Source organism: Lampetra fluviatilis, chromosome 61 (genome assembly GCF_964198595.1).
Source record: "Lampetra fluviatilis chromosome 61, kcLamFluv1.1, whole genome shotgun sequence".
Lineage (NCBI taxonomy): Eukaryota > Metazoa > Chordata > Hyperoartia > Petromyzontiformes > Petromyzontidae > Lampetra > Lampetra fluviatilis.
In genome coordinates this window covers 5,550,243-5,622,331 of record NC_136335.1, presented here as the reverse complement: position 1 = coordinate 5,622,331, position 72,089 = coordinate 5,550,243, and the positions used below count along the sequence as shown (strand labels likewise).

At 50.8% G+C, this 72,089-nt stretch overlaps 1 protein-coding gene across 3 annotated transcripts; it reads right to left on the bottom strand.

The window, feature by feature from the left end:
- Window positions 1–42,316: 42,316 nt before the first annotated feature.
- Window positions 42,317–66,193, bottom strand: LOC144951160 (alpha-N-acetylgalactosaminide alpha-2,6-sialyltransferase 5-like). 3 transcript variants are annotated; one of them, XM_078881291.1, is made up of 6 exons: window positions 66,186–66,193; window positions 56,833–57,045; window positions 56,124–56,324; window positions 55,196–55,416; window positions 51,285–51,392; window positions 42,317–44,000 (listed from the first exon to the last, which is right to left on the bottom strand). In XM_078881291.1, the coding sequence occupies exons 2-6, from the start codon at window positions 57,004–57,006 to the stop codon at window positions 43,811–43,813; spliced, it is 894 nt and encodes a 297-aa protein (XP_078737417.1). In that variant the 5' UTR covers window positions 57,007–57,045; window positions 66,186–66,193; the 3' UTR covers window positions 42,317–43,810. The 3 variants fall into 3 exon arrangements, with proteins under 3 accessions (XP_078737417.1, XP_078737414.1, XP_078737416.1); XM_078881288.1 differs by lacking the exon at window positions 66,186–66,193 and adding an exon at window positions 65,832–66,153; XM_078881290.1 differs by lacking the exon at window positions 66,186–66,193 and adding an exon at window positions 62,858–62,877.
- Window positions 66,194–72,089: the final 5,896 nt, after the last annotated feature.

Below are 72,089 nucleotides of genomic sequence, written 5' to 3'. Positions count from 1 at the left end.
TCCTCCGACGGGCAAGGCTGCGTTGGCTGGGCCATGGAACCAGCATGCCCAGCCACCGCATGCTCAAACAGGTTTTGTTCGGCCGGATCGAGGGGGCTAAACGGGCTCAACGTCCTCCTGACGTCGTACAGGAGGACGTGGAGCTGAGTGGACTTGCCGATGACTGGTACCAGCGGTGTCAAGATCGGTCTCTGTTGAGGAGGCTCGTGAAGGACGCTACTGGGCAGTTGGAGGCAGTCGCCCTCCAACAACAACAGAGGGCGGAGGAGCGACGCTCACAACAACGAGCGGAACGCCGGGTGACTAAAGCACAGCAAGTTGGCACAGTAGGGGGCACAGGTGGTGCATCAGCCAGTCATCTCAGTCTTCTCAGTCAGTCGACCTGTGACACCTGGGTCTGCCCCGTGACCTCCTGCCAGCGGGCGTTCGACACTTCACGTGCCCTCAAGGTGCACATGGCCTGGCACAAGCGTCGTGGTGACGTCACCATTCGAGTTTTCCCTCCACAATGAGAATCGACATCCACGTGTTTAGAGAGAATGTGGCAGCTGCTATACAAGTCCACACGATGACGAACTACAGACCGCGTAGTAACCAATAGAGACGCACGCACGCAGATACATAAAGGCCCATAGAGATACACCCATTCATACAATGTACATAGAGACACGTACTGATTCAGGGACCCAAAGCGAAACACGGAAATGCATAGAGGCTCAGAGACCCATAGAGACTCAAGAGACACGCAACCAATCATATGCAGTGTGTGGTCTGGCGCTCCCTTCAAAAGATGAGTGGTGGGGGGACAGTAAATCCATAACAGGGGTTGTCGGATTAGATCGCGTGGATATAAAATGTTGTCGTCAACCCCGCCGCCACCCGACACGGCCAATTATTATTATTAAGGCAGCAGATATCGTGCAGCTCGCAGCAAACATCGCGAATGCCGCGATTTTCACCTGAAGACGATGGCTTGTCGTTGCTATCGAAACGTCGTCATTTATTTTGTTTTATTTCTACCTACAGTAGGAGCACTCCCTTTAAGAGTGTGCTCCTAATCTCAGCTCGTTACCTGTATAAAAGACACCTGGGAGTCAGAAATCTTTCTGATTGAGAGGGGGTCAAATACTTATTTCCCTCATTAAAATGCAAATCAATTTATAACATTTTTGACATGCGTTTTTCCGGATTTTTTTGTTGTTATTCTGTCTCTCACTGTTCAAATAAACATACCATTAAAATTATAGACTGATAATTTCTTTGCCAGTGGGCAAACGTACAAAATCAGCAGGGGATCAAATACTTTTTTAAATCCTTTATATTAAGTTCACTTGCTTGCTTGCGCGCTTACGACCGTGCAAATCTTTCGGTCGTTTTTTAACCCACTTACCGTGATCCAATCGAGCTGACATTTTGCACACAGACTGGTTGTGCGTGACAATTTATTTTTGTAAAAAAAAATTTCCAAAATTTTCCACTTTTTAGGAAAAAATTTTTTTTATTTAATTTAAAATACCAATGTGATAAAAATTAAACTCTTACTCAAGAAAAACAGAAATGAATAATAAAATAAAACCGATGCCACGCATATAAAGGATTTATAGTGAAAAACTTTGTTTTTACGGGTTAATTTGTTTCTCTACCTGTACGTGACTTTACCGAAAGAACCAAATATGATGATTATTATTATGAATCTTGCAGTCACGTTGACACAAACGTGCCAATTCGTCGCCACTTCGGCACGCCGCTGTGTTTTGGGAGAGTTAAACCCACAACAGCGATGACAATCCGAGCGCACGACGTTTCGCAACTCACTGCAACCAGCGGCAGCAGGCCAGCGTTGTGGAGAGAGAAATTCTCTTCCCGACTCTTTGGTGCTTTCGGTAAAGTCACGTTAGGGAGAAAGATAAAACTAAAAATAAAATAAACCACGACGTTTCCATCGCAACACAAGCGGTCGTCCTCAGGCGGAAAAAAATTAATCCAGCAGTGAAAAGCTTTCGTGTTTGCAGGGATTCATATTCTTGGTTCTTTCCGTAAAGTCACGTAGAAGGGAAATAATAAAATAATAACAATATAAAACAATACAATTCTCACGCCGTTTCGACTGCAACACAAGCAATCATCATCAGGTGTGAAATCCACAGCAAGAACATTTTCTTGCTGTGGATTTCACACCAATCATCATCAGGTGTGAAATCCACAGCAAGAACATTTTCTTGCTGTGGATTTCACACCTGATGATGATTGCTTGTGTTGCAGTCGAAACGTCGTGAGAATTGTATTGGTTTATTTATTTTTTATTTCCCTTCTACGTGACTTTACCGAAAGAACCAAGAATATAAGCAGAACGTGTTGTCTATATTTATTTAAAGTTGCGCATTTTGATGCGATGTCACATTTCTCAAACACCCCCACCCCCCTTCGTCACACATCGTCACAACTGTCTAACCCACCCCCACCCCCCCAGGTGCGTGACGTCATTTATGGACGTCCCCTAATAGCAGCAGCAGCAGGACCTCGACATTGGCACCACAACCACCACCACCACCATCATCGTGATCGCAGTGAACACCGGCAATCTAACGCGGGCTTCCATTCTGTTTTTACTTTCACGGTGCGCGCTGCCCCACCTCGAACCTCGCCGACTTCTGTGTCGAGCTGATAAATGCGACGATGCCACAAAGCAATCAGGGGGGTGGGGGGGGCAATCGTCACTCGTAAAAGATGAGGCCCCCCCTCCCCACTCCCGCACCTCGTTCTCTCCTCGGGTTATAACGCGCCGTGGCGGGTTGGCCACGCGGCTCGCTACGCTGGGTGGTGGGCAGCAGCGGTGGTCAAACGAAAACAACAAAACGAAAACTCCACTGCTAGACTGTACTGGCTGGATTCCCCTGGGGTCCTAGCGTGTTGGGCCACCCTGCCCGGTACGCGATGACCAGCGCGGTGCAGCGTGGGTCAATTATGAACACACCCCCCTCTCTCTCCTCCCCCACGACGGCTCGCACGGCTTAGAGTTGAACCCTCATCCAGCAGCGGAGTGACAGGCGAGGAAGGGTTACACGTCTGTGGTCAGATCACAGACGGGTGGAGCGGTGGCGCAGTGGTTAGCGCGCTGCGCCTCCGGCTTCGTGCAGCGAGGCCTGACAATCGGTGGGACGCGCTCACAGCACTTGCCCCCAGCGTCCCCGTTCAAAGGCTACACGGGGGATCTTTGTCTTTGGTTGATGGGGGGGGGGGCGTTGCATGAAGAGCTTCGCCTACGAACCTAGTTCGATTCCCGAATATCCGAAGCGGTCCTATACCCTTAATAGGCGTTCGCGAACCAGCACTTGCCCCAGCAGCCTGTGATAAGGGCTGTTATACGGTGTGGTGTCTGTGTGGTGTCTGTGTGGTGTCTGTGTGGTGTCTGTGTGGTGTCTGTGTGTGTCTGTGTGGTGTCTGTGTGTGTCTGTGTGTGTCTGTGTGTGTCTGTGTGTGGTGTCTGTGTGGTGTCTGTGTGGTGTCTGTGTGTGGTGTCGGTGTGGTGTCGGTGTGGTGTCTGTGTGGTGTCTGTGTGTGGTGTCTGTGTGTGTCTGTGTGTGGTGTCTGTGTGTGGTGTCTGTGTGGTGTCTGTGTGCGGTGTCTGTGTGCGGTGTCTGTGTGGTGTCCGTGTGGTGTCTGTGTGTGGTGTCTGTGTGTGGTGTCTGTGTGGTGTCTGTGTGGTGTCTGTGTGTGGTGTCTGTGTGTGTCTGTGTGTGGTGTCTGTGTGTGTCTGTGTGGTGTCTGTGTGTGTCTGTGTGGTGTCTGTGTGGTGTCTGTGTGTGTCTGTGTGTGTCTGTGTGTGGTGCTAGATTTCTGTGCAGCCCATGGGCTTGTAATTACCAACACGCTCTTCCGGCATCGGCGCATCCACACAACATCATGGATGCATGCCGGGTCCAAGCAAGAACATCTGCTGGACTACGTAGTGACGGACCAGCGGATGCGAGCCCATGTCCTTGACACCAGGACCTACCGTGGAGCTGATCTGCCCTCTGACCATCGACTAGTCATCTGTAAGATGCGCCTGCCATTCTTCCACTCCGGTGGTGGGTGTACACCCAGGATCCCATTCCAACCAAAAGTGGCCTGGTCTAAGTTAGCTGATGAAAGTTGCAAGCGAGAATTTCATCATCGCTTGCAGCTGGGGTTGGCATCGTCCCCCACTCCACCTGATGTCGAGGGTAAATGGGCGAGGTTTAAGACTGTGACTCATGCAGCTGCAATGGCTGCTTTGGGTACGCGGTCCAGACCTCCCCGGGAACCCTGGCTGACGGAGGAGGTGTTCAGGTTAATTGAGAAAAAGCGACAGGCCCACTCTCATCGCCTACAGCATCCCACGTCAGAGAATGAGGAGGTTTACCGCAGCCTTCGCTCGGAGGTTCGGAGAGCCGTAAGGCGCTGTAAGGATGGGTGGTGGTCGCGGGTTGCTGAGGAGATGGAGTCTGCCTCAGTGGCCCGCGATCACAAATCACTATTTAACTCCATCAAAAAAGTAACCTGCAGCGCCACACCTATTACCATCATTAGAGGAAAAAACGGTGATCCAATCTCCGACCCCCAGGAACAGGTTTGCAGATTTGCTGAGCATTTCTGTGAGGTCCTGGGGGAGGGAAAATCTCTCAGCCAGGAAAACATCATGGCACAAAGTGGGGATAACCCTGCTGAGGCTGCGGTGCCTCAAATATTGGAAGAGGTCACCCCCTGTGAGTGGCTGGCTGAGGTACCGGCTGTTGAGGAAGTACTGAGGGCGATCCGGAGTCTGAGACCAGGGAAGGCACCGGGCAGAGATGATCTCCCAGGCGAAATGCTGAGGGAGGGTGGCGTTTGTGCACAGACTGCCCTATATGACATCATAACAACAGTCTGGACCACTGGACGGGTTCCGCAGGACTGGAAGGATGCCCTGGTGGTCCCCCTCTTTAAGAAGGGGGACCGCACAGACTGTAACAACTACAGGGGCATCTCACTCCTCAGTGTGCCGGGTAAGGTCCTGGCAAGGATTATTCAACATCGCCTTGCTAGGCATGCTGAGGAGAGGCTTGCGGAGCCCCAATGTGGTTTCAGGAAAGGGCGGTCCTGCACAGATGCCATATTTTCTGTCCGTCTGCTACAGCAGAGGTGTAGGGAATTCCAAAAAGACCTACATCTCTGCTTTATTGACCTGGTCAAGGCCTATGATACCATCAGTAGGACTGGGCTCTGGGTTGTTCTTCGTGCTTTCGGAGTCCCTGACCCTCTGCTCACGATCATTAAGGACCTTCATGATGGTGAGCGGGCCCGGGTAAAACTACGTGGCCGGGAGTCGGAGCCTTTCCCTGTACACCTTGGGGTGCGACAGGGATGTCCTCTGGCTCCCACATTATTTAACATCTATTTCGACTGCGTAGTTCGTGAAGCCTTCAATAGCTGTACCGGGGGAATTACCATTTGGTACAGATATAATGGGAGGCTGATCGACGCCCGGGTGCGATCAAGGGATGGCTCCCTATTGGTCAACCACGTTATGTATGCCGATGATTTGGTAATAGCTGCTCATTCAAAAGAGGAGTTGGAGACGCTGCTGCTGAGGCTGGAGTGTGCCACTAAGAGGTGGGGCCTTACCATCAGCCCCACCAAAACTAAGCACCTGCCTGGGTATTTTGTACCATCGGGCACTCCGCCCCCACAACTCCCAATCGGTGATGGGGCAGTTGTGGAGAGAGTAGAGAGTTTCCCATACCTGGGCAGTGTGCTCATGACCAGCTCCAGTTTATCAGCAGAGGTCTCACTCCGAATCAGTCGAGCGGCAATATCTTTTCATCGGTTGCGTAACGCTGTGTGGAAGCTACCTGGTCTGTCGCTCCGCACGAAGCTTCAGGTCTTCTCGGCCACGGTCATTCCCTCCCTTCTCTACGCTTGCGAAACGTGGACCCCCCTAGTGGAGCATCTTCGCCGGTTGGAAACATTTAGGCTGGCCTGCCTACGATCCATCCTGGGTTTGACCAGGCTGGATTGTGTGAGGAGCTCACAAGTCCTTGAAAGATCTGGGCAAAGTCCCATCAGTGAGCTCCTCCGGCAGGCAAGGCTGCGTTGGCTGGGTCATGTAGCCCGCATGCCCAGCCACCGCATGCCTAAACAGCTTTTGTTCGGCCGGATCGAGGGGGCTAAACGGGCGCGGCACGGGCTAGAGAAGAGATGGAGTGATGTGGTACAGGAGGACGTGGAGCTGAGTGGACTTGCCGATGACTGGTACCAGCGGTGTCAAGATCGGCCTCAGTGGAGGAGGCTCGTGAAGGACGCTACTGGGCAGTTGGAGGCAGTCGCCCTCCAACAACAACGGAGGGCGGAGGAGCGACGCTCACAACAACGAGCGGAGCGCCGGGTGGCTAAAGCACAGCAAGTTGGCACAGTAGGGGGCACAGGTGGTGCATCAGCCAGTCATCTCGGTCATCTCGGTCAGTCGACCCGTGGCACCTGGGTCTGCCCCGTGACCTCCTGCCAGCGGGCGTTCGACACTTCACGTGGCCTCAAGGTGCACATGGCCTGGCACAAGCGTCGTGGTGACGTCACCGCCACTTAGTGGCGAATGGCGGTTGTTGTTGTTGTGTGTGGTGTCTGTGTGTGTCTGTGTGGTGTCTGTGTGGTGTCTGTATGTGTCTGTGTGTGGTGTCTGTGTGGTGTCTGTGTGGTGTCTGTGTGGTGTCTGTGTGGTGTCTGTGTGGTGTCTGTGTGGTGTTTGTGTGTGTCGTGTCTGTGTGGTGTCTGTGTGGTGTCTGTGTGGTGTCTGTGTGGTGTCTGTGTGGTGTCTGTGTATGTCTGTGTATGTCTGTGTGGTGTCTGTGTGGTGTCTGTGTGTGTCTGTGTGGTGTCTGTGTGGTGTCTGTGTGTGTCTGTGGGGTGTCTGTGTGTGGTGTTTGTGTGTGGTGTCTGTGTGGTGTCTGTGTGGTGTCTGTGTGGTGTCTTTGTGTGTCTGTGTGTGGTGTTTGTGTGGTGTCTGTGTGGTGTCTGTATGTGGTGTCTGTGTGTGTGTCTGTGTGTGTCGGTGTGGTGTCTGTGTGGTGTCTGTGTGGTGTCTGTGTGGTGTCTATGTGTCAGTGTGGTGTCTGTGTGGTGTCTGTGTGGTGTCTGTGTGTGACAGTGTGGTGTCTGTGTATGTCGGTGTGCGACAGTGTAGCGGTTCGCGCGCTGAGCTACGAACCTGGCGACCCGAGTTCGATTCCCGCTCACGGCCAACACCCAGTGACGATTATCTGAACCGGTCCTGGGCCTCCCCTCAAATGAGTACCTGGTGCGGTGTGTAGTAAAACATCGCCACTAGGGAGACAAAGGCGGCCGGGCGTGGTGCTGGCCACCCACCGTTCCGGCCTTCACAGGTGCTCTCCAACAGTCTGTTAAGGCTATACGGGGAATCTTCGTCTTTGGTGTCTGTGTTGTGTCTCTGCACTTGTGTCTCTGCACTTGTGTCTCTGCACTTGTGTCTCTGCACTTGTGTCTCTGCACTTGTGTCTCTGCACTTGTGTCTCTGCACTTGTGCGAGTGAATATCAATCTGTCCTGGGCTTCCCCTAGGTCGACTCCGCCTTGAATGAGTACATGGTTGCAGGTGTAGTTAACAAAAAAACCCCATCAGCACAGGGGAAGGCAAAGGCGGTCTTGCGTGTTGGCGACCACAGCACAACACCTGTACCTCACGTGCCTACCTGAGTTAATGTGCTCACAGCACTTGCCCCAGCAGCCTGCTGAAGGCTATACAGTGTGGGGTTAGGGGAGTCTTTGTGTGGATGTTGTCGGTGAATCGATCGCTGGCTGTGGAACACCAGGCCACCCGAGTTCCATTCGGGGCAACGGTTCGAGTGGCTGGTGCAGTATTGTCAAATCAACAACCTTTCCCCCCCCCCACTTCCCCCACCTTCATCCAGCAGTGGATTAACACGCGTGATTGTAACGATCGGTCACGAATAAGAATGATGACATAACAACAACAACAATAAGAAGAAGACCTCACCGTGCGGAGATGAGCTTTCTGGAGTGCTTTTCTTGCCTCCCATGCCTCTCCTCGGCGAGCCTTCTGAAGAAGAAGAAGATCTCAAAAATAAATAAATCAATACCTCACCTACCTACCCCTCGTTACCTCTGTCAGCAAAGAAACACAAACAAAACAAAAAAAGCCCGCGCCACGCAAGAGACTATTTTATAAATATATTTCTTCCCGTCTCTTGATTTCACCTGAAATATTTAAGGTACGTTCTAAGGGCTAAAGCTCCAAAAATTAAGAAGGCTAAGGTCGTTAACGCGTGTTCGTCCGTTCGCTTCGTGTTCGTTGTCAGCGTTCTGCTGCGTTGTTCTCTCTTGAATGTCCACCCACGTCAACGCTCAAGGTGTGACTGCCTGAACAGGTGATCTGGGTCGCATACAGCACCGACCTGATTTTCCTGTTTGTGGACCTGTGTGGGGGGTGAGGGGAGGGGGGGAGTGGGATGCGATGGGTGATGGGGGTGGGGGGTTAGACGGATGTGAGGATGGGGGTTGTGGTTGTAGCGGAACGGTTGGTGGTGATGATGTGTGATGGGTGATGGGAATGGGGAGCGGTGGTGTAGTGGTTAGCGCGCTGCGCTACGAACCTGGCGAGCCGAGTTTGATTCCCGCTCGGTGACGATTATCTGAACCGGTTCTGGGCCTCCCCTAGGTCGAATCAGCCTCAAATGAGTACCTGGTGTGGTGTGTAAAATCATCCCCACTGGGGAGACAAAGGCGGCCGGGCGTGGTGCTGGCCACCCACCACTTCGTGTGCCGTTCCAGCCTTCATAGGTGCTTTGAAAGCTGGGTTGCTGATGTGTGATGGGAGTATGGAGGTTGTGATAGAGTTTGAGTTGGTAATGTGTGATGGGTGGTGGTGATGTGTGATGGGAGGATGGGGTTTGTGATAGAGGTTGGGTTGGTGATATGTGATGGGAGGATGGAGTTTGTGATAGAGGTGAGGGTGGTGATGTGTGATGGGAGGATGGAGTTGGTGTTAGGGGTAAGGGTGTTGATGTGTGATGGGAGGATGGGGATTGTGATAGAGTTTGAGTTGGTGATGGGAGGATGGAGTTGTTCGTAATTCCGTAATAAGTTACACAGGATATGTTAATCATTAGGAATTGAGAAATCAATTTGCATACAACTAATGAGGAAGTTCTATATTTAAACAGAGAACATCTCTGTCTGTTAATGGCCTACGATGGTAGATCATTCGTGAATATCTGCTGAACATTTGACAAATGTTTACCCTGAAACACGTTTTAGGAACGTCACCTGTTATTTTTTCCATTTCAGGTCACACACAACACACACAACATACACAATACACACAACATACATAACACACACAACACACGCAACACACACACAACACACACAGCACACACACACCACATACACAATATACACAACATACACAACACACACAACACACACAACACACACACACAACACACATCAGTGTTATTCAGGAATGCCAGGGCAACAGGGACCCATCTGGCCTCTCCTACCTATGACCTCTCTAGGTACCGGTTGCTCGAGGGTCGTTGCCCGAAATGTCATCTATACGATATGTATTTTCTTTTTAAGGCCACAGTTTACGAATAATAATAAAGTAATACTGTACAGGGACTCCTCCACTTACGAACATTCGACTTACGAACTTTTATAGATACGAACAAACCTGTCCAGATGTCCAGTCGCCTGTTCGGATCGAGAGTCGTGAGTTGAACCGCTGCACAACAGATGGCGGTGGTGGCATCTACATCTGCAGAACGTGAAGAACCAGTGGCATCTACATCTGCAGAACGTGAAGAACCAGTGGCATCTACATCTGCAGAACGTGAAGAACCAGTGGCATCTACATCTGCAGAACATTAAGAACCAGTGGCATCTACATCTGCAGGACATTAAGAACCAGTGGCATCTACATCTGCAGAACGTGAAGAACCAGTGGCATCTACATCTGCAGAACGTGAAGAACCAGTGGCATCTACATCTGCAGAACGTGAAGAACCAGTGGCATCTACATCTGCAGGACATTAAGAACCAGTGGCATCTACATCTGCAGGACATTAAGAACCAGTGGCATCTACATCTGCAGAACGTGAAGAACCAGTGGCATCTACATCTGCAGAACGGGAAGAACCAGTGGCATCTACATCTGCAGAACGTGACGAACCAGTGGCATCTACATCTGTAGAGAGTGAAGAACCAGTGGCATCTACATCTGCAGGGCATTAAGAACCAGTGGCATCTACATCTGCAGAACGTGAAGAACCAGTGGCATCTACATCTGCAGAACGTGAAGAACCAGTGGCATCTACGTGTGCAGGACATTAATAACCAGTGGCATCTACATCTGTAGAACGTGAAGAACCAGTGGCATCTACATCTGCAGAACGTGAAGAACCAGTGGCATCTACATCTGCAGGACATTAAAAACCAGTGGCATCTACATCTGCAGAACGTGAAGAACCAGTGGCATCTACATCTGTAGAATGTGAAGAACCAGTGGCATCTACATCTGCAGGGCATTAAGAACCAGTGGTATCTACATTTGCAGAACATGAAGAACCAGTGGCATCTACATCTGCAGAACGTGAAGAACCAGTGGCATCTACATGTGCAGGAAATTAAGAACCAGTGGCATCTACATCTGTAGAACGTGAAGAACCAGTGGCATCTACATCTGCAGAACGTGAAGAACCAGTGGCATCTACATCTGCAGGACATTAAAAACCAGTGGCATCTACATCTGCAGAACGTGAAGAACCAGTGGCATCTACATCTACAGAACGTGAAGAACCAGTGGCATCTACATGTGCAGGACATTAAGAACCAGTGGCATCTACATCTGTAGAACGTGAAGAACCAGTGGCATCTACATCTGCAGAACGTGAAGAACCAGTGGCATCTACATCTGCAGGACATTAAAAACCAGTGGCATCTACATCTGCAGAACGTGAAGAACCAGTGGCATCTACATCTGCAGAACGTGAAGAACCAGTGGCATCTACATGTGCAGGACATTAAGAACCAGTGGCATCTACATCTGCAGAACGTGAAGAACCAGTGGCATCTACATCTGTAGAATGTGAAGAACCAGTGGCATCTACATCTGCAGGGCATTAAGAACCAGTGGCATCTACATCTGCAGAACGTGAAGAACCAGTGGCATCTACATCTGCAGAACGTGAAGAACCAGTGGCATCTACATGTGCAGGACATTAAGAACCAGTGGCATCTACATCTGTAGAACGTGAAGAACCAGTGGCATCTACATCTGCAGAACGTGAAGAACCAGTGGCATCTACATCTGCAGGACATTAAGAACCAGTGGCATCTACATCTGCAGAACGTGAAGAATCAGTGGCATCTACATCTGTAGAATGTGAAGAACCAGTGGCATCTACATCTGCAGGGCATTAAGAACCAGTGACATCTACATCTGCAGAACGTGAAGAACCAGTGGCATCTACATGTGCAGGACATTAAGAACCAGTGGCATCTACATCTGTAGAACGTGAAGAACCAGTGGCATCTACATCTGCAGAACGTGAAGAACCAGTGGCATCTACATCTGCAGGACATTAAGAACCAGTGGCATCTACATCTGCAGAACGTGAAGAATCAGTGGCATCTACATCTGTAGAATGTGAAGAACCAGTGACATCTACATCTGCAGGGCATTAAGAACCAGTGGCATCTACATCTGCAGAACGTGAAGAACCAGTGGCATCTACATCTGCAGAACGTGAAGAACCAGTGGCATCTACATGTGCAGGACATTAAGAAGCCGTGGCATCTACATCTGTACAACGTGAATAACCAGTGGCATCTACATCTGCAGAACGTGAAGAACCAGTGGCATCTACATCTGCAGGACATTAAAAACCAGTGGCATCTACATCTGCAGAACGTGAAGAACCAGTGGCATCTACATCTGCAGAACGTGAAGAACCAGTGGCATCTACATGTGCAGGACATTAAGAACCAGTGGCATCTACATCTGCAGAACGTGAAGAACCAGTGGCATCTACATCTGTAGAATGTGAAGAACCAGTGGCATCTACATCTGCAGAACGTGAAGAACCAGTGGCATCTACATCTGCAGAACGTGAAGAACCAGTGGCATCTACATGTGCAGGACATTAAGAACCAGTGGCATCTACATCTGCAGAGCGTGAAGAACCAGTGGCATCTACAACTGTAGAACGTGAAGAACCAGTGGCATCTACATCTGCAGAACGTGAAGAACCAGTGGCATCTACATGTGCAGGACATTAAGAACCAGTGGCATCTACATCTGCAGAGCGTGAAGAACCAGTGGCATCTACATCTGCAGAACGCGAAGAACCAGTGGCATCTACATCTGCAGGACATTAAAAACCAGTGGCATCTACATCTGCAGAACGTGAAGAACCAGTGGCATCTTCATCTGCAGCACGTGAAGAACCAGTTGCATCTACATCTGCAGAACGTGAAGAACCAGCGGCATCTACATCTGCAGGATATCATACAACTTTTAAAGCCATTCCCCCTATTTAGTGCACATGCCGTACGACAAGTTTGCAATCGACAGGAGTAAAGTTGTACTTACGAACAAATCGACATACGAACAGACCGCTAGAACCTAACTCTTTCGTAAGTCGAGGAGTCCCTGTATCTCAAAGTAGCAATCCGTGTACGTTCACTGGTTCTGTCGGCAGGATATCCCATGGCAACGCGATTCAGTAGCGCCCTTGTTTTGGCTGTGCGTTTGCATAGTTTGAGAATCATTTGGCCGGTGGGTTTTGATGGAAATCACACGCGGCACACAGCCCTCGGGGCCAATAGTCATGGCGACACACACAGACAAAAGTCCCCCGTGTAGCCTTGAGCAGACTGTCTGGGCAAACCACAGCCAACAACAGTGGCTAATATTTGAACCGATCCTGGGTCCATCCCCCCCCCCAGCTCCCTCCCCACTTGGTCGACTCAACCTTAAATAAGTATCTGGTGTTACGTGTACACGTCAGCACTGGGGAGACAAAGTCGGCCGGGCGTGGTGCTGGCCACCAACTCCCCCTTGTGCACCGTGCCGACCTTCGTAGGTGCTGCTTCTCGCTGATGTCACTTGCAACCCAATAGATTGTTGAAGGCTACACACGGAGGGGGGCAGGCGCGGGGGGCGGGTGGAGTTTTTTGTCTTTGTTCCGTGTACACAAAGACCTGCAGGGCGGGGCTTGAGTGAGAAGGGACACTCATTAAACGCATGCACGTTTGAAAGGCCTGGAATTTACCAATGTTTATTACGTGCGGGGAGCGGTGGCGCAGCGGTTAGCGCTACGCTGCGCTCCGAACTTCGGCGAACCGAGGTTCGTTTCCGGCTCACGGCCAACATCGGTGACAAGTATCCGAACCGGTCTTGGGCCTCCTCTAGGTCGACTCAGCCTCAAGTGGGTAGCTGGTGTGGTCAGTAAACATTGCCACTGGGGAGACAAAGGCGGCCGGGCGTGGTGTTGGCCACTCGTGTCTCCTGCCGGCCTTCATAGGTGCTCGCTAACAGCACTTGCGCCAATAGTCTGTTAAGGCTATACGGGGGATCTTTGTCTTTTTGGTAGTGGTGGTGGTGGTGTTGGAAATGGGTGTGGAATGGCAATGGTGCAGTGAGTGTTACCTGGTGCGGTGTGTACACCTAAAACGATGTTTTGTTTATTTTGTTTTAACCAGGTAAGGCCCACTGAGCTGTTATCTCTTCTTTATTTCAGAAGCGACCTGCCCACAAATGGTAAGCTCAACGAAGTGGCTTATCTATCATCAGCACTTGAAAATCCATAGCAGCCGAACTCTCCAAACGCGTCGCGATGTTGATTCTAAATGTGGAGGTGGGGGTAAAACCGGAGGACCCGGAGAAACATCCACGCGACCACGGTGAGTAGAGAGAGAGAGAAACACGCAAACTCCACATATACAGCAGGCGTCAGGGTCGGGATCGAACCCACAACTTCCTGTATACCAGGCGAGGTAGTTAACATCTCCTAGCCACCGTGATGATGAGAGAGACACACATTCTATTATTTAATTTAATTTATTATGTTATCTTTAGACGTGACTTAACCGAAAGAAACAAATAATAAAAAAAACTCCACATACACAGCAGGCGTCAGGGTCGGGATCGAACCCACGACCTCCTGTATACCAGGCGAGGTAGTTAACATCTCCTAGCCACCGTGATGATGAGAGAGACACACAAACTCCACATACACAGCAGGCGTCAGGGTCGGGATCGAACCCACGACCTCCTGTATACCAGGCGAGGTAGTTAACATCTCCTAGCTACCGCGGCGCCCCTCATCGTCAGCCATAGGAAGACAAAGGCGGTCCTGGCACGAGTGATGTGGCCCAGGCCAGCCTCGTGAAGGAGGCTGGCCTGGTCTCTGGAGTTCCCCCCCCACAACCCCCCCCTACCCCCTTCCCACCCCCATACCACCCCACAACCCCCCCCCTACGCCCCCCACAACCCTCCACTACCCCCTCCCCACCCCCCCACCCCCCCTACCCCGACCCCTACCGCCCCACCCCACCCACACAACCCCCCTTCCCCCCCTTCCCCCACATCCCCCCACAACCCCCTACCCCCCACAAGCTCCCCACACAACCCCCCTATCCCACCCCCCCACAAGCCCCCCTACCCCCCCCACTACCCCCTCCCCACCCCCCATCCCCCACCCCCCTACCCCACCCCCTTACCCCCCACTCCCATCCGCTTCAACAAATCCACCTCGAAGCCCGGCGACACGGGAACACCTTCGTCTTAGCACGTGTGCGCAGTAACAACCTTGTCCCTGAACATTCGTATATTTCGAGCATGGGCGGAGTTTACGGGGGGGGGGCACGGGGGAGGGAACGGGGAGGGGGCATTGCCCCCTCCCCGCTCCCCCCAAAACTGGACACCTTTATTAATTTATTCCCAGTAGTTTACAAGCAAGATCTACAATTAATTGTTTAATTCAATGTAACCCCCCCCCCCGATTCCTAATGTGATAGACAAAGCGAACCTCTGCCCCTCCCCCCAATATAGAAGCCAAACTCCGCGTGTGATTCCGAGTGGGATCGTTTGTAATCGTTGACCAAGGGGCCGTCCATAAATGACGTCACGCACCTAGGGGGGGGGGTCAGACATTTGTGACGACATGTGAAGAGGGAGGAGGGGGTTTGAGAAATGTGACGTCACATCAAAATGCGCAACTTTAAATAAATATAGACAACACGTTCTACTTAATTAAATAGACTTTTTAATAAATGTTCTCTCCTACAACGTCAGAGTGCAGCGCCACATTAAATACGCACTACAATGACAATAGTTTAAAGCGATTTGAAGCATGTTTTTTTCTTGGGCGGGGGGGGGCAGAGCTTTGTGACGTCATATTTGAGGGGGGGGGGTCTGACTTTTTGTGACGCCGTGTGACGATGGGGGGGGGCGGTAAAAAATCGTGCAAAATCGCGTGACGTCATTTATGGACGGCCCCCAAGGCATGGTGTCCTCTCTCTCTCTTCCCACACGTGCGTCTCTCGTGCAGAGTCATAGATCACCGTGCATACAGGAACCCCTGGGCAGGCGTTGTAGAAGTAAACCTGATTCGAAGCAGGAATTACTCTTTGGTTCGTTCGGTAAAGTCACGTGGAAAATAAATTCAATTACATAATAATAGACGTTTCGATTGCAACACAAGCAACCATCGTCAGGTACAAATGAATGAGAAAGCAAACATAGTCAACTTGGAAATATAACGCAATGGAAGAACGTCATCAACCAGGTGGGGTGTTGACTGTTGTATTGGCCGATTCTCTGTGTTGTATTGCGTTATATTTCCAAGTTTACTATGTTTGTTTTCTCATTCATTTGTACCTGATGATGGTTGCTTGTGTTGCAATCGAAACGTCGTATTCTATTATTTAATTTATTTTCTACGTGACTTTACCGAAAGAACTTTTAATCGGGGGGGGGGGGGTTAGATCGCGTAAATGTAGAATGTGTCGTGACACCCGCCACCACCCGACGCGACCAACCATTGAAGGTGGTGTCACGTAAATAAAACACAGCGAATTCGTTACTAGTACAGCACCACCGGTGGCGTGTTGGAGAGTAAACCCACATACACGACACTGCACACGAGTACACTACTTGAACTGTAAATGCTGTAGTGGGTTTGCTCTCCAACACACAACCGGTGGTGTGTGTTGGACTTCAATTGCTCATCTTACATCTACCAATCGAAGACGATTCATTCTCAGGAGGCGAAGAAATTCAGCCAACGTGAGTGGCAAACCGAGATTCGAGAGAATGAGTGTGTGTGTGTAATGCATCGCGCTGCATTGTGCGTTCATGAACTGGAGACCCTCAATAAACTCATGACACTTGAGAAACTGGCTGGATCAAAGCTCAATCTGTGTGCGTCTGTGGGTGTAGGCCTGCGTCGACTCAGCCTCAAATGAGTACCTGGTGCGGTGTGTAAACATCGCCACTAGGGAGACAAAGGCGGTCGGGCGTGGTGCTGGCCACCCACCCCCTCGTGTACCGTTGCGGCCTTCATAGGTGCTCGCTAACAGCCACCTCACCTGGTATACAGGAGGTCGTGGGTTCGATCCCGACCCTGACGCCTGCTATATATTTGGAATTTGCGTGTCTCTCTCTCATCATCACGGGGGCTAGGAGATGTTAACCACCTCGCCTGGTATACAGGAGGCCGTGGGTTCGATCCCGACCCTGACGCCTGCTGCTGTGTCTCTCTTTCCCCGTGGTCGCGTGGATTTTTCTCCGGGTCCTACGGTTTTCCCCTCCACGTTAAGAATCAACATCACGCGTTTAGAGTGTTTGGCTGCCATACATTTCCCCGTGATAAGCCACTTCGTTGAGCTATCATTTGTGGCCAGGTCGCCTCTGAAACACATTCCTGCGGAGGGAGCTGGTAGGAACGTTGGGTTGCTCGGTCAATGGCCAGGGTCAACGGCGGCGTGGTGTATTCCGCAAATATGCCCGACTGTGAGGGCGGGCACAAGCCGGCGTGAGTAGGTTAAACGTTGAGTTTTATAAGGGCACCACGGGGTGACCAGCCCCTCCCCACCCTCCCCTCCCCACCCAGCCCCTCCCTCGCCACCCAGCCCCTCCCTACACGACGGACGGACGGACACAATAATCCCCTGTGGGCTGGTGTAACCAGGTGGTTCCTACCAGTAAAATAATTCCATAGCTCAGTGGGCCTTACCTGGAAAAATATAAATAATAGTTTCTAGTTTTAAGAATGTAGGTTTTTTCGACGTCTGATTCTGCGTGTAAGTAAGTCTATGAGTCTACATGACTGTAGGCGTCTCTGCATGAGAATGTGTATCTCTGTAAATCCATGGGCCTCTATGTAAGTCGTTGGGTACTTTTTGGTTCTTTCGGTAAAGTCACGTAGGTGAGAATATTTTATTATTTATTTTTAGTATTTTGTTTATTATTATTTATATTTTCACCTACGTGACTTTACCGAAAGAACCAAAGAGTATGAATTCTTGCAGTGACGAAAACTTCAAATCTAGAATTAAGTCGTTGGGTCTCTATGCCAGTCTGTGTATGTGCGTCTCTGAATCTCTGTGTGATTCTACGGATCTCTCTGCAAGACGTTGAGCACCCAGGTTTAATCACAACTCAGTCTATGCGAGTCTACGAGTCTCTGTGCGAGTCATTGGGTGACCGGGCCTGAACGACCGTCAATCCTCACGCGCGCCTCCGATGAGCGCGGTTGGCTGCGTACGGTGCGAAAGAAGTTCAAAACAAAGACAAAGGTCCCCCGCATAGCCTCAACAGGCAAGTTCAACACGCATGCATACACGCAGTGCCCGGATTTTAATCGCGGTTGGCTGGTTAGTTGAACAGGTTGAAACTGATTTTCTAACAAAGATGCTCTCGGCAATTCTGGCATGATCTGTGACACGGCCATGATGTGCCCACCAAAGACAAAGATCCCCCGTGTAGCCTTAACATACTGTAGGGGCAAGTGTTGTTAGCACCTATGAAGGCGGGAACGGCACACGAGTGGGTGGGTGACCAGCACCACGCCCGGCCGCCTTTGTCTCCCCAGCGGGCCATGGTTACTGCACACCGCGCAGGTGCTGAGTTGAGGCTGAGTCGTGATGTATCCACCACGTTCCGCCCACCGCATCCACTTCACGTCGGGCTCCCCACGATGTGTGACGATAATCCCGTCGCCGCTGCTCCAGACCAGCCCCATGATTTCCAGTGTGCTATAGTTATTGATTTATATTATTTTGTTCTTTCAGTAAAGTCACGTAGATAGGAAAATAACAATAAAAAAGTGAATTAAATAATAATAATAATAAAATAATGATAAAAACAATAAACTACTAATGTAGACTGTAGCCTGATTCTTATTTATGTTGGGGGTAAGGGGACAATTCTTTTACGGTTCAGCACAACTGTGGTTATTAATTAACTTTTATTTTTATTTTTTTACACCGCATGTCCCCCGTGGTTTTACAGGCGTCGTACAGTGAACTGGCGCGGGTAAATACACCGAGTCGATGATTTTAGACCACCCTCGCTGCCCTTCGTGGTGCTGGGCAAGGATTTTTTTTTCCGACGGTTTTATTTTTTTTTCATTCAACGGTTTTTTTTCATTCAACGGGTTTTTTTCATTCAACGGTTTTATTTTTTTCATTCAACGGGCTTTTTTTCATTCAACGGGTTTTTTTTCATTCAACAGATATTTTTTCATTCAACGGGTTTTTTTCATTCAACGGTTTTATTTATTTTTATACAACTGTTTAAATATTTTCATTCAACGGGTTTTTTTTCATTCAACGGGTTTTTTTTCATTCAACGGTTTCATTTTTTTTCATTCAGCGGTTTTATTTTTTTTCATTCATCGGTTTTTTCATTCAACGCTTTTATTTTGTTCAACGGTTTTATTTTTTTCAACGGTTTTATTTAACTTCACTTGTGTGAAATCTTGTAATCAAAGTTATTCAACGGTTTTATTTAACTTCGCTTGTGTTTGTCGTGATCAAATCTTGTAATCAAAAGTTAGTCTACTTCCTGTTGTCCAATCAATTCCAATGCATCAATTAATCAATGAATTGGCTCCTTTAAAGCAATTCACATTTTGTATGAGTGCCTTATTTCAGACGCGCTTCTGCCCTAGGAGTCGGAATGGGTTAAATCGCCACTCGTTGCGAGTTTGGATGAAATCCCGCAGATTTGCCTCCTACTCCTCCTGCTGTCTCCTCCTTATTCTTCTCCGGGTGATGAGACGCAGCTGCCGGAGAGTGAAGACGCTCTCCCCAAACTCGTGCGCCCGGCGACAATGAGAGTCACAAGAGAGCCGGTCTCGCGCGCACAAAGACAAAGATCCCCCGTGTAGCCTTAACAGACTGTTGGGGCAAGTGCTGTTAGCGAGCACCTATGAAGGCCGGCACGGCACACGAGGGGGCGGGTTTCCAGCACCACGCCCGGCCGCCTTTGTCTCCCCAGTGTCGATGTTTACACACCGCACCGGGTACTCATTTGAGGCTGAGTCGACCTAACGGAGGCCCAGGACCGGTTCAGATAATCGTCACCGGTGTTGGCCGTGAGCGGGAATCGAACCCGGGTCGTCAGGTTCGTAGCGCAGTGTAGCGCTAACCACTCCACTACCACTCCACACACAAAGTCAAAGGTCACTCCCCCGTATAGTCTTCACAGACTGTTGGGGCAAGTGCTGTTAGCGAGCACCTGTGAAGGCCGGTACGGCACACGAGGGGGAGGGTGGCCAGCACCACGCCCGGCCGCCTTTGTCTCCCCAGTTCTTGTATTTTTTACACAGCCCACCAGGTAAAGACACACTACCACACACACTACCGACACGCACACACACACAGACTAACAGCACCACGCGCCAACGACAGTCGACGAGCGAAGCTCACAACAACGAGCGGAGCGCCGGGGGGCAGCTAAAACGGCAGCGCGAGGTGGCACGGGTGATGGCGCACAAATTCGGCCAGTCGTCTCAGTCAGCCAAACCAAGACATCCGCCTCTGTCCCGTGACTCAAGGCGCACCTAGCCTGGCACAAACCCCGCGGTGACGAGCTGTCATTGCCTCCGAGTGTACGAGCTCCACCGCTCCGCTGCTGTTGCTCCAATCGGAACTCTGCGCCGTGGCCAATAAAACTGACGCTTTTATTTGCGCACGCAAATAACTCATCGGGCAAGAATTTACGGCGCCGTTTGTAAAGGCGTCGTTCTATAATTTTTTTGTTTATATTATAATTAAACACCGCTTTGAGATGTGGCTCCATAAAAAAAAAGTGAAATAAAAAATATACGCGCTGCAAATGCACGCGCACGCTTTCTCGTCGGCGAAGGCGCAGCACCTGCACTTGCGTGCCCTCGCCGCTGCTGGAATAATAGAGGGGCGATGTTGGTGGCTACGACGCTGCTGTTGTTGCTGCTGCTGCTGCACGTGGCGTGGCCTCTAATCCAGCACGTGTCGAGTCAGCAGCAGCGGTCGCGAGGGTTGGTGGATGACCGCACACAGATCCCCCCCTCCCTCCATGACCGTGGGCGTCGAGAAGGAGCCGTACCCACCTTCAAGTTCATGTTAATTTATTAGGTATAGCACTGTGAGCCATTCGGCTCTTGAATCGGGTGCAACAAAGAAAAAACAAAAACATGAACAAGAAAACATCTTAAAGTGACTATGCGCAAACAGAAAATCCAAGAAAAGACAGCAAAATATTGCAGAAAAAGCACCGTACACCAACACTGTGTGCAAAAATCCCAGTGGGATGCAAGTCAAACAACAACCTTGACTCGCCGGATAGAAGGCGGTACAACACACGTGTGGACTCCACCTGTTTCCATCTGCATGGGGGTGGGGGATAGAGTGTTTCACCCTCGCACGCGTGGGGGTTTTTTTCCGGGTACTCCGGTTTTCTCCGACCTCTTTGAGTTCGTTGTCCTTCCCCCCTCCAACCCACAACCTCCAATTAGCACGGTTAGCTACGTACGGTGGGAAAGAAGTTCAACAGACACACATACATTCATATATATGTATAGAACCGCTGAGCTTGGATGGGAAATTTTCCGTCAAAAGGAGGAGGCGCCAGGAGGAGGAGGAACCACAGACTAAGAGCGGTAAGACAGCAGCTGCAGCAACAGCAGCAGTCGCAACAACAGCAGCAGCAGCAACAGTAGCAACAACAGCAACAGCAGCAGCAGTAGCAACAGTAGCAACAACAGCAGCAGTAGCAACAACAGCAGCTGCAGCAATAGCTGCAGCAACAGCAGCAGTAGCAACAACAACAGCAGCAGTAGCAACAACAACAGCAGCAACAGCAACAACAGCAGCAGCAACAACAACAGCAACAACAGCAGCAGCAACAGTAGCAACAAAGGCAACATCAGCAACAACATCAGCAACAGCAGCAACAGCAGCAGTAGCAGCAGCAGTAGCAGCAATAACAACAACAGCAGAAACAGCAGCAGTAGCAGCAACAACAACAACAGCAGCAACAGCAGCAACAGCAACAGTAGCAGCAATAACAACAACAGCAGCTGCAACAACAACAGCAGCAACAGCAACAGTAGCAGCAATAACAACAACAACAGCAGCAACAAACAGCAGCAGCCACGCGGCGGTGAGCAGCCGGTGCCAAATCCCCTTCTGCACCCCCCCCCAACCCAAGCTCTGCGATCCTCTGCGTGTGAAGTTGTTCTCGAGTTTCGTCGGCTAATCTGAAATCGAGTTCGTACGTGGGCCATGAATGCCGCGTTACGTGACACTTGCGCTCCGAGGCTGTTAAAGTTGGCAACTCTTTTCAGTTTCTCTCCACGGCAGCGCACTGTCATGCCGCCGCCACGAAGCCGTTCAGCAGGCGCCCCATCTAAGACCTCGCCACCACCAAGCGACGGAGCCGACCCCGCGTCCCCCTCACCTCACCTCGCACGAACACACCCGCACGCATTCCCCCCCCCCCCCCCATAGAGCTCGTGGGGAGGTCACCTGGCCGACCGGTTTTTATCCGAGAAGCCCTTATCGGGATTAAACTTTCACGGTTTCCGGCGATCAGGGAATTGGACGACCTCCCCCGTGCTACGTGGCGCCGCGGCGCTGCGACCAGCCTTAATATGGTGGGGTCGCGGCATGGGGCATTCGGCCACCGCGGTGGAGGCGCATTTTCCCCCCACACACACCCCCACGGGTCGACGAGACAGGCGGAGGAGGGAGGGGACAGCATGAATAGCGGGACCGCATGGACTCTTGCGCATAGTCATGGAGGGTTGGGAACATTATGCTTGAGCGCACAGGCCCCATTGTTAGGAAGGGTAAGGGAGTAATTAGGATGTACGCCGCCAACGCCGCTCACTGATTAGCATATCAAAAGCGCCGGAACCGCCGTGCGCGGGCTCGAGGTGCACGAGCCCATTGTTCAGCGCAGCCTCCCTTTGATGTAGGGAGGATAAATAGTGGGGCAAAAAGGGGAAATAGCTCTCTTACTCCAGCGCAAGGCGACGAGACACAGCTCCAGCCAGCGACCCGGACGTCCGTGCGACGCACCGAGGTACGCTGTTAGCACAAGGATCAGCGGACCGCCGTGGACACTTAACAGTGAGTAAGAAGGTGAATTAGAATCATAGCAGATAAATCGGGAATAGGTATAGAGGTATCAGCGTAGGCCAGCCTCGTCGACTCACTGATTTAACATCTAGTTCCAGGTAGCGGATAATAAATCATTAATAGCTGATCGTGGCCTCGTGTGATCTCGTGTTATAAGTGTGAACGCGTGTGGTACTGTGTATGCGTAAGCTCGCGGCGTGCGTAATCAGCGTACTCCAGGTGCGCGATCATAACGTGAGCGGCGAGCGCGGCGCAGAGCGGCGCAAGAGTGGGTATCGCGTGTGGAGCTGTAGGCGTGTGTGCGCGCACGTTCACGACGTGTATAATACAGGTGCGCGATCCTAGCGTGAGTGGTCAGGGTTGAGTGAGTGCCGCGCAGAGCTGTGTGTGGGTGTGCGCGTACGTAATTAAACATGCCTACTACGCGGACCCGCGGGGGAGGAGAATCCTGGAGCGACGGCTCTCACCCCATGGGTGAAGAACGCAGCAGCGGTTCGCCTAGCAGCGAGGGGGCGAGTAATGAGGTTAACCCGGCCGTTAGGGGTACCGAGGGAGGGATCTCGGGGGCTAGCGACCCCCACATATTGGTGTCAGAAGTGGGACGACCCCCCGCACCCCCAAGCGAAAGAGGCCCCCCAACCCAGATTAAAATCAAATGCACATTTACGGGCAAAGGAATTCCATCATGGAAATCGTTTGCCCGCAGCATCAGAGGGGCTAAAAAAGTTAATGGGTGGTCAGATGAGGAGGCGTTGCAGCAGTTAGAGTTACATTTAGATGGGCGGGCAGCTGACTTTGTGGAAGCTTTGCCCGCAAGCGCACAAAATCAGTGGGAAAAATTAATGTGCGAACTCGAACGGCGCTTCGGCGCCTATGACGAGGAGGATGCGCAGGCGGCCTTAGAGGCACGCCGTCGTCAACCCGGCGAGGATCTGCGAGATTACGCCGAGGATGTACGCATGTTGACCCAGCTCGCGTACCCAGAGTACGAGGCCAAAATAATTGAGGGCCTCGCCGCCGGTAAAATCCAACGATATTTGGCACGCACCCCGTGGTGGCAGCCAAATGTAGACGGTGCACGACTCTCCTTTAACACCCTCGTCGAGCGCGCGCGCAAATGCGAGAAACTCTCGGGTGAGCGCGCGCAGCCTCGAGGGAGGGGACGAGAGTGCGCCGTAGCGAGCCTATTCTCCGACGAGGAGGAAGAGCTCGCCATTGCAGTAAGGGGACGGGCAAGGGAGCCCCAGAGACCCAGCGAAACAACTCCGGGGTGGGTAGCTGGGTTACAGACCGGCATGGGAGATATTGCTAGCCAGGTACACCAAGTACGCGAGGAAGCAAATAAAAATGTGAAGACCCTCCAGTCTGAGATGGGTGAACTACGCTCGACAGTAGGGGGACTAGCCGGGAGGGTGTCCCAATTAGAGTCCGATGTGGGGCAACTGCGTACTGGGGGAGGGAGAGGGAGCGGACAGGGGACCCGCTACGGAACCGCCCCCCCTCCCCGGGCATGTTATATGTGCGATCGCCGAGGGCATCTAGTGAGAGACTGTCCTGAAATCACCCGAGCTCGGCAGGCGCGGGGGGTTAAACTCCAACGCCTCCTAGTGAGCGGACCAACTAGGGGTGCAATCGACGCGGTCCCGATACAAATAGACGATAATGAGAATAATGGCGAGCGAGTGATCTCCACACAGGTTCCAGCAACAACGCCCACGGAAACGGTGACTCCTGGCGACTGGCTACGGGAGCTGGTGGCGGGGATCACGGGGGCCACGTCGCTGGTGGAAGGGGAGGTTAACGGAGTGCGTACCCGAATCCTGCTAGACACGGGGGCGGTGGCCTCGCTCGTGAGCGCAGCGCACTGCAGCGCGATCGGGGTCGACGTGCGTCACCTGCAGGCACCGGACCGCGCGCTGCACACGGCGAGCGGAGCCGGAATGGGGCTGCTGGGGAGAGCCACCCTAGAGGTCCGCATAGGCAGTCAGGTGTGCACCCAGGAGTTCTACGTGTCGAGTGCGTTGTGTCACGAGTGTATCGCAGGTACCGACCTCTTAGAACGGCTGGGACTCAACGTGCAACCCCGCCAGCGATGCGCCACCATGGAGAGCAACGGCGAGCGGATACCGTTCCTGGGACGAGAACCGACGCGCCCCCGCTTCGCACCTGTGGCCGCTATCCTGGCGACGGCAGTCACCATCGGCCCGCTCACCGAGATGCTGGTGCCGGTGGCAACATCCCCCACCGACCCCGCGCTCCGACCATCAGGGGAGGTAATGCTAACTCCTCACCCGGAGTTGGCAAAACGGTATGGGGTTGTGGGATCCGCCACGTTGGTAAACGCAGATGGGGGCCGATTGTTTATGCGGATGTTTAACCCCCACAGTACCCCAGCGATACTGCGGCGGCGCACCCCGATAGCCACTGTACACCCCCTGCACGCACGCCACTCTAACGACTCGGTGTTCGCACTCTGGGCTGAAGACCCCGGTCGTCCTGAGGGTGACCAGGACCTGGCCTGGCGAGTCGGCCCGACTCCCCGAGCCGAGGTCATTCCCCTGCTCGACGCGTTACATGTACCATGGGCGGATTTACCTAAGGGAGGGGCCGATCGGCTGCGCGAGTTACTGCGGGAGTATGCCGACGTATTCAGTGAGCACGACTCGGACGTGGGTCGGACCGATCTTGTTAAGCACCAAATTGACACCGGTGCAGCCCGACCCATCAAACTCCCTTCGTACCGAGTGGGCGCACCCGAACGCGCCCAAATCAAAGAGGCAGTTGGGGACATGCTTCGCGATAACATAATTCAGCCCTCGGCGAGCCCCTGGTCAGCCCCAGTGGTACTAGTTACGAAAAAGGATGGGTCAACCCGGTTCTGCGTCGATTACCGTAAACTAAATGCAGTCACGCTCGGCGATGCCTTCCCCATACCCCGCATCGATGACACCTTCGACAGCCTCGCCGGAGCGCGATATTTTTCCACCCTCGATCTCGCGTCCGGGTACTGGCAGGTGGAGATGGCGGAGGAGGATCGGCCGAAAACCGCATTCACCACCCCGATGGGACTATTCGAGTTTCGAGTACTCCCGTTCGGACTCACCAATGCGCCTGCGACGTTCCAGCGGCTGATGGAGTTGGTGATGCGGGGCTTGCAATGGGAACAGTGCCTGATTTACTTGGACGATGTGATAGTGTTCAGTAGATCTTTGTCTGAGCATTGGTCCAGGCTACGAGAGGTGTTCCAGCGATTGCGAGCGGCTCATCTCAAGCTCAAGCCACGTAAGTGTTACATCGCACAACGCGAGGTGGGGTACCTCGGGCATCGCGTCAGCGAGGCAGGCGTGCACACTGATCCGGAGAAGGTACGCGCCGTAGTGGAGTGGCCACGGCCAAGGAATCTGACGGAGATCAGATCATTTTTGGGGCTCGCCACCTATTATCGTCGATTTGTAAAGGGATTCAGCGAGATTGCACGCCCCCTCACCCAACTCACCTCCCCTAAGCACCCCTACCAGTGGACGGGGGCCTGCCAGACGGCCTTCACCACTCTCAAAGACCACCTCACCCACGCCCCCACCCTCGCTTTCCCCGATTTTACCACCGATTTTATTTTGGACACCGACGCCTGCAGCAGCGGGCTGGGCGCGGTGTTGTCACAGGTACAGGATGGGACGGAACGAGTCATCGCGTACGCCAGCCGGACCTTGAGTGGGGCCGAGCTGAACTATTGCGTGACCCGCCAAGAGTTGTACGCCGTGATTTTCGCATGTAAGCAGTTCCGGCCGTATTTGTACGGCAGGAAATGTCGCGTACGCACTGACCATTATGCTCTGCAGTTCCTTCTCACATTCAAGGAGCCGCGGGGGCAGATGGCCCGGTGGTTGGCGCAGTTGCAGGAGTACAACCTGCAAATCGAGTATCGGGCTGGCCGGACGCATGCAAACGCGGACGCCTTGTCGAGGCGACCCACGGTGGACGCTGAGACAAGGGCGGAGGAGGCCTGCCCGTGCTTCACGGGGGGACGCTGCCGGCAGGCAACGGACCCCCGAGCGGCCGCGGCCACTGACCCCCCCCCAGCGAGAGAGAGTGCAGTGTGCGCCACAGAGGCCCTCACAGGTGGCACCGAGGATCCCGTCGACCGCACGGCAAGCGCGGGACCCGCGGCTCGGGACCCGATCGGACGGATCCAGGAGGACGTCGGCTGCGCCTTCCCGGGCCTGAACGACGAGCAGCTGAGACAGACCCAGCAGCGAGATCCCGATCTGGCAGCAGTGGAGGCGGCACTGCGGGAGGAAAAGAGCGCCCTGCCAGGACCCTGGAGCGGTTTGTATGCCCGGTTGTGTGTGCAGAACGGAGTGGTACGGGAGTTAACCGAGGCCGGCCAGCCGGGGTGCATCTGTGTTCCTGCCCAGGTGCGACCCCAGCTGCTTCGGCTGGTGCATGACCACCCACTCGGGGGCCACGATGGGGAACGACGCACTCGAGAGACCCTGCGTCGCCAGTATCTCTGGCCCAAATTGGCACAAGACGTGGCGGCCTGGGTACAGGGCTGCCGCGCCTGTCAGCAGTGCGGGCCGAAACCGGCACGATACCAGGTACCCCTAAGGCCGTTCCGCGTCAGCCGCACGAATCAGCTGGTCGGGATTGACCTACAGGGGCCATTCCCGCGATCCCATCGAGGCAACCGATATATCCTAGTCGCAGTAGAGTATTTCACCCGCTACCCCGTGGCAGTGGCCATCCCGGATAAAACGGCCTTGGTGGTGGCCCGGGCATTCGTGGAACACTACGTACTTAAGCACGGGATCCCAGAACGAGTCCTCACCGACCAGGGTAGCGAGTTCGAGGCCGAGTTGTTCCAGGCACTGTGCCGAGAGTTCGGAATCCAGAAGGACCGAACCACAGCGTACCACCCCCAAGCGAACGGTATGGTGGAGCGCATGAATCAGACCCTAGCGGGGAAACTCAAACGTATGGCGGCCGCAAATCAACGGGATTGGGACGAACACCTCCCCTACGCCCTTTTCGCCTACGCCACCACCGTACACACGTCGACGGGACAAACCCCGTTTTTAATGATGTTCGGCCGTGAGTCTCGTTTACCCGCAGATCTGCTATTCGGCGTCCCTTCCCCCCAGCCGGAGGAAGGAAGCCGCCCCGTGGAACACCTGTTGGAGACCCTGCGAGAAGCCCGAGGTCGAGCATACCCGCAAGGGGAAGCCGCGCATCGGCGGCAGGAACAGGGCACCCGACCCCGCATGGAACCCCCCTTATTCCTGACAGGCGCTAAGGTGTGGCTACACACCCCTCGCGTCGGGGCCGGGCAGGTGGGGAAACTGACGACCTACTGGCGGGGACCCTGGACCGTGGTGCGACAGATCTCCCCCTGGACGGTACTAATTTATGGCGGGGAGAGGGATCGAGAGACGGTGATCAACGTCCGCCGCTTAAAACCGTGGAAAGCGGCCCCGGCGAGAGAGAACCCCGTCACTCGAAGGCCCCGTAATCCCGGAGTACCCGCACCCCTCGTGTTGGGGGGCCTCGCACCCTACATGGGCCCCGCCGGGCCCCCGAGACGCCCCGACCCCGCCAGGGGACGGCGCGGACGACGGCCCCTAAACCCCTCCGCTTCTGAGTTTGTACCCCAGCCCGCAGGTACCGAGGTACAGGGAGAGCCGCTGGAGTGGAGGAGGAGGCCGCCGCAGGAGCTGCAGAGGACGGAGCCACCCACCCCGAGACCAGCCACGAGGGCCGGACGGACCCCCCGGATCCCGCAGCGTTTCCTCGTGGGCGCGGCTCAAGCAAGGTGCTCCAGTCAACCCGGGACGGGGACCAGCACCTCGGGGGGCTATGTCATGCCGCCGCCACGAAGCCGTTCAGCAGGCGCCCCATCTAAGACCTCGCCACCACCAAGCGACGGAGCCGACCCCGCGTCCCCCTCACCTCACCTCGCACGAACACACCCGCACGCATTCCCCCCCCCCCCATAGAGCTCGTGGGGAGGTCACCTGGCCGACCGGTTTTTATCCGAGAAGCCCTTATCGGGATTAAACTTTCACGGTTTCCGGCGATCAGGGAATTGGACGACCTCCCCCGTGCTACGTGGCGCCGCGGCGCTGCGACCAGCCTTAATATGGTGGGGTCGCGGCATGGGGCATTCGGCCACCGCGGTGGAGGCGCATTTTCCCCCCACACACACCCCCACGGGTCGACGAGACAGGCGGAGGAGGGAGGGGACAGCATGAATAGCGGGACCGCATGGACTCTTGCGCATAGTCATGGAGGGTTGGGAACATTATGCTTGAGCGCACAGGCCCCATTGTTAGGAAGGGTAAGGGAGTAATTAGGATGTACGCCGCCAACGCCGCTCACTGATTAGCATATCAAAAGCGCCGGAACCGCCGTGCGCGGGCTCGAGGTGCACGAGCCCATTGTTCAGCGCAGCCTCCCTTTGATGTAGGGAGGATAAATAGTGGGGCAAAAAGGGGAAATAGCTCTCTTACTCCAGCGCAAGGCGACGAGACACAGCTCCAGCCAGCGACCCGGACGTCCGTGCGACGCACCGAGGTACGCTGTTAGCACAAGGATCAGCGGACCGCCGTGGACACTTAACAGTGAGTAAGAAGGTGAATTAGAATCATAGCAGATAAATCGGGAATAGGTATAGAGGTATCAGCGTAGGCCAGCCTCGTCGACTCACTGATTTAACATCTAGTTCCAGGTAGCGGATAATAAATCATTAATAGCTGATCGTGGCCTCGTGTGATCTCGTGTTATAAGTGTGAACGCGTGTGGTACTGTGTATGCGTAAGCTCGCGGCGTGCGTAATCAGCGTACTCCAGGTGCGCGATCATAACGTGAGCGGCGAGCGCGGCGCAGAGCGGCGCAAGAGTGGGTATCGCGTGTGGAGCTGTAGGCGTGTGTGCGCGCACGTTCACGACGTGTATAATACAGGTGCGCGATCCTAGCGTGAGTGGTCAGGGTTGAGTGAGTGCCGCGCAGAGCTGTGTGTGGGTGTGCGCGTACGTAATTAAACATGCCTACTACGCGGACCCGCGGGGGAGGAGAATCCTGGAGCGACGGCTCTCACCCCATGGGTGAAGAACGCAGCAGCGGTTCGCCTAGCAGCGAGGGGGCGAGTAATGAGGTTAACCCGGCCGTTAGGGGTACCGAGGGAGGGATCTCGGGGGCTAGCGACCCCCACACACGTTTGTAATAACGACGCGAGGGAGGGATGGTTTTTGCGGTGAGTGCTTTAATTAAATCAGAAGTTAACATTGTCAAATAAATAATAACGACGACGACGATGATGATCATAGCAAGAATGCGCATGTTCCCATCGCTACGATCGCAGAGGTCCCTCAACCCTCTCCCGTCGAATCCGCAGGTCCAGGCGTGCCCTGGCAAGGCTCAAGGGGTGGCGACACACGCTGCGACTCTGAGCACAATCGTGAAGCGTGCGTTTACGATGGGCATCATCAGCGTGGGTGGCAGCAGCAGCAGCGGCAATGGCATCAAGCTGACGCCTTCCAGCAAGAAGGGGGTGCCCGGGTTCGAATCCCGACTCGGGGCGTCTTTCTGTGCGGAGTTTGTGTGTTCTCGCCCCGTTCTACAGTGAGTGTGAGTGTGTGAGAAAGAGTGTGTGAGTGTTTGTGAGTGTGGGAGTGAGTGTGTGTGTGAGTATGTGTGAATGTGTGTGAGTGAAAGAGTGAGTGTATATGTCAGTGAATCGTCTCTGGGCCTCCCCTAGGTCGAATTAGCCTCAAATGAATTCAAGGTGCGGTGTGTAAACATCGCCACTGGGGAGACAGAGGCGACCGGACGTGGTGCTGGCCACACACCCCCTCGTGTGCCCTGCCGGCCTTCATAGGTGCTCGCTAACAGCGCTTGTCCCAACAGTCTGCTAAGGCTACACGGGGGATATTTGTCCTGTGTGGAGTTTGCATGTTCTCTCTCTCTCTCTCCCCTCTTCTGCATTGAGCTTCCTCCGTGTCCTCTAATGTCCTCCAATGTGATCCCACATGTACAATCGACACACTCATCATGAATTGGCTCCAAGCATCTTAACGATCAAAACCAAATGTAGCCGCAGCGGCAGGACCCTCCCGAAAATTCATTGCGACGTCTCTGCGTCGGTGCCTTTCTTTGATGAACAAACAAAGTATTTTAATAATGATGATCGCAGTATTATGATTATCATTTTGAAAACACCGCAGGCGAAGATCACAGCATTCCACTTCCACCACCGACGCAATCATTAAAATTCGAACACTCCCGGCGTTGAGTTTGAATTTGTTTAGAGGCGCCAATGGAAACGTGGGTTCAACAACAACAACAGCAGCGAAAATGTGAGATTGAAAGTGGTGAAGGCGCAATCGCCCAGCAAAACTGTGGTCGCCACTGTAGCTCGGAGATGTTAACTCCCTCGCCTGGTATGCAGGAGGTCGGTGATTTCATGCCGACACTGACGACTGATTAGAGATTTGCAGTGTGTGTGCGTGTCTCGCTCTCTAAACAAATGTACAAGTCCCCCGTAGCCAAACGCTGCGGTGACCTTCAGTGGAGGTTGGCACACTGCACGTTGCCATCGGCCGTGTGGCTCCGCCGAATCTCGCCAGGGGTAACAGACTTGTGCATTTCCTGCGGTGCCAGGGAGAATCTGCCCCACCAGTACTTACACTGCCAGCGGCTCAAACCAATGTTTCGCCTTTTGGGGGACATCTTCATGAAACTGGGGGTGCCCTTCTACAACAGCAGCTTCGTATATGGGGTGGTGCCTTACCTGGCTAACAAGCGCCATGACCTCGCCAACTTCGCCCGTGCTCAGGCGAACATGGCGGTGTACAGAACGAGGAAAAAGATGCTGGAAGGTGACACTGACGGCTGCTCTGTGCTTCCAGTGTTCAGGGGCCTGCTCAAGGCACGGCTCCGGCTGAAGCACGCATACCACACACATGCCGGTGACGTGCACGTCTTCTTCAAACGCTGGGGGACCGGACAAGCCCTCTGTACCAGCGTGGACGGCACCCTCGTGTTCACCTTCTGAAGCACTCGCTCGTCACCGTGGCGTGCGCGATGACCACCACAACCACGTGGCTTTTCTTTCGTGTTGTGCGCGATGCATTTAGCGCCACAGCGTGTGGATTTATAGCGTTTGTTTTATGTGTTTGCTGGTGACTTTGTGTATTTCATATCGGAATAGCCTCCAGTGCTGTTGCTGCTGGCGACAATAAAAGTCTCCGTGGTGGCGCGTTTTTTTTCTCCAGGTGTCGCCACGCGGGTTTTCATGCCGCCATATTTAGAATAAACATCGCACGCCCAGAGTTGTTTTGGCTGCCGTAAATGTCCACACGACGACGACGATGATGAACCACTTCGGTTGAGCTATCGTTTGGGTCGCTTCTGAAAAAGAGCTACTCCAAAGCTCAGCTGGGGGCCTTACACCTGGTCACATAAAATCAGTTGATCGTTGATTTTTTTTAGTTTTTAGCCTGCTCACTCTGGATCCATATTTTGTTTGTCGCAGGTATATTTGGCCTGCGCGTCCACGCCGCCTTTGAGGAGCCTCGACGCCTTTTGGAGGAGGCGTGGAGATCGATGTACCCGGCAACCTTCACTCTGCACCGCACGCGACATGACAATCAACTCCCTGCAGCGAGACACATTCACACCGCTGCTGGGAGCTCAGAGCACGTGGAGGTGGGAGGTGGGGGAGGTGGTATAAGAAACTCGCCTCCCCCCCCCCCAAGTGTTTCAGCTGCCGCGCCAGGAGATGGAGTCGAACCGGAGACCTCGAGGTCGCAAGTCCGGTGCCGTGTCAACCGTGACGAGGCCTCGGCAAGGTAAGGTAAAAGGTAAAAGCAACGAGCCAACCTTTACCCAACCTATTACCCTTACCCCATACAAATTACCCGATTACACATGAAAAAGGTTTATAACAGGTAAATGGTAGGTAGAGCGCTTTATTAATCTAAATACATATATATAAAAGGGAAATTTGTGAATATGTGCGTCTGTTCGAAATGTTTAGCATACTTCCCAACATGCAACAAACTTGAAATTTGGCATGTGGGAAGCTTACAGACTGTACACAATGCAAAAAATATAAAAATAGACTTTGTATTTTGTGGGGGGGGGGGGGGAGCACAATAATGGATATATTTTGCACGGCAAGTGAGCGGTGACGTCACATCCGTGATGTCACCCGCATGCGGCAGCGTCACGCAGTTTATCTGCTGACGTCACGCATCTCCCCCACCCTCTGCGTAGGCTGTGTATTAATCCAAAACAAGAATCCAAGTCTCGGGCGAAGCCGGGTAGTAAAGCTAGTATAGAATATTTCGATGATTCCAATTTTAAATGGAGGCCATGGACTGCGCCACGGAGCTTTAAGCGAGCGGTAAACAAGGTGTTTACCTTGCCGAGGCCTAACTGTGACGCCGCTACTGTGTTGAGCAACCCACACGTTTGACACGGGAAGGCTTTCGTGACATCCGTGTTACGATTCACGATTTATTGTAAAATCCCAATTGCGCGTGCGCGCATGTGTGTGTGGTGTACACACACACACATGTAGCGTTGGTGTAGTGGTTAGCGCGCTGTACTACGAACCTGGCGACCCGGGTTCGATTCCCGCAAGCGGCCAACACCGGCGACGATTATCTGAACCGGTCCTGGGCCTCCCTTAAGTCGACTCAGCCTCAAATGAGTACCTGGTGCGGTGTGTAAACATCGCCACTGGGGAGAGAAAGGCGGTCGGCTGGCGGGGTGCTGGCAACCCCACCCCCTCGCGTGCCGTGCAGGCCTTCACAGGTGCTACTCAGCTAACAACACTTGCCCCGACAGTCTGTGAAGGCTATACGAGGGATCTTTGTCTTTGTGTGTGTCGTGCACCCCTTCCACCACCCGACGCGAACATCTCGTACAATTTCATCGCCGTCAAACCACTGGACACCATCTCTTCAGGTGTTCATTCTAAATCTACGCCTCTATGTAAGGAACGAGACAGGTGGACTTCTCCACAAATCTGGCTGTCGCCTGATGAAGCTGGTTGTAATTACTGGCGAAACGTCGTACTCAGATTGTAAATGTTGTGGCTTGGCTCTCCAACACACAACCTGTGTGTGCTGGACTAGTATACTACACTATACACTACACTACTATACACTACTATACACTGCACTATACACTATTATACACTACACTATACACTACTATACACTACTATATACTACACTACTATACACTACACGATACACTACACTACTATATAATACACTATACACTACACTACTATACACTACACTACTATACACTACACTATACACTACACTATACACTACACTACTATACTATACACTACACTATACACTACACTACTATACACTACACTCTACACTATACACTACACTATACACTACACTATACACTACTAAACACTACACTATACACTACACTATACACTACACTATACACTACACTATACACTAGTGCTGTACTAGTGACGAATTGGCCACGTTCTGTTACGTGACAACCCTTACTAGTTGGTTGTGTCGGGTGGTGGCGGGTTCTAACGACACATTTATATACTTACGCGATCTAACCTAAAAAGAAACTCTCTATTATGCACTGGACACCTGATGGCAGGGAGCCGGGAGACAGGATTCGTGTAACGCTGTTAGGAAACTTTAATATCGCCACACGCGTACAGACCCACGTGGTTGAACAACCGTACGTACGGAGGCGCATACATTCAAATGCATACAAAAAGTAATCTGTATCGTAGACTATATATTTATATATCTCCATATATGACGACAACAACAACAAAAACACATTCTTCTGCCTACGTTGCTTCGTCTTCAGGGATGACATTCGAAACGCGACTGTTTAGCGCGTGGCTATGGAACAGCTGAACCCATCGCGGGCCGCGAGTCCAGCGGTTTCTTAAACTTTTACTGTGACCTTGCCCCCCTCTGGTTCTGAATCATGAAAAAAATAATCATGTTACAATGGTAATTATGAAATAAACTCCTTAAAAAAAGTTTTTTTTTTAAACAACGGTTTTATTAACAACTTCTTAAATACGTAAATGACGCTGCGCGCCTGCTCCCACATCAACGCTTACTTGAATTATTGATTACTTTATGAATGAATCTTCAATGTACAACTTTTGTTTGTGTGGAGTGGGGGTGCCCGTAACTCGGTGACACGGAGCATGCGCGTCTGAGACACGTGGGGCCTGAGACGTCACGTGGTGCCCGAGACGTCACGTGGTGCCCGAGACGTCACGTGTCGCCCGAAACGTCACGTGGTGCCAGAGACAACACGTGGCGCCTGCTTCTTGGGCGAGGCGATTTGAGAGTTTAGGGACCGTGGCGTTTTTGACCTACCCATATCAATATTTCATTATTAAGCCGTACATACAAAATGTCAATTGCTATAAAAGAGCCAATTAATTGATTAATTGATACAGGCATGTATTGTCACCAGATCTGAGTACGTGTGCAACATTTGGAATTCGTTGGACAACGGGAAGTAGACTAAATCTTGATTACAAGATTTGACCACGACAAACATAGGAGTCAAGTTAAGTAAAACCGTTGAAATAAGAATGGGTTTAACCCTTTCTGGCAATAAAACAGGAGTTGTGTTAAGGTGTTTAAACACCAAATAGACACCTTTTGTAAACAATCAAGTTAGCGCATTAACCACACACACACGGTAGTTGTGGTGATCATGGTGTAGGACCAATCAACAATATTCTGCTTGCCTTGAAGCAATGCTGCTGAGATCACGTACTCCCAGAAGGCCGTGCGTGCGGCCAATGGGTTTCGTAAGAAAGACTCTTTTTTATACCTTATACATAGAGGGAGACTGATTATTACGTGTGAACGACGCAGGATCGTGATAGGTGGAGGGTGGGTGGCTTGTGGGTGAGGCATTCATCCAGCAGTGGATTTATCATGGCTGACGATGGTGGTGGTGGTGGTTAGTGCGCTGCGAACGGAAATAACAGCGATTGCCCCTTGAAAGTGAAGGACGGAGAGTGTCCAGCGATTTGGAGGAATTCGTAGGAGAATGAAACGGCAACAACAAAAAGTCGATGAAAACATCCAAACAAAGTCCGAATCATTCGGGTTAAGAATAATAACAGATGCAGATGAGGCTGGTTAAAACAACAAGTCGGAGAAACTCCAGGGAGATCTGGGGGGGGGTGGAATGTCAAGACAAATTTGAGAAATACGTCGCGAACGATCGAGAGATGAGAGAATTCGATTTTTAAAAATAATCCAGGGAAATATGGTGAACATTTTTTTTACAAAATCCACTTTAAATCTGGTGGAAAGTCAAGATGATCTAGGGAGAGTTGAGAAAATCCCCAAAATAAGGTGGGCGGGGCGAAAAAAATTGACGAATCTGTTAAAAAATAAGAGAAAGTGTTTTATTTTATTTTTATTTTACTTTTATTAATTAATTTTTTTTACCTACGTGACTTTACCAAAAAAACCTAAGAATATGAATCCTTGCAGTCACGAAAGCTTCAAATCTAGAATTAATGCCCTCTACGGGGAGGAATTCCACCTATCTGTTAGAGTTTTTAACAGACAACGAGACAAGAAGTCACAGCTTCTCGAGACGCTGGCCTTCCTCAAGAGATGCCGAGATAACAAGGTAATACCCATCGCTTTCACACTCACATCTGCTGCTGTGTCCTCACCGAACTCTAACTTGGAATTTATCTTACTTGATACAGCTATCGTGCTGTGACGGTTACACCTTCAGACGGAAGCTTGTGTTGCCTCCGAAACGTCGTGATTTTTATTTTATTTTTATTAATTAAAAATTTTAGATTTTTTACCTACGTGATTTTACCGAAAAAACCAACACGGGCCCCCAACTTCACTCACGAGGGGGCGCGCAACGCCGACGGCCTCCTGGCGACGAGGCCACCCGGGAGACGCGGGCCCCGAGTGGTGGAGTGAGCAGCCTCACCGAGGCTCCCTGGAGTGAGCCACGGCTCGGCTCAACGCTTCAAGACGCCGGCTCAAGTGGAGCCGTGGCTCAAAGCCGTGCGCTTATACTTGAGCAGGCTCTGAGATCATCTCAGAGTAATCCCCCGAGTTGAGCCGAGAGCCGGGCCACGTCTCAGCCGCTCACTCCTGATCAGTGGTGTAGTAACTACACTATCAGTGGTGTAGTGACTATATTATCAGTGGTGTAGTTACTACATTATCAGTGGTGTAGTAACTACACTATCAGTGGTGTAGTGACTACATTATCAGTGGTGTAGTGACGACATTATCAGTGGCGTAGTAAATACATTATCAGTGGTATAGTAACTACATTATCAGTGGTGTAGTGACTACATTATCAGTGGCGTAGTAACTATATTATCAGTGGTGTAGTGACTACATTATCAGTGGTGTAGTAACTACATTATCAGTGGCGTAGTAACTATATTATCAGTGGCGTAGTGACTACATCATCAGTGGTGTAGTGACTACATTATCAGTGGTGTAGTGACGACATTATCAGTGGCGTAGTAAATACATTATCAGTGGTATAGTAACTACATTATCAGTGGTGTAGTGACTACATTATCAGTGGCGTAGTAACTATATTATCAGTGGTGTAGTGACTATATTATCAGTGGTGTAGTAACTATATTATCAGTGGTGTAGTAACTACATTATCAGTGGTGTAGTAACTACATTATCAGTGGTGTAGTGACTACATTATCAGTGACGTAGTAACTACATTATCAGTGGTGTAGTAACTACATTATCAGTGGTGTAGTAACTACATTATCAGTGGCGTAGTAACATTATCAGTGGCGTAGTAACTACATTATCAGTGGTGTAGTAACTACATTATCAGTGTTGTAGTAACTACATTATCAGTGGTGTAGTAACTACATTATCAGTGGCGTAGTGACTACATTATCAGTGGGGCACCAGAGATCTGTTTTCAACTCGTATCTTTGGGCAACACGGGGAGCGAAGGGGGAGAGGGGTGGGGGGGCAATGCACCTCCTTGCCTGCTGATGAGTGATGATGTCTATTGACGGTGATGCTGATGATGTCTGTTGACGGTGATGCTGATGAGTGACGAGGTCTGTTGACGGTGATGATGTTTGATGCTGATGAGTGATAAGGTCGATCGACGATGATGATTGATGGTGACTGATGGTCGATGATTGATTGATCACGATGGTTGATGATGATTACCGTTTAATAATTGATGAAGATGATTGATGACGGTGGTGGTTGATGTATCATTGATAACGGATGATAATGACAAAGTGCCATTGTTGATTGATAATTGGTGGATGATGGTGATTGATGTCAATAACAACAATTACTGGTTGATAATTGTGCAGATTATGATGATGATGATCATCATTAATGATGGTGATGCCCATGCTCACGACCACATCCACTTCACCAACCTCACAAACTCGCGTGGTGAAGTATGGTCAACACGCACCACCACCCCCCAATCACATGTATCCCCCCCCCCCCCCCCCCCGTCTATTTAAGATGGAAACAAGGAGGATTTCTCCAAAACTCCTGCGGCTGTCCCGCCTGATGATGCTGGTCGTTGCAATTACCGGCGAAACGTCATCAGGCACTCGAATTGTAAACGTTCCAGTGGGGTTTACTCTCCACCACACAACCGGTTAGCGCTGAACTAGTAACGACTCGGCCACGTGTTGTTGACGTGACAAACCCCTTACTAGTTGGATGCGTGTCGGTTGGTGGTGGTGGCGAGTTTCATGACACATTCATGTTTACGCCACCTAACCCCCTTTAAAAAATGTCTCTATTATGAACCAATCGTATTTGTGCAAATGTGCCGCGTGGTCCTGAAAAGCATCGCTGCAAATTTGCCGAGTGCATCTCCCTGTAAGCAAATTCAGTTGAACGCATCCGAGTTGCAAGCAACTGATTACAATCAACCGATCGCAACCAGTCGCGGAGGCATCCGCATACAGTGTGCAATTCGGTTGCACACAACCAATTTGTGCAGTTGCTCACAAACAATCGCAGAGGTGTCCACACGCAAGCGATACAGTTGCACGCCACCCTTTGCAGAGACGTCCACGCGTGAGACAGAGTCGGTTGCAAGCAACCAAATTGCAAGCAATTGAGAGCAACTGCTTACAGAGTCGTCCACGTACAAGCGAGTCCGTATCTTGTGTGCACGTGTGTACACGCGCGCGCGTCTGTGCTAGTTTAGTCTAAATATGCCAGATAACAGCATGCAACATTTTACGACCAAATCATCAATTGACCAGCATTTTAGCAATCCGTGCAAAGTTCTTATTGACCTTAATTAATCAATCAATTCCACACACCCCTATTCCTGCAAACTCAGACAAGCTATTGCAAACTGCTCAATACAATCTGTAATACATTCCTTCAGGAGATTAAGAGTACAAATTTCAGAGTCCATAAAACGGCATTTGGGAGATATATTATGTGTATAAAATTATATTATTATCTATTTTTTTTTATTGCCAGAGCGAGCAGCTCAAGATCGCAAGGTTGCGAGTTCAAACCCCGGTTGGGAAGCTAAATCACAGCCCATCATCCCTCGCGGGTCGATAAAGTAAGGACCACTCTGTGAGAAGTCAAACAGCGATTTGTCCCCCAGACCCATCCGCCCCCGCCATAGGAACGTGGAATGTCCCCCAACTAGCTTAGGGCTGTCGATTGTAAATAAGTGCCAATCATGCCTCGAATGCTCAATGCTCATTATGCGCGAGGCAAACTCTTCCGAGTATTAACCAGGGCAGCCGCCGGGCGGGGTTTGAACCGCGAACCTCTGCTGCTGCTGCTGCTGCTGCTTCGACAAGGAGCGGCAGAACGCGTCACCGCTCGATCCCCGCGTGACCCCATCGCGTGCAGCAGGGGGTGGTAGTGGGAGGGGGGGTGACGAAAGAAGACGTTCCCAGCGCGAAACGTCGGACGCTTCGTCCGCGGAGAGCACCACGCAAGTTGTGACGTCCTCGGCCCGTGTCCTCCCGGCTCTCTCAAAATATATCCTCTATGAAAACTACATCCGTCAGTCACTTTAAAAGGTCTGCCTCTTTAATCTCTTGTTCCAAAATACACATCTCTCTCTAGTATATATCGTATCATAATATATCTTTAGTCGTAGCAACAACAACAATAATCTTCCTGTGTTTTAATCCAAGCGAGTAGAAATAATGCACTTTCGGCGTGGGACTGTTCAGACCCGCGGTGGCAGAGTTCGTCAGCGCTGAACCATGACCCTGACCCTAACCCTGAACCTAATCCTGACCCTAACCCTGAACCTAATCCTGACCCTAACCCTATCCCTGACCCTAACCCTGACCCTGACCCTAGCCCTGACATTAACTGTAACCTCAACCCTGACCCTGACTCTAACCCCAACCCTAAACCTGACCCTAACCATGACCCTAACCCAAACCCTGACCCTGACTCTAACCCAAACCCTGACCCTAACCCTGACCCTAACTCTGACCCTGACCCTAACCCTAACCCATGCGCGATACGAACATCGCAACTCTGCACACACACCGTGCGTGGGTGCCAGGGGCTCGTCGCAAGCTAAAGCAGGCTTGAGCCTGGGTAGAAGTGCTCGCATGGGCGATGACCACACCGTGCACAAACAGCAGTCCGTGGCAGCGGCGGTGGCGGTGGTGGCTACGCTACACGTGGCTGCCTGTGATCCAGCGCTGTGGACGCAGCAGCAGCGAGGGTTGGTGGATCACGCGCAGATTTTGTGTGAAACTCCCTTCCCGTGGGGCGTCGAGGAGGAACCGCATTCACCTGGCATCACCAGGTGAACGGCGATACAGTAAAACAAAACATGTATGGGCTCCACCTGATTCAGCTGTGCGGGATAGAGTGTTTCCCCCTCGCTGCCTTAGCGTGGCTTTTCTCCGCGCACGCTCTCGGTTTCCTCCCGCACGTGAACACTCAACCATTGGCCCATGACACCTTGACACGTGGAGAATCGCAGAACTTAGGCGATCGTTGGTAGCGACGGCTCCTCACCACCGCGTGGCTGCTGCTGCCTTCCCGCTTCTCGTCTGTGATTCCTCCCCCTGGCGCCTCCTCTGAGTCGTCCTCTCTCGCTCCGAGTCGTCCCCTCTCTCTCGGAGTCGTCCCCTCTCTCTCTCTGAATCGTCCTCTCTCTCTGAGTCGTCCCCTCTCTCTCTCTCTGAATCGTCCTCTCTCTCGGAGTCGTCCCTCCTCTCTTTCTCTCTGAGTCGTCCTCTCTCTCTCTGAGTCGTCCCTCCTCTCTTTCTCTCTGAGTCGTCCCCCCTCTCTCTGAGTCGTCCCTCCTCTCTTTCACTCTGAGTCGTCCTCTCGCTCTCTGAGTCGTCCCTCCTCTCTCTCTCTCTCTCTCTGAGTCGTCCTCTCTCTCTCTGGGTTGTCCCCTCTCTCTCTCTCTCTGAGTCGTCCCCTCTCTCTCTCTTTGAGTCGTCCTCTCTCTCTGAGTCGTCCCCTCTCTCTCTGAGTCGTCCCCTTTCTCTCTTCTCTGTACGAGAGCGATGAGCTGATACCGGTGGTGGTGGTGCGGCGTTACGAGTTAACTTTTGCTCTTATTATACCGTACTTCTATGCTACCTGCGTCTGTGCTACCCGCCTTCACCAATCGGCAATGACCGGCGTGGTGAAGTATTGTTAAATAACCCCCCCCCCCCCAGACCCGCACGGCGTGGGAAGGTGTTCGTCCAGCAGTCGACTCAAGAAGGATCTGGCTGGACATGTTCACCTGCAGACCTCTCACCGATGGTTTGAACCTTGTTGCTGTACTGCACTGGACACGGCCCCCCTTGGACATCACGGAGTTACCTTGAGAGTCCCTTCCTCAAGTGACCACTTTAAGACACACTTAAGACTAAATGACAACAACAACAACATACTGTAGCAGGTAATGACAGCAGCGACCCGGCCACAAATGATAGCTCAACGAAGGGGCTCATCGTCACGTGGACACTCACAGCAGGAGCCAAATCTTGATTTGAAGCTTTCGTGACCGCAGGAATCCATACTCTTTGGTTCTTTCGGTAAAGTCACCTCGTTAGAAATAAAATATAATACAACAAATCACGACGTTTCGATCGCAACACAAGCGGTCGTCATCATTAGCCTGGCTAATCATCATCAGCCTGGCTAATGATGACGACCGCTTGTGTTGCGATCGAAACGTCGTGATTTGTTTCATTTCATTTTATTTCTAAGCACGTGACTTTACCGAAAGAACCAAAGAGTATGGAGCCAAATATTCTGAATGCACGTCGATTCTTTACTTGCGGCTGCACTGCGCTACGAGACTAGCGGGAGGACGACCCAAGTTCGATTGCCGCTCACGGCCAACATCGATGACGAATACCTGGACCGGGCCTGGGCCTCCTCTAGGTCGACTCAGTCTTTTAAAAAAAGTGTTACCTGGTGCGGTGCATAACACTGGTCAACAAAAAATATATAATTCTGGCCTGGACTTTTGCAGCTGTTTTAGACTAATTTTAGGGTGCTGATTCCAAATCTGATCTCAGATTTGCTCTATCACATCTCATTTTTATGCTATCGGCATACCCCATTTTCATTGATTTTACCCGAAATTAACTCTGTCACTTATGATTGCAAGTTGTTGCGAGTCAGTGACTGCTTTAGTGTTAAAATATGGTGCTGTATTTTTAGGATAGTCTGTTTATAATATAATTTTATGTAGATATCCACATTTATTTAATATTTTTCTTCTGCAGTTTTTATTGAAAATGCAATATTGATATCTCAAAAACCTGATGTGATAGACAAAAACTGATGCCAGATTTTGAATCAGCACCCCAAAATTACATTAAAACCGTTGGAATACCTTATGCCAGAAAAAGTGTGTTGACCAGTGTAATCTAAACTAAAAGTTTCGTTTGTTTTTGTTTTACCAGGTAAGGTCCCATTGAGCTGTCAAGCAGCGATCCGGCCACAAGCTCAACGAAGTGGCTTATCATCACGTGGACATTCATAGCAGGAGCCAAATACTTTATCAACGCAAGTTAATTCTATTTGTTTATGAAGAGAAAAATCCACGCGGCCACCACGGGGAGTGAGACACGCAAACTCCAAATATACAGGAGGCATCGTCAGGGTCGGGATCGAACCCACGACCTCCTGAAACGTCAATCACCTGGCGGTCAAACCGATATTTGTTTAGTTCTCTAAGCCGTAATTTGGCAAAATAAAGCGCAAAACCAAATTTCATTTGATGCCTTTTTTGTGCAGTCATTTGTGGCCGGTCTGAGACCATCAACTCACTCACAACGCAGTCTGTGTGAGCCTATGGGTCTCCATGTGAGTCTCTATCGTTCACTCGCGTTTGAAAAATATCATCGGTCTGAGACAATCAAACTCACTCATTTCCCTTAAGAACCCGGCGTAATCACAACTCGGTCTGTGTGAGACTATGGGTCTCCATGTGAGGCCTTATCTTTCACTGGCGTTTCAAAAATATAGTCGGTCTGAGACCATCAAACTCACTTACTTCTCTTCAGAACCCGGCTTAATCACAACTCAGTCTGTGTGAGTCTATGGGTCTCCATGTGAGCCTCTATCTTTCACTGGCGCTTCAAAAATATCGTTGGAACTGACTGTTTTTTGGCACACTCACCGCGTGTGTGAGAGGGCGGTGACACAACGGTTAGCGTTGGTTGGTCTTGGTGGGTCCCGGTGGGTTCTTGTGGGTGCTGGTAGGTCCTGGTGGGTTCTGGGGGTTTCTGGAAGGTCCCGGTGGGTCCTGGAACGTCCTGGTGGGTTCTGGTGGGTGTTGGTGGGTTTTGGTAGGTTTTGGTGGGGCTAGGTGGGTCCACGTGGGTGTGGGTGGGTCTCGGTGGGTTCTGGTGGGGTTTCCGGTGGATTCTGGTAGGTTCTAGTGAGTCTGCGTGGGTCTTGATGGCTGTTGGTGGGTCTAGTTGGGTCCTGGTGTGTCTAGGTGGGTTCTGATGGGTTCTGGTAGGTTCTGGTGAGCTTAGCTGGGTCTTGATGGGTTTGGTGGGTCTGGGTGGGTCCTGCTGGGTCCTGGTGGGTCTAGGTGGGTCTAGGTAGGTAAAAGTGGGTCCAGAAGAGTCCTGGGTGGGTGCCCCCACGTCACTCGTGCCAGGCCGGGTGCGAGAAGGTGATGTTGTAGGCCCTGGCCCAGCGGCCGAACACCCGCTTCTCGGTGAGGAAGCGGTGGTGGCTCCCGCGGCGCCCGCGCTCATGCCAGATGTACATGGAGCACTCATCGGCGCCCGCCGGCTCGTAGTAGTGGTACGGCACGCGCCGGTGCGCGGGGGACCTGGCACCACGTGCGCAGAGAGGGCATCAGTCATCGTCATTGTCGTCATTGCCGAAGCCATCATCGTCATCGTTGTCGTCGTCATCGTCATCATCGTCGTCATTGCCGAAGCCATCGTCGTCATCGTTGTCATCGTTGTCGTCGTCATTGTCGAAGCCATCGTCGTCATCGTTGTCGTCGTCATCGTCGTCATTGCCGAAGCCATCGTCGTCATCATTGTCATCGTCATTGTCGTCATTGCCGAAGCCATCATCGTCATCGTTGTTATCGTCATTGTCGTCATTGTCGAAGCCATCATCGTCATCGTTGTCATCGTCATCGTCGTCATTGCCGAAGAAGCCGTCATCGTTGTCGTCGTCATTGTCGTCATTGCCGAAGCCATCATCGTTGTCATCATCGTCATTGTCGACGACATCATCGTCTTTGTCATTAACATCCTCGCCGTCGTCATCATCGTAATTGTTGTTGTTGTCATCGTCATACTCTTAGGTTTTTTCGGTAAAGTCACGTGGGCAAAAAAAATGAAAATAACTCAATTAAATCACGACGTTTCGGAAGCAACGCAAGAGAGCTATTCAAGACACGTGTTTTTTTTATAGGGTGCTGGGCAGGGAGGAGTCAATGAGTCGGGAGGGGGGGAGAGATAACCATCTCGGTGCTTGTACACTGCATGTACGGTGCTTGTACACTGCATGTACGGTTCTTGTACACTGCATGTACGGTGCTTGTACACTGCAAGTGCGGTGTCTGTACACTGCATGTACGGTGCTTGTACACTGCAAGTACGGTGTTTATACACTGCATGTACGGTGCTTGTACACTGCAAGTACGGTGTTTGTACACTGCATGTACGGTGCTTGTACACTGCATGTACGGTGTTTGTACACTGCATGTACGGTGTTTGTACACTGCATGTACGGTGCTTGTACACTGCATGTACGGTGTTTGTACACTGCAAGTACGGTGTTTATACACTGCATGTACGGTGCTTGTACACTGCATGTACGGTGCTTGTACACTGCATGTACGGTGTTTGTACACTGCATGTACGGTGCTTCTACACTGCATGTACGGTGCTTGTACACTGCAAGTACGGTGCTTGTACACTGCATGTACGGTGCTTCTACACTGCATGTACGGTGCTTGTACACTGCATGTACGCTGTTTGTACACTGCATGTACGGTGTTTGTACACTGCATGTACGGTGCTTGTATACTGCAAGTACGGTGCTTGTACACTGCATGTACGGTGCTTCTACACTGCATATACGGTGCTTGTACACTGCAAGTACGGTGCTTGTACACTGCAAGTACGGTGCTTGTACACTGCAAGTACGGTGCTTGTACTCTGCATGTACGGTGCTTGTACACTGCAAGTACGGTGCTTGTACTCTGCATGTACAGTGCTTGTACACTGCATATACGGTGCTTGTACACTGCAAGTACGGTGCTTGTACTCTGCATGTACGGTGCTTGTACACTGCATGTACAGTGCTTGTACTCTGCATGTACGGTGCTTGTACACTGCATGTACAGTGCTTGTACTCTGCATGTACGGTGCTTGTACACTGCAAGTACGGTGCTTGTACTCTGCATATACGGTGCTTGTACACTGCAAGTACGGTGTTTGTACTCTGCATGTACGGTGCTTGTACACTGCATGTACAGTGCTTGTACTCTGCATGTACGGTGCTTGTACACTGCAAGTACGGTGTTTGTACTCTGCATGTACGGTGCTTGTACACTGCATGTACAGTGCTTGTACTCTGCATATACGGTGCTTGTACACTGCAAGTACGGTGTTTGTACACTGCAAGTACGGTGTTTGTACACTGCAAGTATGGTGCTTGTACTCTGCATGTACGGTGCTTGTACACTGCATGTACGGTGCTTGTACACTGCAAGTACGGTGTTTGTACACTGCAAGTACGGTGTTTGTACACTGCAAGTATGGTGCTTGTACTCTGCATGTACGGTGCTTGTACACTGCAAGTACGGTGTTTGTACACTGCAAGTACGGTGTTTGTACACTGCAAGTACGGTGTTTGTACACTGCAAGTACGGTGTTTGTACACTGCAAGTATGGTGCTTGTACACTGCAAGTACGGTGTTTGTACACTGCATGTACAGTGCTTGTACTCTGCATGTACGGTGCTTGTACACTGCAAGTACGGTGTTTGTACACTGCAAGTACGGTGTTTGTACACTGCAAGTATGGTGCTTGTACTCTGCATGTACGGTGCTTGTACACTGCAAGTACGGTGTTTGTACACTGCAAGTACGGTGTTTGTACACTGCAAGTACGGTGTTTGTACACTGCAAGTATGGTGCTTGTACTCTGCAAGTACGGTGTTTGTACACTGCAAGTATGGTGCTTGTACACTGCAAGTACGGTGTTTGTACACTGCAAGTATGGTGCTTGTACTCTGCAAGTACGGTGCTTGTACACTGCATGTACGGTGTTTGTACACTGCAAGTACGGTGTTTGTACACTGCAAGTACGGTGTTTGTACACTGCAAGTACGGTGTTTGTACACTGCATGGACGGTGTTTGTACACTGCATGTACAGTGCTTGTACTCTGCATGTACGGTGCTTGTACACTGCAAGTACGGTGTTTGTACACTGCAAGTACGGTGTTTGTACACTGCAAGTACGGTGTTTGTACACTGCAAGTACGGTGTTTGTACACTGCAAGTACGGTGTTTGTACACTGCAAGTACGGTGCTTGTACACTGCAAGTACGGTGTTTGTACACTGCAAGTATGGTGCTTGTACTCTGCAAGTACGGTGCTTGTACACTGCATGTACGGTGTTTGTACACTGCAAGTACGGTGTTTGTACACTGCAAGTACGGTGTTTGTACACTGCAAGTACGGTGTTTGTACACTGCATGGACGGTGTTTGTACACTGCATGTACAGTGCTTGTACTCTGCATGTACGGTGCTTGTACACTGCAAGTACGGTGTTTGTACACTGCAAGTACGGTGTTTGTACACTGCAAGTACGGTGTTTGTACACTGCATGTACGGTGCTTGTACACTGCAAGTACGGTGCTTGTACACTGCATGTACGGTGTTTGTACACTGCATGTACGGTGTTTGTACACTGCATGTACGGTGTTTGTACACTGCATGTACGGTTTTGTATACTGCATGTACGGTGTTTGTACACTGCATGTACGGTGTTTGTACACTACATGTACGGTGTTTGTACACTGCATGTACGGTGTTTGTACACTGCATGTACGGTTTTGTATACTGCATGTACGGTGTTTGTACACTGCATGTACGGTGTTTGTACACTGCATGTACGGTGTTTGTACACTGCATGTACGGTGTTTGTACACTGCATGTACGGTGCTTGTACACTGCATGTATGGTGCTTGTACACTACATGTACGGTGTTTGTACACTACATGTACGGTGTTTGTACACTGCATGGACGGTGTTTGTACACTGCATGTACGGTGCTTGTACACTGCATGGACGGTGTTTGTACACTGCATGTACAGTGCTTGTACTCTGCATGTACGGTGCTTGTACACTGCAAGTACGGTGTTTGTACACTGCAAGTACGGTGTTTGTACACTGCAAGTACGGTGTTTGTACACTGCAAGTACGGTGTTTGTACACTGCAAGTACGGTGTTTGTACACTGCAAGTACGGTGTTTGTACACTGCAAGTACGGTGTTTGTACACTGCAAGTACGGTGTTTGTACACTGCAAGTATGGTGCTTGTACTCTGCAAGTACGGTGTTTGTACACTGCAAGTATGGTGCTTGTACACTGCAAGTACGGTGTTTGTACACTGCATGTACAGTGCTTGTACTCTGCATGTACGGTGCTTGTACACTGCAAGTACGGTGTTTGTACACTGCAAGTACGGTGTTTGTACACTGCAAGTACGGTGTTTGTACACTGCAAGTACGGTGTTTGTACACTGCAAGTACGGTGTTTGTACACTGCAAGTACGGTGCTTGTACACTGCAAGTACGGTGTTTGTACACTGCAAGTATGCTGCTTGTACTCTGCAAGTACGGTGCTTGTACACTGCATGTACGGTGTTTGTACACTGCAAGTACGGTGTTTGTACACTGCAAGTACGGTGTTTGTACACTGCAAGTACGGTGTTTGTACACTGCATGGACGGTGTTTGTACACTGCATGTACAGTGCTTGTACTCTGCATGTACGGTGCTTGTACACTGCAAGTACGGTGTTTGTACACTGCAAGTACGGTGTTTGTACACTGCAAGTACGGTGTTTGTACACTGCATGTACGGTGCTTGTACACTGCAAGTACGGTGCTTGTACACTGCATGTACGGTGTTTGTACACTGCATGTACGGTGTTTGTACACTGCATGTACGGTGTTTGTACACTGCATGTACGGTTTTGTATACTGCATGTACGGTGTTTGTACACTGCATGTACGGTGTTTGTACACTACATGTACGGTGTTTGTACACTGCATGTACGGTGTTTGTACACTGCATGTACGGTTTTGTATACTGCATGTACGGTGTTTGTACACTGCATGTACGGTGTTTGTACACTGCATGTACGGTGTTTGTACACTGCATGTACGGTGTTTGTACACTGCATGTACGGTGCTTGTACACTGCATGTATGGTGCTTGTACACTACATGTACGGTATTTGTACACTACATGTACGGTGTTTGTACACTGCATGGACGGTGTTTGTACACTGCATGTACGGTGCTTGTACACTGCATGTACGGTGCTTGTACACTGCAAGTACAGTGTTTGTACACTGCAAGTACATTGCTTGTATACTGCAAGTACGGTGCTTGTACACTGCATGTACGGTGTTTGTACACTGCATGTACGGTGCTTGTACACTGCATGTACGGTGCTTGTACACTGCATGTACGGTGTTTGTACACTGCATGTACGGTGTTTGTACACTGCATGTACGGTGCTTGTACTCTGCATGTACGGTGTTTGTACACTGCATGTACGGTGTTTGTACACTGCATGTACGGTGCTTGTACACTGCATGTACGGTGTTTGTACACTGCATGTACGGTGTTTGTACACTGCAAGTACGTTGCTTGTATACTGCATGTACGGTGCTTGTACACTGCATGTACGGTGCTTGTACACTGCATGTACGGTGTTTGTACACTGCATGTACGGTGTTTGTACACTGCATGTACGGTGTTTGTACACTGCATGTACGGTGCTTGTACACTGCATGTACGGTGTTTGTACACTGCATGGACGGTGTTTGTACACTGCATGTATGGTGCTTGTACACTGCATGTACGGTGCTTGTACACTGCATGTACGGTGTTTGTACACTGCATGTACGGTGCTTGTACACTGCATGTACGGTGCTTGTACACTGCATGGACGGTGTTTGTACACTGCATGTACGGTGCTTGTACACTGCATGTACGGTGTTTGTACACTGCATGTACGGTGTTTGTACACTGCATGTACGGTGTTTGTACACTGCATGTACGGTGTTTGTACACTGCATGTACGGTGCTTGTACACTGCATGTACGTTGCTTGTACACTGCATGTACGGTGTTTGTACACTGCATGTACGGTGCTTGTACACTGCATATACGGTGCTTGTACACTGCATGTACGATGCTTGTACAATGCATGTAAGGTGCCTGGACGCTGAATGGCGAATGGGAATGAAACACTGTTGTAAATCAGACTTTTTTCTAAGTGATGGTGGTGTATCAGGCTGGACATGACTGTAAAATTATAAGAATCAATATGGATATGATTATGAGAGTAAATATAAACTGGCTGTTTAGTACCATTGGAACCTCATTTGCCTGTAAAAAATATGATAATTGGTTTTTTTCCCTTCTATCTGGCAACAAAACTGACACCTTTTTTTTACAAGGAGTCATGTTTGCATAGACCACAATACCTGCAGCCATAATGCACAAAAGACAGCTGCCTCGGGCGTGGACCAATCAACTTCAAGGACAGTGCATATATCATCAGAGTTATGTTTTTTGTTTGCATTATGGCTGCAGGTATTGTGGTCTATGCAAACATGACTCCTTGTAAAAAAATGCGTCAGTTTTGTTGCCAGATAGAAGGGTAAAAAAACAATTATCATGGCTGTTTAGCAGTAAACTGCATGGCAGCTAAAGTTTAAACTTGGTTAATGACATCCCTCTTCAGGTGGGGACTACGAAGCGTAAGCACAACAGCTGAAGTGTGTCTAAGAGGTGGCTTTGACGAGGAGTTACATCTTTTTTACATGGTTAATAACCGTACATGCAGTGTACAAGTGTAATAGAGTTCACGACTCTTGGACGCCGGAGTTGGAGGCACACGGGTTTATTCACACAGCACAGTTGTGGCATACAACACTAGAGGGGGTGTCGGCCCCCTCACCCGGCTAGCTGGGGATACACGCGCTAGCTACTTCCTAGCCTGCCTCCTAGTCCTCCTCTAACGGGCTAGGGGAGGCTATCTGGCCCGACACAGGTAAGTCGGGCCCGGTACCCTGATTCCCAGACCAGCGCTGACAAGAGCACCGGCTCTGGATCTCGGGACCACGCCGCTGGCTCGGTCCTGTTCGGCCCTGATAAGGACGGCGAACCAGGGGAGTCCAGGGCTCTAGCTAAGACGTCTTCAGTCTTCACTGGTTAGCTTAACAAGAACCCCGAGCCCTCCGCTACATCCCCTTTTATACCCAACCCCCCGCTGAGGGGTGGGGCCCCGGGGGATCATAACTCCGAATCAGCCCCCCCGGGGTACCTGGCGCGGACGTCGTAGAGAGCACCTCCCCGTGCACTCACGTAGCCCCGCCCACTGTGTTTGTTTGCCATAAGCTGCCATGCATAACGGGCTCTCTCTCTAACACCCCTACACAAGCACCGAGATGGTTATCTCCCCCCCCACCGACTCATTGGCTCCTCCCTGCCCAGCACCCAATATAAAAAAACACACGTGTCTTGAATAGCTTTCTTCACACGCTACAGTAATTTTACTGGAGCAGTTACACCTACTGACGGAGGCTTGTGTTGCTTCCGAAACGTCGTGATTTAATTTAGTTATTTTCATTTATTATTATTTTATTTTATTATTATTTTTTCACCTACGTGACTTTACCGAAAAAACCTAAGAGTATGAATCCTTGCAGTCACGAATGCTTCAAATCTAGAATCGTCATCCTCATCGGCGTCATCATCATTGGTGTATCGTGGGGGGCTGTGTTGCGTGGTGTATTGTAGGGGGGGGGCGGCTGTGTTGGGTGATGGAGTGGGGGGCCACTGGCTCACTTGCAGTAGCTGGGGGGCACCATCCCATACACGTGCAGGCGGTCGCACACGTCCAGAGAGATGCCCATCGTGAACCAGCCAGTGCTCAGCCAGGACTGCGATGACTTCCTGTAGGCACAAAGACAAAGATCCCCCGTGTAGCCTTAACGGACTGTTGGGGCAAGTGCTGTTAGCGAGCACCTATGAAGGTCGGCACGGCACACGAGGGGGTGGGTGGCCAGCACCACGCCCGGTTGCATTTGTCTCCCCAGTGACGATGTTTACACACCGCACCAGGTACTCATTTGAGGCTGAGTCGACCTAGGAGAGACCCAGGACCGGTTCAGATATTTGTCGCCGGTGTTGGCCGTGAGCGGGAATCGTACTCGGCTCACCGAGTTCATAGCGCAGCGCTCTAACCGCTACACCACCGCTCCCCACCCTGTGGGCACAAAAAGATAAAAGATAAATGTCCCCAGTGTAGCCTTAACAGACTGTTGGGGCAAGTGGCTGTTAGCGAGCAGCACCTATGTAGACCGGCAGTGCCGGATTATCCTAGTAACAAAAGTAGCTACATATGCTACGGGCCACGCACTTTGAAGGGCCCCGCGTTAAATGCTTTCAAGCTATCAATTCCGGTTCAGTGGTTCTGCACTTGCTCTATTAGTATAGTACTATACTGCCTTCAACTTTCATGAACGACTGGGTGTTTACGGTTAGCGATTTGTCGTTTTATCTGGCTGTGTAGCAAATGAAAAAATACAAATACTTTAACATGCAAGTAAAACAATTGTTGTAATATTGAAGTTTTTATTTAGGGATCCTTTAGAGCATATGCTACAGATCTCGCACTAGCTTAATCCGGCACTGCCTGTGGACACACGCACAACGCCACACGCATGTATTCACAATCGTATACGGGATGCACATGAGCCTTGTGTGTACTTGCACACACACACACACGTGTGTAGGTACACGTGTGTTTGCAAGTACATATCTGTGCATGTAGCCTTTTCACAGAGCGTTGGGGAGCTGGTGGCTGTTATCTCGTCCAGACCCACGGTTTAACCCCCTATTGCTGGTTTTTGCACACTTGTGTAGGTGACGGTAAATGGATCACTACGGCGCCTAGCGCCAAGTGCCGTTGATACAGGCGCAGAGGCTAACACACCATGCAGTACCACTCAGTGGGCCACTAGAGGCATTGTACTGGATGCTAGCAGGAGGAAAGCTGATGAGTCCTACCGACAAAGTGGCCGTCCATAAATGACGTCACGCGATTTTGGCCGATTTTTGACCCACCCCCTCCCCCCCCTCGTCACACGGCGTCACAAAAAGTCAGACCCCCCTCAAATATGACGTCATAAAACTCTGCCCCCCCCCCAAAACCATACATCGATTTTGAAAATAAAACATGCTTCAAATCACTTTCAACTATTGTCATTGTAGTGCGTATTTAATGTGGCGCTGCACTCTGATGCTGTAGGAGAAAACATTTATTAAAAAGTAGGCGTTGGAAAGCTGAAATTTAGCAGAAATTCACTTGAAAATATTCAACGTCTAACTAAAACTGCAGATGTTCACAATATTATATTGAAATTCTCTTATAATTACAAAATATTAAATGTAATTATAACTATAAAAAAATACTTTAAACTTTGTAGTAGAACGAAGCAAAATGGAGAGTACAATTATAACAATCACAAATTCATTCCACAGAATGACAAGCCCTGCTAGAATCATTAGAATCAAAATGTTTAATAACAAAAAATGTTTAATAACAATCTTTTAAAACCTTTACAAAATGTATGCTTCTCCATTCTCGCATGGAGAAGCAAAATGCTCCTTCATGGAATAAATAAAAGGTGACCTTAGTAAATTTAAATAATCAAATAGTTCATAATGAAAATGTATAAAAATTTGTGTTGTTATAACAATTCTATTTAATTATTATTTATTTAAAGTTGCGCATTTTGATGTGACGTCACATTTCTCAAACTCCCCCTCCCCCCCTCGTCACACATCGTCACAAATGTCTGACCCCCTCCCCCCCCCCCCCCCCTAGGTGCGTGACGTCATTTATGGACGGCCCCAAAGTAGGGGATTGCAGCGTCCACCAACGCCGCAGGGTATCACCACAGAGTGCGCCACTGGGAGAGTGCGATAGGGGGGCGGCTGGTGCTAGGGGTCATGTGAGGACGAGTCACCCCGACACCGGGATAAGCACGTGATGGTCCGGGGTGAGTAATGTGGGCCAAAAGTGAACGAGGGGGCACGGGGGGAGTAGCTGAGAAAGTCTAGAGACTTCCCGAAAGAGGCGTGGTTATGGGCGGAGCCAGAAAAGAAACAGGTGCGGTGTAGCCTGGAACCATCGGGAATATTCTGGACGTAGGGCGCGGCCGAGGGTGGAGCCAGGCCGCGCCGAGAGAGATAAAAGGGAAGCCCCGATCACAGATCCGGGCTGTCTGCAGGTGAAGTGGAACCCAAGTGCTAAGTCTTCGTCCCTGTCTTCGACATCGTGGGTCAGGCGGCCCGATTATAGTTATCCCGTATGAAAGAGAAATATGTGTCTTGTGGTCCTATGCGTAACAAGAGTGAGAATGGATGTATTTAGTCACGTGTGTAACGATGTTGCATGAAGTGTAGAATAAACGTTGTTGCCTCCTAAATAGTGTCTCTGAATGACTCACTAAAATTGCACCAGAAATTAATTTAAATCAGAATCAGAATATTGATTAATACTGAAGTAATCCGATGAGCTTTACAACTCTTTTTTTAACAGATCTCCAGTAAGAACGTTACAACAACAAACAATGCAGTTTAAGACGTAGGCTTTTGCAACCAATATCATCCATAATAGAGGTTTTTGGATTAGATCGCGTAAATATATGTGTCGGTAAAACCCGACGCAACATTGTTGTGGCTTGACTCTCCAACACACAACCAGTGTGTGCTGTACTAGTGACGAATTGGCTACGTTCTGTTTACGTGACAACCCTTACTGGTTGGCTGTGTCGGGTGGTGGCGGGTTTTAATGACACATTTATATATTAATGCGATCTAACCCAAAAACCTGTATTATAAACACATAGCAAAACCACGATAGGAGTGCAAAGTAGAATAAAGGTAACTATATCACCAAAACACATACACATTAAACTAAACCATCCCCATCCTACCAGGTAAAGCCCCCTGAGGTATTCACTTATTTGTCAAAAGTGACCTGGCCACAAATGATAGCTCAACAACAAAGTGGGCATGTATAGCAGCAAAATTACCTGAATGGTTTCAACGCATGTTTCTAAATGTCGAAAGGATCCAGAGAAAAAATCCACACGACCATGGGGAGAGCATGCGTACAGCAGGTGTCAGGGTCGGGGGGTAGGGGCGGGGTTAGTGGGGGTAGCGGTTCGGTGGCTTCACCCCGAAGACCAGAATCTGTGTAGGCTCTCTCCGTCCCTTCTTCTTCAGAGGCGGCCTCGCTCTGTTGAGGCCCCACCACTGACACGGGGTGGGGCTGCTGTGGCTCTGGGTGGGCTTCGTGGTAAGGGGGGGGGGAGGAAGTGGGGGGGATGGGGGATGAGGTGGGTGGGAGAAGGTGCGGGGGGAGAGAAGGTGGGGGTGGGGAGGTGTGGAGGAGGAGACGGTGGGGGGGAGGTGGGTAGGGAGGATGTGGGAGGGAGGAGGTGGGGGGGTTGGGGGTGGGGAGGAGGAGGTGGTGGGGGAGGAGGAGGTGGGGGGTGAGGAGGAGGGGGAGGTGGGGGGAGCGATCATGCGTAGCAGTGGGTGGGGGTGTATAGAGAAGTTTGAGGCGACTGCAAAAACCCGAATCCCTCCTTTAGAGTGACAATATGATAACCACAACAACAACAAGACCACCACCAACAACCACCAACCAACCAATCATCATCATCAGACCGTCGCCCGCTCACCTGTCCTTGCCCGTCTCGTGCCTGAAGAGCTCGTCGAAGGTGCGCATCTTGCGGGGCGTCACGATGTGGGCCCGCAGGCGAGGCACGGCCCTGGCGAGCCGCCGCAGGAGGCCGAACGTGGGGCCCTTGCCGCCGGGTCGCATGCGGTCCGAGGGGCCCCAGAAAACCACCACGGCGCCGGGGTGCGTCGCGTTGCCGGGCCAGAGCAAGTGGCCGTGGTGCTGCCGTGGGGGGGGGGGGTGGGTGGCGGGGGGGGGGGGTAGTGGTAATAATAGTAAGAATAGTAGTAATAGTAGTAGTAGTAAAATAATAGTAGTAATAGTAGTAGCAAAATAATAGTAGTAATAGTAAAATAATAGTAGTAATAATAGTAGTAATAGTAAAATAATAGTAGTAATAGTAGTAGTAAAATAATAGTAGTAATAGTAGTAGTAATAGTAAAATAATAGTAGTAATAGTAGTAGTAATAGTAAAATAATAGTAGTAATAGTAGTAGTAAAATAATAGTAGTAATAGTAGTAGTAATAGTAAAATAATAGTAGTAATAGTAGTAGTAATAGTAAAATAATAGTAGTAATAGTAAAATAATAGTAGTAATATTAGTAGTAATAGTAAAATAATAGTAGTAATAGTAAAATAATAGTAGTAGTAGTAAAATAATAGTAGTAATAGTAAAATAATAGTAGTAATAGTAATAGTAGTAATAGTAAAATAATAGTAGTAATAGTAATAGTAAAATAATGTGTAATAGTAGTAGTAATAGTAAATTAATAGTAATAGTAGTAGTAATAGTAGTAGTAATAGTAAATGAATAGTAGTAATAGTAGTAGTGGGGGTACGCGAGACCGCTCCCCGTGACAGCACGTGGACGAGATGACCTCCACGTCACAAACCCCAGCCCCTCCCCCTCCCCACCCCGCCCACCCACCTTGACGAGGTGAGCCACGCTGGAGTGAGCCACCACGCGCAGGGTGGTGCGCGAGCCGACGTCGCCCTCGTAGCCGCGCGTGGGGGCGTCGTTCATGCGGATGACGCACTCGGTGCTGTCCACCGCAGGGCCCAGGCCCGCCCCCAGGAGGTGGCCCGAGCTCGTGATGAGGGCGCAGTCGCCACAGCGCATGCGCAGCGGCTGTGATAGCGAGCGGCGGGGGTGGGTTGGGTTGCGGGGGGGTGGGTTGCGGGGGTTGGTTGGGGGGGTGGGTTGGGGGGGTTGTGGGGGAGGTTGTGGGGGTTGGGGGTGGGTTGGGTTGGGGGGTGGGTTGGTTGGTTTGGGGGGGGGGGTTGGGGGGGTGGGTGGGGTTGGGGGGGTGGGTGGGGTTGGGGAGTTGGGTTGGGGGGTTGGTTTGGGGGTGGGTTGGGGGAGTTGGGAGGGGGTTGGGGGGGAATTGGTAGGGGGCCAACGGGTTCCGAGGTCGATGGCATCATCATCAGCATCGTCAGCAGCAGCATAAATATCATCAGCATCATCGCAATCAATATCATCAGCAGCAGCAGCAGTATCAGCAGCCTCGTCATCATCATCAGCAGCAATATCCGCAGCCTCATCATCATCAGCAGCAGTATCAGCAGCCTCGTCATCGTCATCATCGGACAAAAAAACAACCTCACAACCCATGGTAACGTGGAGTGGGCCGCACCTGCTGCCCGTGGATGGAGGCGTACCCCGGCAGGATGTAGACTCCGCGGGGGTCCATGCCCCTCTCCCCGTGGGGGGACGCCGGGCGGGAGAGGGGACCCCCGGGGTGGCCCCCCACGGTCATCAAGTCCTCCTGGAGGAGCAGGGAGCCGTAGAGGAGCAGGGCCGCCACCATCCCGCAAGCAGCCACGCACAGCAGCAGCGGCACCCCCGTCTGTGTGTGGGGGGGGGGTAGAAGGGCATTCATTCATTCGTTGTTCGTCGTTCAATTCGTGGGTTAGGCCACGTGGCGATCCCCGATCGAGGTTTGTGTCGTCAAGGCCACCACATGGCGCGGTCCGGGCGTAAATGAAATGGAATCGCCACGTGGTCAAAGGCACCACGCAAGCGACGTTCGACGCGTCGATTGTGCGTGGGTCGGTGGGTGGGGTGAGTGTGAGCGTGGGGTAGGAGAGTGGGTGAATCCGTGGGTGAGAGAGTGAGTGTTGTGGTAGGATGGTGAGTGGGTGGTTAGGTGAGCGGGAGCGTGTAGTAGGAGGGTGGATGTGCGGGTGAGTGTCGTTGTAGGATGGTGAGTGGGTGGATGAGTGGAAGGGCGACTATTGCGGTCAATCGGTAAGTTGCAGGATGAGTGGTGTGGTCGGAGGGAGAGTGGGAGGGTGAGTGAGTGGGTGGGAAGGTGAGTGGGTAGGTCAATGAGTGAGTGAGTGTCGCGGTGGGAGGGTGAGTGAGTGAGTGGGAAAGCGAGTGGGTAGGTGAATGCGAGGGTGAGTTTGTGGTTGTGGGTTTGAGTGGAAGAGTGAGTGTGTGAATGGGAAGGCGAGTGGGTAAGTGAATGAGTTGAGTGAATGTAAAAAACACTGCCCGTTGACGGTAAATGCCCAATCCAACAGCGAGGGGGCTGTGGAAAAGAGTGGTAAAAAAACACCCAACGGATGACTCAGGAGAGAGCCCTCACCACAGAGCTCACGCGAGACGGCAGTGGACCCCGCTCCAACTACGGCTACTGCCACGGAGACTGAGGCTCAGCCAGCCACCCAGCCGTCATTGACAGTCGGACCTCTGAAGAGAAAATTTACGGAGGAGACAGCTTCATTATCTCCAGAGTCAAGTGAGGATGAGCTCAGTCCTTTTAAAGATCACCCAGAGTTGGAGTCGGACATCGCACCCACGCCTGGGGGGAGATGCGGAGAGCACTGGTGGCAAAGTCGGGGGTCTTCGCCATCTCAGATGCCCCTAGAGGTGGGACACGCACAGGGAAGAAGCCCCCGTGCAGGAACCAAGACCAGGCGCAGGACGCCTGCAGAAAATCAGGAGCTTGAAACAGAAGCGGGGGGAAACGCAATCTGTGGAGTGGCAAAGGAAACAGGTGAAGAGGGTCGCACTTCAGACCTCGACGACGCACCCAGTGAGGTGGCCGACGGCTCCCAGGAAACGCGAGCAGCCGAGAACACGGAGGGGCCCAAACAGGACCCCACTGTATTTCGATTTAAAGCTTTCGTGACTGCAGGGATCCATATTCTTGATTCTTTTCGGTAAAGTCACGTAGAAGGGAAAGTATAAAATAATAAAAATTTTACATAATACAATTAAATTCTCACCCTTTTGGGACGCTGTCTTTCCGACAGCTCTGTTCTTCACCTGAGGACGGCTGCTTGTGTTGTGGCCGAAACGTCGTGAATTTTATTTTATTATGTTTTATTTGTATTATTTTATTATTTCCCTTCTACGTATAGGACCCCACTGACAATGGAAGGCCGTCCATGGAGGGGCAAGCGGCATCACCCAATGAAGCAAACAACAGAGGATAGCACAATGACAGAGAATCCTCAAAGCCTCGGGACTGAGGAGGGAAGCTAAAGAAGAGGAGGTGGAAGAAGACCTCGGCACGGGACGTGGGGTGAGCCCGACATCTGCTGAGCTGACTGAAGTGGCACCAATATTCTCACAGTCGGAGCTATGGAACTTTTTAGATGCAGTTGCAAGGCTCGGAAGAAAGAGTGACTGCAGCTCTGTCAAGGTGGCAAAATGTGGAGGCATTTATAGCCTCCCTACTCCATGTTAAACAGGGCTTCGAGAGACAGGGAAAATAATCATCTGGAAAAGAAAGGAAAAGGATCAGGTACTTCCTGACCCAAACAACTGCTTGGAAAGTGAACATACCTGGCAACAAGACCTCTAAAAGCTTTTGGTTTTGGGACTAGCTCCATAGGATTAATTAGGTTGCTCTACAACATGGCCCAGTGTCTAGTCAAAGTTATTGGTGGACTAATTGCTCCTATAGACTTCAGAAGAGGTATCAGGCAAGGCTGTCCTATGTCAGGACAGCTCTACACCCTGGTCGTGGAGCCTATTCTGCGTCTACTTCGCCGCCGACTCACCGGATTGACTCTAAAGGAGCCCAGTATGAGAGTGACTCTCACAGCGTATGCCAATGACATTCTCCTCTTTTTACTAAGCTTTGGCGACATCGAACGGCTGCACGAGTGCCAAGAGGTTTACTCCCGTGCGGCCTCCTCCAGGATGAACTGGGAGAAGTGCAGTGGGCTGGTTGTTGGGGAGTGGGACGAAGCCCGGTTCCCTGAGTTGACCAAAACAATAACGTGGAGCAAAGAGTTTCTTCATCACCTCGGCGTGCTCCTGGGACCTGGAGATAAACCGTTGCAGAATATCTTGATTTGAAGCTTTCGTCACTGCAGGAATTCATACTCTTTGGTTCTTTCGGTAAAGTCACGTAGGTAGAAGAAATATATATTTTATGTTTCTACCTACGTGACTTTACCGAAAGAACCAAAGATTACGTTGCAGAATAATTGGGATTTATTGGAATAGAAGGTGAGGAAACGACTGGAGCCTTGGGGTCGCCTGTGCAAATCTCTCACGTTCAGAGGAAAAACCCCTGGTGGTCAACCAGTTGATTGCATCCACCTTGTAGCACCGCTTCTTTTCCCTCACTCCACCCGCATACCTGATAGCAAAACTTCAGAGAATGATAGCTGCCTTCTTCTGGTCACATAGGAAGCACCGTGTGGCTGCTGGTATCTTGGGCCTTACCACTGCGGGAGGGTGGGCAAGGTCCGGTGTGTGTACGGGGCCAGCTCTCTACATTTCGTCTACAAGCCGTACAGAGGTTTCTCTACACGGCCCCATCACCCATGTGGTGTTCCACATGATCTCCTTTTTTCTAAATAACCTGGGGGCCTTCAGTGCAGCAAGCAGCTCTTCTTCATGGGCATTACGGGTATTCCACTCATGCAGATTCCCCACTTCTACAGGAGTATCCTTCCTACATACCTGGGGTTTCCTTGTCACTGCTCGACTGAATAAACCTCGGTCAGCATCAGAATTAGCCACTGTTGCGGAACCCCAACATGGCACTCCCCTCTCTTGTGGGCCCTCCCATGGAGAAACACGCGGTAAACGCACGTCTCACGAGGGTGGGCGAATTGGTGAAACCAGGCACGGAGGGACAGTGGCTTCTCCCTACCGAGATAGCTGCAATGACCGGAATGCACTCCGTGAGACTTGCTGCAAAGCTTGTGAATGAAGTGCGAAGGTCTTTCTCAACAACAGTGTGGAGAGCGTCTGCTGTGAGTGCTGGTGACGAGTCAGCCGGCAGTGGCCCAGTGCCACCAAAACTGAATGTCGACCTAGCAAGGAAGCACACTCAACTCTCTTCTTCACAGCAGCACTGGGGGCACACCTCCGGGAATGACCAGGAGGGGTGCTTCTCAAATATAGACCGGGAGGAAGCTGTATGCCCAAATGGTAAAATTCCACCATCAACAAATAATAATGTCATGCAAAGGCTACGCTTGGAGGGAGACGATGCCCTACAGTGATCGCGTGAGGCCTCATTCGGAGCTGTTTTACTCCAATCCATCGTACAAGCGCCAAGGTGATCTGAGCTGGAGCATTGCCCTTGGGATTGTGACCACACAAACACATTTCTGGCCCTTTTCACAGAGACAAATCCAAAACGCGTAATTTGCGGTGAGCTCGAAACAGTGGCGGATCAATACGTGCACTGCAAAAGCCTAAGCCGCTACGAAATATTCTACTGAAATTCAATCTTAATTTCTCCCCTACAATTCTTATTTTTGGATATAGGGGGAACGAGGGTACCATTGATATAGAGGGGTTGACAAACTTCATCACGAACAACGCCAAACTGGCCATCTATAGGGACAGAAAATGCGCAACTGAAGTAAGTGGCTTCCCCAGCCACTGCCGCATCTTCAAGGCCCTCTTTCTGCCAAAATTTGGCTGGAATTTCCTTACGCTCAGTTGACGGAGGGTGTCGCATCTTTATCGATGCGTTGGACTACCGAGGGTGCTTTGTGTAATGTGACGAATGCAGTGGATCTGGTAATGGGTTTTTTGAGGGTGAGTTTGTATTGTTGGTGTCTATGAACACAGTAACATACAATGGGACTTATGTTACACGGGAAACCCGCGTTATATCTTTGATTTAAAAAAAGGGGGCACATAAGCAAACAAAAAAAATACAAAAAAACGACATGATGAACGAAGCAAAGTGCCGAAAAACCGAGCATCTTTCTATTCTGATCGTTAAAAAAAGGAGGGAGGGAGATGATGGGGTAGTGAGAGGGAGCGAGAGTGACTCTGTGATGTGGTCAGGCTGTCTGGGAAGAGAGGGATATTGGAAAAGCTTTTAAAATTAATTAATTACTCTCTTCCCCCGAGAGAAGACCCCACGCACTCCTCGGTCCCCATAGGATCCATTAATAGTCCGTGAGCCACGTGGTCTGTTGGTCCAACTTAGGGTGGCAAAACGCTTCTCATATCCACCTTGGGCCGCGTCCACCATGGGCATTGTCCAACTGTAGTAGCTACATATGTAGCAGCTACATATGTAGCAGCTACATATGTAGCAGCTACATATGTAGCAGCTACATATGTAGCAGCTACATATGTAGCAGCTACATATGTAGCAGCTACATATGTAGCAGCTACATATGTAGCAGCTACATATGTAGCAGCTACATATGTAGCAGCTACATATGTAGCAGCTACATATGTAGCAGCTACATATGTAGCAGCTACATATGTAGCAGCTACATATGTAGCAGCTACATATGTAGCAGCTACGGGCCCCGCACTTTCAAGGGCCCCACGCGAAATGCTTCCGAGCTATAAATTCCGATTCAGTCTGGTTGTTATTCGACATTGTCCATCACTCGACAGTACCCTTCTTTGATGAGAATAGTTTTTTCCACTTTTTTCTGGCAACAAAACTGAAACCTTTTTACGAGGAATCATGTCTGCATTAACCACACAATTGAATGCATTCAGAATGCATTCTGACCACAAGTATTGTGGTGAATGCAGACATGATCCCTCGTAAAAAGGTTTCAGTTTTGTTGCCAGAAAAAAGGGGAAAACTCTATTCTTATATTTTGGTACTGGCAAATGGAGGTCTCATGAAGTACCCTTCTTTGATAACAATAAAAACAAGATTCTCGTCACAAGCAGCCACCACGCAGATCTTTTGCTGTCACGGAGATTTTGCGAGGTCGTGATACGACGCTTCCATAAAGGCGTCGGTAGAATTTGCTCACCCCCAAGGGGAAGAGGAGGAGGAGAGGGGAGGGTTACCGATAATCCACCTTTTGGCCAATGACTCAAGGAATATTGTGGCCGGTTGGTGATCAGGAGGTGGAAAATGGGGGGCCCTGGGGGGCGTGAGGGGATGAGGGGGGGAGAGGGGTCGTGCCCTGTGAACGATAAGCGATGCGCAATCTTGTTTTTAATCAACGTAAAAAAATACTCAAAAAGAGCTCACCACGTGCGTTGATGCCGATACATGAGGTACGTACGCACGTCAAATTTCTTTCGCACCGCACGTTCAAGTTTCATTTATTAGGTGTAGCCCTGTGAGCCATGCGGCTCTTGAGTCGGGTGCAACCGCAACAAACGAAATATGAACAGAGAACATCTTAAAGCGATGGAGCGCAACAGAAACATCCTGGATAAACCAGCAAATCTTCCAGAAAAAAACCCACCGTATTACAACGCTGTGTGCAAAAATCCCAGTGCTATGCAAGTCAAACAACAACAACCATGAGACAATTTAGATTCAAGCTATCAGGCCAACTCCGCACTTCCGCAAGAAACATGGCTTAACCATATGTTTTCGAAATCACCAAAATAAAGCTATAAAATATAATGTAACAACAGTAATCATAGGAATTACTCTTTGGTTATTTCGGTAAAGTCACGTATAAAGAGGAAATAATATTTTCTCTTTATACGTGAAAATAATATTTTCTCTTTATACGTGACTTTATCGAAAGAACCAAAGAGTAATTCCTGCAGTCACGAAAGCTCCAATTTAAGTTTAATCATAGGAACTTTGATTCAAATTTGACAATAAACGATACACACAACATGTACGACCAAACCAGCAGCCATATCCGGCAGCCAACCGTAGCCAATCGGAGGCTAACCCACATATCTCGCAGGCGACGTTTCGGGCAAGGGCCCTTCTTCAGAGCACGTTGAGCGACGTGGCCACCACTATGCAGCAGGCTCCTGCCCTCCCTGTCGAGGTATCCGATGCCATCCGACACCAGCCCGGCACCTGCCGACGTGCCAACTGCTATGCGTGTGGATTATTCACCATCTCTCTCTCACTTTCCCAAAAAAGGAATTCCGATCGGGCTACATTGCATCCTGACTTGCGTTGAGACCCATAGACAAATACTAATAATAATGCAATTTGTTACGCGCGCAAATTTGCGGACGGAATTGCCGCAACTCAGAAACGCGGAGCCAAGCTCAGAGTCACTCGAAAGGCAGGTGGTAGAGGTTGTAGAGGTGAGCTTTTAAGTGTCTCTTGAAGGAGACGATGGAAGCGATGCTGCAAATGTGCAGAGGGATGGCGTTCCAGACGCGGACCCATAGATTAACGCACATACCTAGAGACTCGCGTAAGAAAAAATAACCACTTACCTACTGAGCGAACCACAGGCTAACACAGGCCATAGACTTCAATCGAAGGCCATCGACTAACACAGGCCATAGATTTAGAGACCCATGGACAAACACACAGACCCATCGACTAACGCAGAAACCTACAGACTCACGTCAATTTTTTATTTTTAAACCTACTTAGCGAATCATAGACTAACAGAGGCCATAGACTTCCATCGAAAGCTATAGACTAGCACAGGACATAGATTAAGAGATCCGTGGACTAACACAGAGACCCATAAACTAATTTTTAAAAACTATATTTCTACGTAGCAACCCATATACTAACATAGGGGCCATAGACGACTACACAGACGCATAGACTGACTAGTAACCCATAGAATAACACAGAGGCCCATCAGCTAATACAGAGCACCATATATTCACGTAAAACCCCATACACAAACACAGAGGCCATGGAATTACATAGAGACTCATAGACCCACATACAGACCCATGGACTCACACGGAAACCCATAGACTAATATAGAGACCCATAGACGCACAGACGGACTTAAATACTTACATAGAAACCCATAGACTCAACACAGAGACGGATCGACTAACATAGAGACCCATAGACTCACACGGAGACGCATAGACTCACATAGAGACCCATAGACTCACATGGAGCCCCATAGACTCACACATGGATCCCATAGACTCAAATAGACACCCATAGACTCACAGAGGGACCCATAGACTCACATAGAGATCCATAGACTATTACGGAGATGCATGGACTCATATAGATACCCATAGACTCATATAGAGACTCACACAGATACCCATAGACTCACATAAAACCCATATACTTACTCATTAACAAATCGGCGTATGTACACAGACACATGTATATATATACACACACATACGCAGAGTTAGATACGCACACACACTGACAACTAGCTAGTCAAATAGACACTTACACAGGCATAAACACAATCACATACACAGCTAAACATATATACACAGCCACACATATTATGCCTATATAGGAACACACATGAACACACATTGTTATCTATGCAAGCACAGACATACACACATATAGGCATATATACACAATAAAACACATACACAGTCACATACATGTACATAGCCATATGATGTACATAATTACACAAACAAAAACAAATATCCCCCGTGTAGCCTTAACAGACTGTTGGGGCAAGTGCTGTTAGCGAGCAGCGCCTATGAAGGCCGGCACGGCACACGAGACGGTTGGTGGCCAGCACCGCCCCCGACCGCCTTTGTCTCCCCTCTGGCGAAGTTTAAAAACGACACAATTTACTCATTTGAGGCTGAGTCTACCTAGGGGAAGCCCAGGACGGGTTAAGATAATCGCTCTCACTAGTGGTGCCCGTGAGCATACGTAAAGCCATAAACTGTACGTAACTACATACATATATACACATACATACACAGACACACACACACGCATTGATACATTGATATAAAAGACAAAGACACACATAGAGAGGCATATACACAATGACACAAAGACAAAGATCCCCTGTATAGCCTGAACAGACTGTAGGGGCAAGTGCTGTTAGCGAGCACCTATGAAGGCCGGCACGGCACACGAGGGGTGGGTGGCCAACACCACGCCCGACCGCCTTTGTCTCCCCAGTGGCGATGTTTACACATCGCACCAGGTACTCATTTGAGGCTGAGTCGACCTAGGGGAGGCCCAGGACCGGTTCAGATAATCGTCACCGGTGTTGGCCGTGAGCGGGAATCGAACCCGGGTCGCCAGGCTTACACAGCCACACATACACAAATACACAATGACAGACACACAGTCACTCAAACATAAGGGCATATACACAAACACACACATACAGGCACACATGCATTGTAGGCATATACACACTCGCATTGACACAGCCACACAGTATATGCAAAGGCACAATGAAACACACGCACACATTGGCACGGGAACGTCACACATTGAACACGACTCGCGACACGACAGCAGAGGCAATGGAAATAGCCGCTCACCAAATTCATGGCTCCACTTTGTCTACCGAAATCAAGCGTCTCCGATTGCATCGATGTGATGATATCTGTGTATTTAATTAATAATTAATAAACGATGTGATTTCCATAATCCTTAACATGAATTGCTAATGCAATAGGCCGAAATAATCCAGCGTGTATTTTCTTTGAAACGACTGATGATGATGATGATCGTTGTTCCGATGATGAAGATGATGATGACGGTGGTGGAGGTTACGTGATCATACGATCAGCTGCTGCGGGATTTCCTCTCGATTGTGCCTTGCACACAGGCACCACCACCATCATCATCATCCTCACAGAATTCCCCCCCCCCCTCTCTCTCTCAGAGCTCACAATGGTACAGCCTGACGGCCTTAATGCACGCGCGCGCAGATGTCCACGTACACCCCAATCAAAGGCAAAGGTCCCCCGTATAGCCTTCAAAGGACTGTTTGGGGCAAGTGCTGCTTGCGAGCAACTACGAAGGCCGGTACGGTGCACGAGGTGGTAGTGTGGCGAGGGCAAGGCGCGGCCGTGTTTGTCTCCCCAGTGGCGATGTTTTGCACGTGAACGCACACGCGCTTGTGTGAGCGAATAGACAGACAGACATACGCACAAATGTGTGCAGACACATGCCCTATCGTGTATACACACAAAACACGCGTACCACACATGTACGCATAACATGTATGTGATCTTGAGATGCATATATACACACGGACAGACAAACAGACACACGTGCACAAAGACAAAGATACTCTGTATAGCCTTTAACAGACTGTTGAGGCAAGTGCTGTTTGCGAGCACCTATTAAGGCCGAAACGACACACGAGGGTGTAGCCAGCGCCACGCCCGGCCGCCTTTGTCTCCCTAGTGGCGATGTTCACACACCACACCAGGTACTCATTTAAGGTTGAGTCGACCTAGGGGAGGCCCAGGACCGGTTCGGATTTTCGTCACTGATGTTGGCCGTGAGCGAGAATAGAACTCCGAGTCGCCGGGTTCGTAGCGCAGCGCGCTAATCACTGCGCCACCGCTCCCACACAGTGCCGGATTATCCTAATAGCACAAGTAGCTACATATGTAGCAGCTACATGTGTAGCAGCTACATGTGTAGCAGCTACATGTATACCAGCTACATGTGTAGCAGCTACATGTGTTTACGAGTCTTTACCGAAAGACCCAAAGAATAAGAACGTGGACAATTCGTTACCAGTGTAGTGGCATAGTATAGTAGCATAGCGCTGGCTGCTGGCAGGAAAGGGGATCTGTGGCGTACGGCAGCCCTGACGTCAGCAGGCCACGTGACACACCAGAGGGGGATCTAGGGGAAAGGTCACAGAAGGGGCACACCAAGAACCCGCTGGTAGGTTCCAGAAAGGGGGCGTGGCCTGAGGCGGAGCGAGGCCACGTGACAGTATAAGAGGGGCCCCTGTAGGGGACCTCGGGGCTGTCGTTGGAGTGGGATCCCAGTCATGCTGCTGAAGTCCATCATCGTCATTCTTCTCGTCGTCTTCACCGTCCTTCTCCTCGTCCTCTTCATATTCACCATCTCAGGCTCCACCAATCAGGCAGCCTACCAACTGTCCTGACTGAGTAGCGTCACCGACAATAGACGGACTAATTGTTAAGAGTGTTAAACCCGATGGTGCTTGTTAATAAACAAGTGCCTAAAAGTTTTATCGTCTCCGAGGTAGGCACTGCACTAGTACAGCACACCGGTGTGTTGGAGAGCAAATCCACAACATTTACAATCTGAGTACGACGGTTCGCCAGAAATTACAACTAGCTTCATCAGGCGATAGCCAGATTTGTGGCTCAGATTTGTAAATGTTGTGGATTTGCTCTCCAACGCACAACCGGTGTGTGCTGTATCAGTGTAACGACTCGACGACAAGCTATATGAAGAACCACTTTTATTTGAAGACTTCCACAATAAGGGACCCGAGGCTTCGTGACTGTCGTCGAGTTTGTATCTTCCTCTGAACCTCCCCACTCCTCGTGCTCTCCCCTTATATCTCCCTCAGCCTCCCCCTTTCTCGAACGTTCCCTCACCCCTCATTTCCCTCAGCCAATCGCTGTCCTTGCCCTCTAACGGATCCAAACCGCCGCCTCTGGGTTTTCTCCTTCAAAACTTTCCCGCCAATCCACTTCAAAAGCCCCGCCTCCTGACCAATCCCTGTGGAGGCCTCTTTCCTCCAATCGGTTTATTTATTTTTTGAATAGCCGTTAGGCTGCATATTGTTTTGGGGTAATTTCCGGCGATTACACAAGTAACGAATTGGCCACATTCTGTTTACGTGACAAACCTTACAAATTGGCTGTGTCGGGTGGTGGCGGGTTTAACGACACATTTATATTTACGCGATCTGACCCAACCCCCAATGCCGTTACATTATTATTGAGCTGAATCTGCCCCATGACTTCCAATCACCCGGTGCCAGCGTTACGACGCATTCGGGCATTGAATGTCACCCAGTGAGGTGACGACTCCAATCCTCGAAGGTGGTGGCACTTTCGCCAACGCCAAGGACAGTAGGCCAGTAGCAGGTAACTGGCTCATCGGCCTTGGCCCCTGCATCCATCACTGCATAGAGGTTCATCTTCAGCAGTGGCCATAGGTGACCCCCACACCAACAACCATCACCGCCGCCATGATTGCCCTCGCCTGCTGTTGATTGGGCAAGCGAGCAAACGAGAGGGTGGGACTCACCACCACTCAGTCATCACCTCACACTCACCACCACCTCTCACTCACCACCTCTCCTCACCACCCCTCCTCACCACCTCTCCTCACCACCTCTCCTCACCACCCCTCCTCACCACCTCTCACTCACCACCCCTCCTCACCACCCCTCCTCACCACCTCTCACACTCACCACCTCTCCTCACCACCTCTCACCACCTCTCCTCACCACCTCTCCTCACCATTTCTCCTCACCACCCCTCCTCACCACCCCTCCTCACCACCTCTCACTCACCACTTCTCCTCACCACCTTTCCTCACCACCCCTCCTCACCACCTCTCCTCACCACCTCTCCTCACCACCTCTCCTCACCACCTCTCCTCACCACCTCCCCTCACCACATCTCCTCACCACCTCTCCTCACCACCCCTCCTCACCATTTCTCCTCACCACCCCTCCTCACCACCTCTCCTCACCACCCCTCCTCACCACCTCTCCTCACCACCTCTCCTCACCACGTCTCCTCACCACCTCTCCTCACCACCTCTCACCACCACCTCTCCTCACCACCTCTGCTCACCACTTCTCCTCACCACACCTCCTCACCACCTCTCCTCAGCACCTCTCCTCACCACCCCTCCTCACCACCTCTCACTCACCACTTCTCCTCACCACCTTTCCTCACCACCCCTCCTCACCACCTCTGCTCACCACCTCTCCTCACCACCTCTCCTCACCACCTCTCCTCACCACCCCTCCTCACCACCTCTCCTCACCACCTCTCCTCACCACCTCTCCTCACCACATCTCCTCACCACCTATCTTCACCATCTCTCACCACCACCTCTCCTCACCACCTCTCCTCACCACCTCTCCTCACCACCTTTCCTCACCACCCCTCCTCACCACCCCTCCTCACCACCCCTCCTCACCACCTCTTCTCACCACCCCTCCTCCCACCTCTCCTCACCACCCCTCCTCACCACCCCTCCTCACCACCTCTCCTCACCACCTCTCACCACCACCTCTCACCACCACCTCTCACCACCACCTCTCACCACCGCACACCCTGCATGTATTGTGAAGGGCCACACTCTCTGCCGTTGGCCACAGACAAAGGCAAAGCCTGCCCCTGTAGCCTCACAGGGATGCTGGGCAATGTGCTGCGAGCAAACACCGATTCACACCGGCACGGTGTGTGGGGGAGGTTCTGCGTCGGGGCACCACACCCAGCCACCTTTGTCTCCCCGAAGCATTGCTGTTGTTGTTGTTAACACCGCACCATTACAGGTGCTCATCTTCGGGCTGAATCGATCTATTGACAGAGGCTCTTGACCTTGACTGCAGCCTTGCACCCCTCTGCTTCTCAATCGCTAAAAACACGAAGACTGTGAACACATACGTAGGGCTTGATGAAGCAAAGTAAGTTGTAACTTCATGTGCCCGTCCTTAATTTGTGATTTCGATTATTGATCTTTAAAAAAAAATCTGGCCGTGTCTCGCACCTCCCCCAGAAAGGGCATCTCATTGCACTACCGCTCCCCACACGCACACAAAAACAAAGACAAATATCCCCCGTGTAGCCTGTAGCAGACTGTAGGGGCAAGTGCTGTTAGCGAGCACCTATAAAGGCCGGCACGGCACACGTGGGGGTGGGTGGCTAGCACCATGCCCGGCCGCCTTTGTCTCCCTAGTGGCAATGTTTAGACACCGCACCAGGTACTCATTTGAGGCTGAGTCAACCTAGGGGAGGCCCAGGAACGGTTCAGATAATCGTCACTGGGTGTTGGCCGTGAGCGGAAATTGAACTCGGGTCGCCAGGTTCGTAGCGCAGCGCGCTAACCGTTACACCACCGCTCCCCACTTTACACACAAACACACACACATATATAGACACACATAATGCCTTCACACACACACACAGTGACACACATCATCGCAGCAAATCGATTTTCGCAATTAAATTACCGTCATATGAAATAATGGATCATTGTGTGCATATGCAGGGCACCCCCAGGGGATGCAGCGTGCATCTCCCAGGTTAACAACCACTGATCCAGGGGAAGCCCAGGACCGGGTCAGATCATTGCGACTGATGTGGGTCGTGAGCTTGGAGGAATCAAACTCGGTTCGCCGGGTTCACAGCGCAATGTGGCTTTAAACGCCACAACACATCCTCAACAATCAAAGACAAAGCAAAAATCCCTAGTATAGCCTGAGCAGATTTTTGGGGCAGTGCCATTAGCGAGCACCTATATAAGTCGAGCACGGACACGAAGAGGTGGGTGGCCAGCACCACGCCCGGCCGCCTTTGTCTCCCTAGTGTCAATGTTTTAGACACTGCACTAGGTACTAATTTGAGGCTGAGTCGACCTAGGGGAGGTCCCATGACCAGTTCAGATAATCGTCACTGGTATTGGTGGCGTGAGCGGGAATCGAACTCGGGACAGCGCGGGTTCGTAGTGCAGCGTAGCGCTAACCACTGCACCACCGCCCCCCACCCCCCACCCCCGCCACACACACAACACTATCAAGACAAAGGTCCCCCGTATAGACTGTTGGGGCAAGTGCTATTAGCGAGCACCTATGAAGGCCGGCACGGCCCACAAGGGGGTGGGTGGTCAGCACCACGCCCGGCCGCCTTTGTCTCCCCAGTGACGATGTTTACACACCGTACCAGGTATTCATTTGAGGCTGAGTCGACCTAGGGGAGGCACCAGATCGGTTCAGATAATCGTCACCGGTGTTGGCCGTGAGCGGGAACCGATCTCGGGTCGCCGGGTTCGTAGCGCAGCGCGCTAACGCTACACTACCGCTCCCCACGACACACGCACACACACATATATATAGACACACATAATGCATTTACACACACACACAGAGACACACATCATCCCAGCAAATCGATTTTCGCAATTAAATTACCGTCAGATGAAATAATGGATCATTTTGTGCATTTGCGTTAAGCGGATATTTGGTAGCTCAATTCGATCCCAACAACAAAAAAATGTTTTCCGAACCACGTACGAACCACGTACGAATCACGTACGAACCACACACGCTGTTGAGGTGCAAGCCCCCAAGCTGGGCTGCACACTACCGGCAGCACGGCTACAGATTGGTAAATCTATCTGTGCGGGGCTTCGCCTTTTATCCGTTCATCGTGTGCGAGGCGGGGTTGTATCTGGACTCTCCGCTCTCCCTTCCGACGTGAAGTTCAAACGAACGCCTTCAACATCACGGGACCTCCCTTGCCAGTATCAAAATAAAAGAAAATGGTTTTAACCTTTCTGGCAATAAAACATGTATACGGCCATGGCATGTGTTTTTGTTTGCCTGTTCACCACAAGTATGTGTGGTTCATGCGGATATGATTCCTTGCAAAAGGTTTCAGTTTGGTGTTTTAACATCTGAACACCGCCTGTTTTATTTCCAGAAAGGGTTAAAACGGCTTCTTGTATTTTGATGCTGTCAAGGGAGGGCCCATGATGTAGCTGCTCACCCCGAGCTCTCAATGTCCCGACAGTGGCATTATCTTTGTGCTGTTCGCCTTGTGGCGTCCTCTGGTCTG

What these genes read in the sequence shown, in the direction of transcription:
- LOC144951160 (XM_078881288.1), bottom strand. Translation starts at nt 65,882, where the DNA reads ATGCAATCGGAGACGCTTGATTTCGGTAGACAAAGTGGAGCCATGAAT. An exon ending in AAAGTGGAGCCATGAATTTG is followed by an intron (nt 57,046 to 65,831) that starts GTGAGCGGCTAT and finishes CCCCACACACAG; the next exon opens with ACGGGGGTGCCGCTGCTGCT. An exon ending in GTGCCCCCCAGCTACTGCAA is followed by an intron (nt 44,001 to 51,284) that starts GTGAGCCAGTGG and finishes ACGTGGTGCCAG; the next exon opens with GTCCCCCGCGCACCGGCGCG.